The following is a 58,654-nucleotide window of genomic DNA, read 5'->3' as shown; positions in this document are numbered from 1 at the left end:
CTCCGGCCGGCCAAACCCTCCAAAAAATAAGGATCCGTCAAGACATTTATGCGAAAGCGTCTCCCCCGAAGGTCGGAGGTGGGCGAGACCCGAAGATATGCTGTTCACACGTGTCGCGGTCTGATTTGCCGTCGTTCTGACTTCTCCTCGTTTTTAATGTTGTGTGAACAGTGCGAAGTTACCCCCCTATAAAAGGGGGCGGGGAGGATAGGTCGCTTTCACGCTCTTATTCCTTACGAACTTTCGCCCGCTTGTCGAATTTTGACACGCGGCGCTTTCTGATTCGCCCAGTCTTTCAGGTTGTGAAAGCGACCTGTTCCATCCCATTCTTCGCTGCGGTTGTGGAAAGGGAAGGATTGTTCTGCTAAGTCTTTGTGAGTTTTCGCTTCGACTTTTTGCTAGGATCTTCGAGGTTTGTTCATTACGATTCTGAACATTTGGTTTGTTTAGGGATGGCTCGGTTGAAGGTTACTGCAAGGCCAATTGGATCCGAGGACATCGAGCCTTCGGAGGAGGAGAGAAGGCAATTGTCTGAGGGATAGGAGGATTTGACCATCGTGGACGCTGATCCTTTGGAGCTAATGGGGTCCTGGGAGAAGCCTCCTGCTACTCTCATCTTTGGTCAGTCGTGGGCGACCCGGGAGTTGGTCGAGAGTTATGTGCAGAAAGGGTATTTTCGCCCCGGAGTTTGCCGTGCCCCTGGAGATGAGATTACACCAGACCCTCGCGATGGAGAGTGTGTTGTGTTTCGGGACTTCTTTTCTGCCGGTCTGCGTTTTCCGCTGGACCCCGTTTTTCCGAAGATTCTGGCCCGGTTTGGACTTCGGATGCACCATCTTACCCCCAACGCCATCGTGCAGCTGTCGAAGTTTTTCTGGGCGGTCAAAACCTTCGATGGGCCGATTAGCGTGGATGCTTTCTGTAGACTCTACGAGATGCATCCACAGACGCGGAAGGTTTCTTTTGGCAAAGATCCACAAGTATATTCTGCTCAGAGTGGGTGTTGTTCGTTCCACCCAAGGAGGACCAACAAGACCCAAGGGATCGACAGAATAGAGCGATCTTATTGCCATAAGAACAAGTGGGAGGATGATTGGGGGCAGTACTGGTTTTATGCCAAGATTGGTTTTCCTAGTGTTGATTCTTCGGGAGGAGTCTCCTATCCCATTGCCACGAAGGTTGCAGAGTTCAAACATACTACCAAGGCAGACTTCCGGAGGACAGCGGCCGGCTACAAGGAGTGCTGCTCCGCGTTCGCTTCTGCAGCGCGTGTCGTGAGCAGTCGGGATCTTATCGAAGAATATCTGGCCGCGAATGTCTGGCCGTTGATGAGGGATTGGTTACCAGGGTCCTTTTCGAAGGTTCAAGTTGATGGCTTGAAAGATAAGCTTCCTTTCCCAGATTTTGGCTTGCGGAAACCCGAAGGTGTTTCTGACGATATGATCGTCGAAGTGATCGAGCAGGAGGCAGTTGCTATTGCCGGTCCTTTTTTGTCGAAGGAGAGTGACTCATTTGAGGCTATTTGCTCCGAGAAGGTTAGAGTGAACCGGAGTTTTCTGAAGATGGGCGTTGCGTATGGCCCCCGCGAGGCTCCTCGTGAGAGGAAAAGGGGGGCAAATACTTCTGCGCCTTTCGCGAGGTTATCTGAAGCTCCGACCACCAAGAAGGCTAAGAAGGCCGAGCCCGTTGTTTCCCAGTCTGCGAGGGCTCCGAAAGTAGTTGCTGAGAGACCTTTGGGCACCTCCAGGATCAGGCCTGCGGCTGGTGCGGTGAAAGATTCAAGGGGGAAAGGTATCTTTCCTTGCGGTTACTCTTTTCATATTGCTAGGGAGGATTTGGGTAGCAATCCTTTTATGCAGGAGCTTCGCGCTACGGAAAGTAGCGTTCCCTGGCGCTCGCGCACTGGTGAAAGGGTTCACCTTTATCTTGATCAATTTGGTTCATTCCGTGCAGAGTCAGATACTGTAGGTGCTGTCTTGACGGCAGTGCAAGGGGGGGGGGTCAAATCTCCCCTTCGGGTTGTGAATCTTCTCGACGAGGAAAGTGACGAGGAGGCACTGTCGGTACCCCAGGACTGGGGTACCCCCTCTTGCTGTGTCTAGGCAAGAGCCATGTAGTTATCCTTAACTACGTCCAGCAGCCGGACCCCTGCGGTCCGGAGCCCTGTTCACCCGACAACGGTCCCGGACCCGTCCCCTGGTTAGGAAAGGTCCGGGAGCACCACGTGTTCCAGAAGAAGCAGGCGCTCAGCCCAAACAGCCGGAGGCTCCGGACCTCCCGTGGAAGTCCGGATCCCCAGAGAATCTCAGACCCCCCATGGGGTCCCGGACCCCCTGTATAGTAACCGGACCCCTCACCAAAGGAAGGAATCGATACCCCGCCTCGGGGTGGTCCGGAGCCGCCACGCGTCTGCAAACAAAGACACGTATAAGGCTCACCTACCACTGCATTCATTGCGGTAGGAGGACGTCCGCGTTGATGTAGCAGAAGCCAAGGCGATTTTTTGACCAGGGGGCACTATTGATCGCATATTACCAAGACGTGTAGTGGAGCCGCTGGCGCCGCCCACGCCGCGCCTGTCAGTCTGCCATGACATATGGACATGACGGCTCGGCTTCACCCATTATGACGCCTACATAATAGCCTCAACAGGCCACGCCGCAAGCTACGTTTCCCCAACGGGCACCTAGCTGACAGGACAAGAGAAGACCTCCCTGAGGCAGAGCACCAGCAGGGTGTGGAAGGATATAGAAAAGATTCACAACTACTATAGACATTAAAGTACTCTATGCAGTAAGCTACATAGTCACATTGGGCCCACTTGTCAGGGCCTCAACGACCAATGTATCCGCACCCCTTGATCTATAAAAGGGAGGGCGCCCGCTAGGAAGAGGGCAGGCTGGAGCAAAGGCCAAGCCCCGGCAGAGGATAGGTTGATACACAACTAAGAACAATACTTCTCCCAGTGGATGTAGGATATTACGCTCCGGCGGCCCGAACCACTCTAGATTGTGTGTTCTTATGTGCTTGTCTCAGTGCTAGATTAGCTCAATGGCCTAATACTTCCCCGAGTACTCCCTCTCTGGGAATAGGCGGGTGCGTTCCGCCACCCGGCTGTGGGTACCCTAGAAATCCCGCGACATTTGGTGCCGTCCGTGGGGAGGGAGAGGCGCTGGCTGGATCTTCAGGCTTCTGGGGCTGGGTTCATCCTCTGCAACGGCGAACGAGAAGATGAAGGGGGCAGGGCGTCACCCACGCCACATGCCGTGGCACTGGGGCGCCAACACCCACGGTGCGGCGGCGCGCGGCAGCGACGTTTGTTGTGCGTCGCCACTACGACACCTCAGAGCCGGCGCGGCGACGCACAGCGAAGGCGCCGCTAGGCGTTTCCGCCCCTACGTCGGCTCAAGGTTTTCTCTCAAGCAACGGCCACGCTTCCACTGCGGTGGCATAGCGTCGGCTCAAGGCTTTCTCTCAACATGGAGCCTGGAGCCAACGGCCATCCCGGAGGAAGTTGGCTGTGTCGTCGTGTCGTCAGCACCACCCGAGGTGCTTGGTGCTGCTGCAGACAGGGCCCCGCCACCAGGCGCGGGGGCCCCTGGCGCTAGCACCAAGGACAAGCCGGCGAACGACCGCACTTCGCACCGGTCCTTCTGCTGCGCAAGGGCGTCAAACTGGCTTCAGCTCACTATGAGCCGCCATCAGGCCGGCTTCCGTCGGCAGCTGGCGACGGCAGGGGGCCTCTCCCATTCAAAGCCAAAGAATTTGTCTCATGCTACCTAAGCATGTGACAGCTCTTAGGCAGGGAATGGTCCCCCGAGCTCCCGGGGTGATGCTGGATGATGCTGAACAAGCACGTCCAGGGCGCCATCGCCCCAATGACTCGGAAGAGCCACCAAGACGGCAGCTCCACTACGGCCAGCAACTTGCACGCCTTACGGGGCGACAGCTGTAGGTTATCACTAGATAGGTTTGAGTGTGATTCTCCTTTGTAATGATTTGGTGCCTACGTGTGGTCCAGAGCGGTAAAGGTCCACCCTTGTAAACCCGACCTCTGGCTTCATCGCACAAACAGGCGACACCAGCAAGTGGTCCAGAGCGGTAGAGGTCCGCCCTCGTAATCCCGGCCTCTGATGTACACCACGAGTCAACCAATAAAGGAGATTTGCTTCTTCAGTCCTATCTTTACTTTAAACCTAATAGCACTTGTTCGTTCAACCTACATGATTCCTTCTCCCGCACGGAGTTTTTCTCTTTTAGCTGCTAACAATCCAAATTGAGTTGCTGGCTTGTGGTCAGGTGGGGACACCCCTTCTAGCTGGAAGGCAGTTCGGACCCCTAAGGACCTGCTTTGGAGAAGTAGTACTCGTATCCTGGGGCAGAGAAGCTCCGCGTAACTCAGCCCGGTAATGTACCCTAAGTTTACGTACTTCACTACCCTGCTACAAGTACTCTAGTATCCGAGACTGCTGTCTTTAGAGGTCCCGGGCTCTCTTCTAGTATAAGGCTTGGCTTCTCGCACCTTACTATATGGTCCGGTGACGTAATTCATGGGATCATCAGCAACGTCTCAAGTCCACTCCGGTGGCCCGCTCCGGCGGAGACCGCTCGCCACGGTCGTCTCAAGTCCACTCCGGTGGCCCGCTCCGGCGGAGACCGCTCGCCACGGTCGTCTCAAAGTCCACTCCGGTGGCCCGCTCCGGCGGAGACCGCTCGCCACGGTCGTCTCAAGTCCACTCCGGTGGCCCGCTCCGGCGGAGACCGCTCGCCACGGTCGCTCAAGTCCACTTCGGTGGCCCGCTCCGGCGGAGACCGCTCGCCACGGTCGTCTCAAAGTCCACTCCGGTGGCCCGCTCCGGCGGAGACCGCTCGCCACGGTCGTCTCAAAGTCCACTCCGGTGGCCCGCTCCGGCGGAGACCGCTCGCCACGGTCGTTTCAAGTCCACTCCGGTGGCCCGCTCTGGCGGAGACCGCTCGCTACGGTCGCCAAGAACCGGGTCCGGGAGGTGGTGCTTGCTCCCTGAGAGGTCCGAGGTCTGTGTAGTCGCTTAGCTTGGTTCCGCACCCTAAGCCTACAACTTCGACGCCCTGTGGAGAGCACTCTAGAACCTGAACCTGGCAACCGGTGTACCGGCCTCAGGGGTCCGGAGCACCCACTCCTTGCATGAGCACACCGACGCAATCAAGTTTGCGTGGAAACACATCACGATAGAAGGCCCCACCCGCGGGACCGTGCCTCTCCCGAGGTGGGCCCGGGGGCCACTGTCGGTACCCCAGGACTAGGGTACCCCCTCTTGCTGTGTCTAGGCAAGAGCCTTGTAGTTATCCTTAACTACGTCCAGCAGCCGGACCCCTGCGGTCCGGAGCCCTGTTCACCCGACAACGGTCCCGGACCCGTCCCCTGGTTAGGAAAGGTCCGGGAGCACCACGTGTTCCGGAAGAAGCAGGCGCTCAGCCCAAACAGCCGGAGGCTCCGGACCTTCCGTGGAAGTCCGGATCCCTAGGGAATCTCGGACCCCCCCATGGGGTCCCGGACCCCCTGTATAGTAACCGGACCCCTCACCAAAGGAAGGAATCGACACCCCGTCTCGGGGTGGTCCGGAGCCGCCACGCGTCTGCAAACATAGACACGTATAAGACCGCTTGGTCCCCATATTAAGGCTCACCTACCACTGCATTCATTGCGGTAGGAGGACGTCCGCGTTGATGTAGCAGAAGCCAAGGTGATTCTTTGACCAGGGGGCACTATTGATCGCATATTACCAAGACGTGTAGTCGAGCCGCTGGCGCCGCCCACGCCGCGCATGTCAGTGTGCCATGACATATGGACACGACGGCTCGGCTTCACCCATTATGACGCCTACATAATAGCCTCAACAGGCCACGCCGCAAGCTACGTTTCCCCAACGGGCACCTAGCTGACAGGACAAGAGAAGACCTATCTGAGGCAGAGCACCAGCAGGGCGTGGAAGGATATAGAAAAGATTCACAACTACTGTAGACATTAAAGTACTCTATGCAGTATGCTACATAGTCACGTTGGGCCCACTTGTCGGGGCCTCAACGACCAATGTATCCGCACCCCTTGATCTATAAAAGGAAGGGCGCCCACTAGGAAGAGGGCAGGCTGGAGCAAAGGCCAAGCCCCGGCAGAGGATAGGTTGATACACAACTAAGAACAATACTTCTCCCAGTGGATGTAGGGTATTACGCTCCGGCGGCCCGAACCACTCTAGATCGTGTGTTCTTATGTGCTTGTCTCAGTGCTAGATTAGCTCAATCGCCTAGTACTTCCCCGAATACTCCCTCTCTGGGAATAGGCGGGTGCGTTCCGCCACCCGGCTGTGGATACCCTAGAAATCCCGCGACAGGCACTTTCGGTTCTCGCGAAGGTTCAGCCTAAGAGAGTTGTGGAGCACCCCCCCCCCGGCTCTTGCTTGAAGAGAAGTTATCCCCAGAGAAGGATGATGACAGGGATGGGGGGAGGATGTTCCCACTGGAGGATCCCAGGGTGCTGACGGGAAGGATGATCTCATGGAGGCCTCGAAGGATTCGATTGCTTTTCAGGCCGGCGAAGACGACAAGGCCCAAGGGACCGCGGGGGCTGATGACCACTTGGTTGAAGCGAAAGATCGGTTTTCCGAACTAGGTACCTTCTCGATCTCTAGGCGCCTTGCTTTCCAAGGGCCTGACATTGACCCTTATCTTCGGTTCCCCCTTCAAGTAGATGTTGCAAGCGTGATGAAGGAGCTCGGGGATTTGCTGGAGCTGGAACCTTCGGAGGATGAGGCTGGGGTCGCGTCGAGGGACCAGCCAGCTCTCCCCGGGGATGTCGAGAATTTTGATGCTGAGGGTACGGCGCTCTGGCCTTGTCTTCTTTTAGGTCTTGTATTTTGTGTAGGTTTGTCATGTGTTTTGGCGTGTGTAGGTTTTATGAAGGGTTTGGGAGTTTACGGGACTGGAAGTCTTGGCCGAATCATAGCGTCATTGTGTGCGAAGGTTTGTGCCGTGTGTTGTTAATTTTTCTCTGAATGGCGTTGTTGGTTTTAAGCCTGGTTTTCTTTTCAGGCTTTGCTTGCCAGCCGCGCGGTTGTGGGTAGTGCGAGGAAGGATGAGCATAATTTTCTTGCTCACTCTGCTGAAAAGGCTCACTTGTTGGAGCGGATTAGCACTTTGGAGAAAGAAAACAAGGCCTTGGAGAACCTTCGCGGTTCTTTAACGTCGGAGAATTTACTCCTGAAGGGGAGGGTATCCGAACAGGAAGAGACCATTTCGAAGATGCAGGAGAAAATGAGTCTAGACAAAAGTGTTCTTGAGAATCTTCGAGGTGTGGTAGAGAGAGATGCCGCGAAGGTTGTTAACCTTCAAACGGAGGTTCGCCAGCTCAAAGCCGATGTTGAGAGAAAGAATGTCAAGATCTCAGAGCTTGAGAAGGAGGTTGAGGACGACCGCGTGATGTGGGAATCCGCCTCGCAGGACATCCTAAACAAGAGCGCGGCCATCCGCGAGGAATACCGCAAGGCTTTGGCGTCTTTCGGTGCCGAGCCCTCGCCTTTCCCGGAGGACTCCGAAGGTGGCACGTCAGGGCTGCTCGATTGGCTGTTGGGTGAGTTTGAGGACTTGGGTCAGATTTTGGTTAGCATGTCGGACAACACTGCAGTGATGACTTGTGAGAGTGTCATGGCTGTTTTGGCTCGCGAAGGTTGCTGAGTGCTGGAAACAATTGGCGTGCGGGACTATGCCTTTTCAGATTATGCTGAACTTGAGGAAGAGATTGCGAAGGTTCAGCCTGTTAAAAAGGCTTTCCTTCGTAAATTCTGGAAGCTTTCTGGTCGGCAAGTGGTTCAGGAAGCTGCGCGACGGAGACTAGAAGAGGTTTGTTTTCCCTTTGACATTATGCCTTCCCTTGGGGAACAAACTTGATTATGCTATTGACTTTTTTATCCTTCTTCGCAGGCAAGACGTGCTCGCGAAGCCGCGAAGGATGTTGTGGAGGAAGGTGCGCGTCTTGAGGACATCGCGGGAGGGTCCGTGGCTGGCGGAAGCTCCGGGGCTCTAACCGAGAGTGATGCTTCTCAGGTTTTGAGCCGCGACAACTTTGGTTAGGGGTTTTTGTGTGGTGGGGAGAGATCCAGTCTTGTATAGCTACTCACTCGTTGTTTCTTGATTAGGCAATCGTGCCTGCCAACCATGCTCTTTATGCTTGACCACTGCGTATCCATGGCGGAGGTGTTATCGTGAGCGGGACGGATTGGGAATGTTTAGTTTTGCTAATCTAGGTGCTAGTGTCGCTGAATTCTTGAGATGGTTTGATGGTAGCCTCGTTTAGTACTTGGATTCGTGGATACCTGACTTTGTATTGGGTCTGATTCATCCTTTGATATGGCTTTAGCTTATATGTGTTCCATCCTTCGTGGTGGCTCTTGTTTTGGAACTGTTCCATCCTTCGAGATGGCTTTAGTTTATATGTGTTCCATCCTTCGTGGTGGCTTTTGTTTTGGAACTGTTCCATCCTTCATGATGGCTTTTGTAGATCTCCGGAGAGATAAGAGCTTTTTATTTCAAAAGCGTCTCCCCCCTCCCAAGCTCTTGTTTCTCCGGGGCTTCATTTTTTTGGTGTGACAAAGTCTTTGGGAGGAAGGCTGCAATATTTTGCGGAAGCGTCTCCCCCCTCCCTTGCAGTCTTGCTCTAAAGACTTTGGTAGTTTGTACTTCATTTTAGCCGAAGTCTTCTTGGCTTGTTTATTATGCAATTTAATTTTTAACCGAAGGTTTGTTTCGAGTCGATAGCCCCTTGGATTTCTTGGTGTATAGCATACACTTTAATTTTTTTGCCGAAGGTTTGTTGGCTTCAACTCGTGTTTCGAGTCGGCAGCCCATTGGCTTTCTTAGTGTATAGAATACACTTTGATTTTTTTTAGCCGAAGGTTTGTTGGCTTCGACTCGTGTTTCGAGTCGATAGCCCCTTGGCTTTGTTGGTGTATAGAATACACTTTAATTTTTCCAGCCGAAGGTTTCTTGGCTTCGACTCGTGTTTCGAGTCGGCAGCCCCTTGGCTTTCTTAGTGTATAGAATACACTTTAATTTTTTCAGCCGAAGGTTTCTTGGCTTCGACTCATGTTTCGAGTCGGCAACCCCTTAGCTTTCTTAGTGTATAGAATACACTTTAATTTTTTCAGCCAAATGTTTCTTGGCTTCGACTCGTGTTTCGAGTCGGCAGCCCCTTGGCTTTCTTAGTGTATAGAATACACTTTAATTTTTTCAGCTGAAGGTTTCTTGGCTTCGACTCGTGTTTCGAGTCGGCAGCCCCTTGGCTTTCTTAGTGTATAGAATACACTTTAAGATAAGTATGTACAGTTTGTTACGGTTACGAGTTGTACTGACTTAATTATTTTCAGCCTTGGTGCAAATGCGAAGGTCGATGTTTGTGACCCTGTGGTTGCTTCGACATGAGACATTTTTTCTGAAGGGAATTGTTCATATAATTTGGGGAATTTACATAGGAACCGCCTCATTAAAAACCTCACCTCCGAATTGGAGTTCCCTTCTGTGAGGAAAAGAATACGGTCCTAGACTCAAAAGAAAAGGGAAAATGACGCGAAGGTATGAGCTTGCTTTCTTGTCGCTCATTCTTTTACAACATTTACCCTAGACATGATACTTTTTGAGACTGTCAGCATTCCAGGAATGTTGTAGCTCGTTCCCTTCGATGTCCGCCGAGTGGTAAGATCCTGGCCTGTTGGAGTATAACACAATGTATGGTCCATCCCACTTGGATTGAAGCTTGCCGATGGTTTCTGCGTTTGGCTTTCTTCTTAGAACCCAGTCTCCTTCGGCAATTTCTCTGTTGGCCACTTTTTTGTTTCGCCACTTCCTTGTTTATTCTTGGTATGCTTCTAAATTTTCCGAAGCTTGCAAGATGTCGAGTTCTGTGAGATCTGCTTCTATCGAAGGTTCGATGTTGTTTAGAACTCTGGCATTTTTGTGTTTGAGTTCTTCTGGGCTCATAGCTTCGGCTCCATACAGCAATCTGAATGGGGTAAATTTTGTTGCTCTGCATTCAGTTGTATTGTGGGACCAGATGACCTTCGGCAGTTCGTCTACTCATTTTCTTTTTCTCAGACCGAACAGGCATTTTTTGATGGCGTTGAAAATTATGCCATTGGCTCTTTCCACGGCACCATTGGACTGAGGGTGATACACTGATGCAAACATGACCTTTGTTCCTACCGAGTGGCAGAATTCTCTGAACAGTTGAGAATCGAATTGCTTCCCGTTATCAACGGTTAGTTCTTTTGGCACTCCGAACCTGCAGATTTTGTTTTGCCAGAAGAATTTTCTGACTGCTTCGGAAGTGATGTTCAATAGTGGTTTTGCCTCTATCCATTTTGTGAAGTACTCCACTGCAACCACAACATATTTGTAGTTGCCTTGAGCTGTTGGTAGTGGACCGACCAAGTCCATGCCCCATCTTTGGAGTGGCCACGCCGGAGGTATGAGTTGTATTGGTTGCGAAGGTCTGTTTGATTTGGGTGCCATCATTTGGCATCCTTCGCAAGTTTTGACTATTTTCTCAGCATCTTTCAATGCAGATGGCCAAAAGAATCCTTTCCTGAAGGCTTTGGCGACCAGAGGTCTTATGTCAATGTGTGATCCGAAAAGTCCGAAATGTATTTCCTTCAGTAGTTCCTGACCTTCGGCCGTCGTTATGCACTTGAGCCAGGGGCCGACCACTCCAGACTTGTATAGTTCATCTTCGTACAGGGTGTAGCTTCTTGCCCTTTGGAACATTCTTTTTTCTTCTTTTTCATCCGAAGGCTCGAAGTGTCCCCGAAGGTATGCCATGATTGGTGATCGCCAATCTTCGCTTGCTATGACGTTGACTTGTTTAGCTTTTTCTTGTTTTGTGGAAGGTTTTGTGATTTTCTCGTAAAAAACATCTGGAGGTAGTGGTTCTTTGCGAGCAGCAGCTTTTGCTAACTTGTCAGCTTCGTCGTTCTGGCTTCTTGGTATGTGAATGGCGGTGAAGCCTTTGAAATATTTCTCCATAGCTCTTACTGCATCTAAGTACATTTTCATTTCTGGTTTCTTCGCTTCTGACTCTTTTTCTACATGGTCGGTGATGACCTTTGAATCTGATTTGATGACAAAGTTTGGATGACCCAAGGCCTTCATTTTCCTGAGGCCTAGCAGTAGTGCTTCGTACTCTGTGGTGTTGTTTGTGCAGGGGTCTGGATCAGTGAATTCGAGGCGCGCGGCGTATCTTAGCTTCGTACCCGAAGGTGACTGAATGATTTCCGCGACGCCAACTCCTTCGTTACACCATGCACCATCACAATGTACTGTCCAAGGTTCAATTGGTGCTTCTGTATCGAAGGTTGGCGAGGTCCAATCCACCACGAAGTCTGCCAGGACCTGGGATTTAATGGCTGTTCTTTTTTCGAAGTCAATGTAGTGCTCCGAAAGTTCTGAAGCCCACTTGCTTATTCTTGCCGAAGCTTCTCTGTTATGAAAGAGGTCATGCAGTGGTTGGTCAGTAATTGCTACTATTTTATGCCCTTCGAAGTAGTGTCTCAATTTTCTTGATGCCATGACAACGGCATAGGCAATTTTCTCTAGCTCAGAATAGAATAACTTTGAACCAGAGAGTGCCTCTGAAGCGAAGTATATAGGCAGTTGTTTTTGCCGACCTTCGATTGTTCTTTCCACGACCAGGGCTGCACTAACGGCTGTTTGTGAAGCAGACGTATATAGCAGAAGAGTTTCCTGGGGATTGGGTGAGGTCATCTTGGTCAAGTTTTCTAAGTAGTCCTTTAGTTCTCTGAATGCTTTCTTCTGTTCTTCTCCCAACTCAAACTTACTAGAGCTTCGGAGAGTTTTGAAGAATGAAGAGCTTCGGTCTGCTGATCGAGGGATGAATCTGTTCAGCGCTGCGATTCTGCCTGTCAGTTTCTGCACATCTCTTACAGATTGTGGCTCTTCCATATTTTGAAGTGCTCTGACTTTGTCTGGGTTTGCCTCTATGCCTTTTGTTGAAACAAGGCATCCGAGGACTTTGCCTTTGTCTATTCCAAAGACGCATTTTTCAGGATTCAAACTTAGATTTGCCTTCCGAAGGTTAGCAAAGGTTTCGGCCAGATCTGCCACATGTTTTCTCTTTCTGCACTAGTGACCACTATGTCGTCAACATAGGTCAACACATTTTTTCTGAGTTGAGGGCCCAGAACTTTTGAGGACATTCGTGAGAATGACTATCCAGCGTTTTTCAAACCTTCGGGCATCCTGACAAAACAGTATGTTCCGAAAGTGGTTGTGAAACTAGTTTTTTCTTCGTCTTCTCTTTTCATCCAGATTTGATGGTATCCGGAGAAGCAGTCTAAGAGTGACATCAGTTGACTGTTTGATGCATCATCGACAACTTCGTCGATCCATGGTAAGGGAAAGTCGTCCTTTGGACAGGCTTTGTTTAGATCAGTGAAATCTATGCACATTCTCCATTTACCATTTTTCTTTTTTACTGGCACAGTGTTGGCCAGCCAAGTGGGATACTTTACTTCTCTTATGACCTTCACATCAAGAAGCCTTTGGACTTCTGCTTTAACTGCTGCGACTTTGTCGTCAGACATCTTGCGAAGCTTCTACTTTTTGGGCTTTATCTTTGGGTCAATGTCCAGTTTGTGTTCTATGATGTCTCGGCTGACGCCGCGAAGGTCATTTGCTGACCAAGCGAAGACATCCTTGTTTTTGTTTAGGAACTCCAAGAGTTCGCGCTCTTCTTCTGGCTCGAGGGCCGCGCTGATTGTTACTTGCCGGTCCGGCAAGAGCTTGTCAAGGGGTACTTTTTTTTACTTTGCACTCTTGTTGGACTGTTTCTTCTTTGTCCCTTTTTGGCTCTTTGAGTGGCGAGGGTTTTTTGTCAGCTTCGACCAAATGGACGTTTCTTTGTCCGGGAGCGACACCCCGCTCGATATCTCTGGCCAATTGTTGGTTGCCTCGGACTGTGATTACTCCTTTGTTTGCAGGCATTTTCATGCACAAATACAGCTGATGGACGATTGCCTCAAATTTGTTGATGACGCCACGGCCAAAGATTGCATTGTATGGGTAATTCATTTCCACAACATCGAAGGTGATAGATTCGGTCTTTGGGTTTGAGAGATTCCCGAAGGATACTGGAAGGGTTATCTTTCCAAGGGCGTTCACTCGTTTGCCCCCGAAAGCCAATGAGCGGGATGTCCACTGGCTGCAGAAGGTTGCGGTCGATGTTCATGCGGTCGAAGGTACTTGAAAAGATGATGTCTGCGGAGCTTCTCGTGTCGACCAGAATTTTACCGATGGTCCAGCCTTGTATATTGGCTTCGATAACTAGTGCATCTGTGTGGGGAAAGCTGAGCAGGTTTACATCTTCTTCAGAAAACACTATGGGCATGTGAGACCATTGCGTTTTCTGAATGTGTCCATCCACCATGATGGAATGAACTTGTCGAAAGTAGTTTCTTCTTTGTTTTTTGTTCTAGAATTCTAGAGATGACCCTCCGGATATTGGCATTATTCTGCCGAAGGTTGGTAGTGCTGCAGGCTGGGCATTTTGGTTAGTTTGGTTTTCTTGCTTGAGTGGGGGCCCCGCCTGGCGGAGGTGGGGGCAGCTCTTCTTGAGTTGCTTGAGCTGTGGGCGGGGGAGACAGCCTTGGTTGGTTTTGCTGCGGGGGTTGCCAGTTGATGGGATATGAGTTATAGCCGAAGGTTGGCATTGTTTGGAAAGGAGGGTTAAAAGTTTGTTGCGGAGGTTGGAATTGCAGTGTTTGCTGGGCAGGCCAGCTGGTGTGCGCTACGAGCTTGGCATTCTTTTCAGCTTCCATTCTTTTGAGTGTCCTTTTCTTTTCAGGACACTGATTAGTTCTGTGGCCAGCATCTTCCCCATGAAAGTGACATAACAATTTCTGCAGGCCCTGCGAAGGTCCACGGCCTCGGCCTCTTACTTTCCCTCGGCCCCTGTTGGACCTGCCCCTTTGATGATGTTCTTTGGAGTTGTTGTTGTCATGCTCCTTCGTGGGTTGTGTGGATGGTGGGATTATGTAAGGATCGAATTCTTCTGGTTGATCCATATCTTGCGAAGGTTCAATAGGGAGTATGTACTAATTCTGCTAGTTGGTGTTTGTTTGATTGTTTTGTTGCCAGCTCAGCTGTTGCCTCATTAACTTTCTTTGTTCGACCCTTCGCTTGTGGTCTGCTATGGACTTTGCGTATTTCTCTACCTCCGCATACAATTCTGACAGACTTCTTGGTGGCTCTCTGTCGAGGTGGGATGCCAATTGGCTTGGGAGGAGACCTTCGATGAATTTTGCTATTGCGTCTTTCTCAGAGAAGTTTGGAGTTTGCGCTTTTTTCTACACAAATCTCCGAAGGTATTCGGGTAGTGGCTCTCTGTCCATCTGTATGCAGCTGAATTATTGCAAGGTGTTGATGGATAATTTTTTTAAGACTTGAAAGTCTTGCTTGAGTTTTTCCTTGAGCTGTATCCAACTTTGAATTGAGAGGGGTTGAATGTAGGAGTACCAATTTGCGACTGGACCTTCGCATGCCATGACAAAGGATTTTGCCGTGATGGGATCATCTCCGCCGGCTGAGGCGATTGTAGCTTCGTAGGTCATTATGAATTGTGCGGGGTCGACTGATCCATCATATTTTGGGAGTTGAACTGGCTTGTAGCCGTATGGCCAGGATGTTCGCTGCAAGGCAATTGACAGCGGTGATGTTGAGTCGAATGGAGGGCTTGGTTGGAAATGTTGATCTTGATATATTTGAGTTGTCTGGCGAAGATGTTGACCTTCGTGATGTCTGGAATGTTCAGCAACTTCGTGGGTGTTTGGGAGTTCTTGCGGTTGCCCAACTTCTTCCTGCATTTCTGCAAATCTGCGTTTTGCTTCAGCTAGCCTCTGAGCTTGCTCGGCTGCTCTCTTTTTGGTCGCCAGTTGACTGGCCAGATGAGCTTTCTTCATTTCTAGTGCGCGAAGCTGAAGGTTGAGCTCATGGTGCGCATTTTGTTCGAGCTGGTCATCTTCAAGCTGGGAGATGTTGTTTAGTGTTTCAGTTTCGGTTGTTGTTGCTGCTGCTGCTTTTTTGCCTGCTGCCACGGCCTTTTTTGCCTGAATAGCACGTTCTGCTAGACACACTTTTCTTTCTCAGCCAGGTGGGCGGGAGTTGGTTCGATTGGAGGAGATTGTCCGATGGGGACTTCGTGAAGGTTTGAACCTTTGGCGTTAGGAACGCCCTGGTTGGTGGTTTTTTTCTTTGTGGAGCCATCGTAAGGTGATTTTCGAGCTAAGAACACGGGTGGGCGCATCTGTTGGGATCTTTGGACCGATCGCCAGACAGAGAAAATACTCTTTAAACGAAGATTAAAACACTAGAACTCGAATTGCACAATAGAAATTGCACTATAGCCAGTACGAAATGTTTCAACCCGTACAACGTTGGGTGGGAGGGGGTATTTATACCCCCAACCTTATTACATCTTTCCAGAAATGCCCCTCCGGTCCCCACGAAGGTCAAGAGGTTACAACAGGGGTATTTGGTAATTTCCCTAGGTTGGACAGTCCGACTTGGATACTCCCACCCGGATCACGTGTTTTTTGCCTCTCGGGAACCTTCAGTAGCGGTCCTTGACGAGCTTCGTGTGGCGCCGCCTTCATCGTTCGCCATTCTTGAGTCTCTCGCCATACCCGAAGGTTCTTATCGTAACCTTCGAGAGTGTGGACCTCTGAGTTCCGTGATGTTCGACGGCCCTTAGCGACGACCTTCGACGGGCTTCGAGGGACTTCACCTTCATCATTTTTCACCTCCGCGCTTCCCGAAGCATCCCAGCGACTCAGGACACCATCTTCTAGCGCCGAACGTCGACGAACTCTTCGATGCTTCATCATCTTCGAAGAACCTTCGGATTGATGCTTCGTCATCTTCGCTGAAGCTTCGGCATACCCTTGGGGGACCTTCGGGAACCTTCGGTATTCCTTCGTGTCACGCCACCTTCGGGAGGGGGCGATCCCCAACAAACCTAATTAACTAGGGCCTGTTTGGAGGTACTGAGTGCTAAACTTAAGCAACTATTTCCTTGTACCTTTGCTAAAACTTTTGAGTCTTTATTAAACTTTAGCTCATCCAATCAGCGTTCCTGCTTAGATACAGGAGTGCTAAAGTTCAGCACTTTTCACCTATTAGAATTTGGATCCAAACTGAGTCTATTTCTAGCTAACCAGCTAATAAATTAGTAATTAGGTGCATCCAAACATATACCCTTAATCTTAACAGAGTGGTTATGTGTGACCCGCGATGGATCACATAGCGAGATCAGGTGGACATGTAAAAGTCATCGGGTTTTCAGCCCCCGGGCCGACGGCCGCGGGCTCTCGCATAGGTGTGCGGTCGTTTTACGTGGAGTGCAGGCTTCCGGGGGGAGGCAAAAGCTACCATTCTGCGAATACATACAAAGAAAAAAAAAACTAAGGCGTCGGCATCAGCTTGATTGAGGTCGTTAATTCGCTAGCAATAGGCTGTAGCCATCAGCTAGTATGTAGGTCGCGTACGCGGCGATCGTGACGTGAGGTCGTACGCGGCGATGGAGACGCGAGGTCGCCCATAATTCGTGTCCGTTCCGTTCGTCCGTTCCTGCGTGTGTGTGTGTGTGTATGCGTCGAGAGGTCGAGGAGAGGGGCGCGTGGAAGATGGCTGGATTCAGGCTTCAGCGATCAACGTCGCGGGGGAATTAATAGGGTACCGTGATCGACGGCCCGGGCCGGGGAAAGCGCGCGAATCATATGGCGTCGACCGATAGATGCGTGTGCCAGCGTGTGTTGTTATAGATGCTACGACGCGCGGCTGGGCTAAACATGTGGTTTCGAAGGGTTTAGGTACCGTGTACTCATGTATGTGTACACTGTACCCTTACTAGCTACTTTTATATATGCAAATAGCCAATTAGCTAGTGGAGCCTCCTTGGGGGAAAAGAGACGCATAAGATCGGATCGAGCTAGGTTATTATTTTCACGGTACGGCCAAATCCAGCAGAAAATTCCATTTTGTTTGTTTCCGATAACGCGGCACAAGCAATTGCTGACGGTAAAATTGCCGCGCCATCATTGGCTATATCGGATCAAATAATGGCAACATTACACTAACACTATTGTTAAACTTGATGGCTGAAAACCGTCAGGAAAGCACCCAAAAGTGTCGGAATAGATTCATCATATTCCTAATGGAAAACCGTTACGAATCAACCGACATTAGTCCATGGTTTTGAAATTAAGATTACAGTGATATGCATGGGAGATCATTATTTTAGAATATAGTAAAACATATATATTGTGTCTATCGCGCAATTTCGTTAACATGTATACATATCTGGTTCTTACGGTATATACAATTAAATAAATTTCAATGCACCACCCAGCATTATATAGATTTGGGACATGTTGGACATATACTATCAACTTTCTAGACTAGGTACGTGATGCACAATTGGGATTGTGGATATAGTGTGGTACGTCCGGGGTTCTTGAAGGCATGAAAAGTACACACCCAATGCTGGTCACCTGGAGGGACCAGTAGTTATGCATGGATGATGTAGATCAACTTCCTCACTAGACTGCACGGAAAGAAAACCATATGGATAGGTTCAATCATGGTGATCTGTTTACGACAAGAATTCCACTCTTTTGTTGATCAGGAATCTGGTCATGCAAATAATGTTCAATCATAGTGTTTTCTCATATATAATGATGTGTGCGTATACATGCTCAGTACACTCTTGACTCACATTGAAATTTTGGACGATCCGACGCGCATGCTTCTCTGCAGAGTTATGCACGAGCCTCGAGATATGTACTCCATCAGGGGAGGGACGGTAATATAGGCACTGTGCCCCCACCCCACCCACACAAACCCCAACAGGCACAGACAAAAAAAATCTCAACTGAAGATTACTATATATGAAGATGCTTTCCAAGACACTAATTATTTATAGTCAAATATTAAAGGGCTAAGATTAATGTTCACTGCAATACGGTACTAAAAAAACAAAGCTTATTTATTAACAATTCCAATTTTTGGTGCACGCACACACACAATGCAATAAGCAGCCTCGAAGACCTTCTAGAATCGATGTATATCAAAAAAATATCTACCACTAGCAGTGCATTTATGATAACCTAATCATATACTCGATTGACATTGTGACACGTATATGGCACAATCACTAGCTACTCGTAGCGAGCGATCATTCCTCAGACATGCCCCCATCAACTTCCCTAAAACAAGCATATATTCTCCTCCATTGGTGAGCTCCCTCTCCAGCTCCCCAACCTTCAGCACCTACTGATGGAATGCCACTCTGCATCTAGGCTGTGGCGTTGGCGGTTGCCCCTGCACATGCGCAGCGAGGCAGACCAATGGAGTCCTCTCTTTCTCATGTAATAAACAGTCTTATGCTTCTCCCTTTTCCTCTGTTGCAGCCCTGTGCTGCCTGTAACTGAACTTTGTACCAACCTTTCCATCACCGGCTTGCCGGCATCAATGGAAATTCATTCAAGTGGGGACCCTTCGTCCCCCTCCGGTGTCTCCCTCAAAAAAAAGAACCCTGAAAATACACACAGCAGTGTCTGTACGCGTACGCCACCGTGACAGCCGCTCATACGTAGTGCATTGGGATTTGGGGACAATCCATCGATCAGGTCCACTGCGCGCGCGCGATCTCTGCACGATGCAAACGTCGGCGCAGGTGATCGACGTGCTGCCAATGCGACCACGCACCAGTCGATCTCCTCTCGTCACAGCGCTCTCGATCGCCACAGGGCTGGGCGCAGGCGGCCGGGATGCGGCAGCGTCAGGCGTCAGCGCGTGGCACCCCGGCCGGCCGATGGCGACCTCCCATCATCCCGCCAAATATTCTCTTGCCGTACAAGGCCGTCTCGATCGATCGCCAGCTTCGATGTCACGATACACGCTCGCCCTCCCGGAAATCTATCTCTTATAAAGATGCTCCCCACTACAACTCATTAATTGCTATTTCTCTAGCATATGGTGCAGCCACATCACCTTAATAATTTTTTACCAACCGATCTGTGATCCAACGGTACAATATCTCCCAACACATCTTCCTTCTTCCTATCCTTCCTAACACACATCCGTCCGCCTGGCTGGGCCTCCCGTGGACCTCCTGCCCACAAAGGCTTGCTGGTGGGCTGGCCAACGACATCCCATCCAAGCGATCGAGCACTTTCCAAAACCATGTGCAGGAATGGGAGTCAAGTGGCAAAGTACGATTGTAGCTGCAGATTGCAAATCTTTTTAACAACCGAACATTCAAACGATCTTCTCTCTCAAAACATGCATCTATTTCAGATTCCAATTGAACCTAGATATTATTTAGAATTAATACAATAAAATGAGATCCAATTTGAAAATATTTGTGTTATCTGTTCCTTTTAAAAAAAATCAAGAAACTGAATATATCATTTCAACATTGTGAATATATTGTTCCAACATTTTTTATATACTTTTTTCAACAGTCCCATATAAAATGTTGAATTAGTTTATTTTAAATGTTAAATTAGATCTGAATAACATTGTGAATATATTGTTCCAACATTTTTGATATACTTTTTCAACAATCCCATTCTTTTTTCAATAAAATTGTATTTAATATATTGTTCCGCACCTATCTATTCAATAAAATTGAGTACAATTTATACAATAATTCAACTTTGTGTAAACAAATAAACCAAACCTAAACTCTTCCCCAACTTCATTCAATAATAATAATTACAAATAACACAAAGCATCTCGCAGCAACGCGTGGGGAATTCACTGCTCGTGCTCTGCTAATACAGCGCCCGCGCGCTTGCCTGGCCTTGACTTGAGTGCCCGTGGCTTGCGCCCCGATTGGCTCCCCCCCGGACACTGTTTCCGGATCTGAGCACACGGCCTGATGAGTTGATTAGCACCAGTGTATGTAGCTGATGTTAATTTCTTCCGTAAGCCATAGTGTTGTGACAGGGGACGCACAGTATTCAATTCCGGAGTACTTGCTTGGGTATGATCATCAGCTGGCCGGAGCAGGATAAAAGTAATAAACTTTAGAACTAGCTCATCCAAATAAAATTTAAAAACTTTAGCATATGTGTGACTAGTAATATATATATATATATATATATATATATATATATATATATATATATATAGACACTAGCACTCAACTTTAACTTCTCTAAATAGGCTGGGCTTGGCCAAACAGGCATTCAATATATACTATACTAGCTAGCTAGCAGCAGCGCTCGCTCACTTTACTGAAAAGGAGTAGGCCTTGCTACGAATTAAGCATCGACCGTGCATACTAAAGCGCGCCCTGCTGACCGACGACTGTGTAGGCTACCAACCAATATTATGCGTGACACATGGACACGGATTTGTTAATAGTTGCGGCAGCTACCCGCATTTCTTGCGGATCGTCTCGTCCGGTCAAGGGGCGCGGCGGGGGGCCCGGCCGCGGTCGATGCCATCTCGGCCAGCTGATCTGATGAAGCAACGCGCGCTTGTACAATGGCTGCCGCCGCCGAGGAAGGATGGTGGCCGCGAGAAGGGAGCGAGCTAGCTAGCTATCTGCTGGCACGCGTACGTACATGTCGCGATCGACTAGGACAGAGATCGATCTAGAGGCTACTGTACATGACGCGTACGTACATGTCGCGTGACGCATGCAGTCACGCATGTGGATGAGGACGACGAGAAGAAGGGCCGGCCTGGCTGCAAAATAAAATACAAGATCCGAGCCGGTTAATTTGCTCGACAAAGTAGGCGATCTTGCTTGTGACCTGTCAACACGGATTCGCGTCTCGCGTCTACCCGGTAACTAGCTATAGCCTATGAAGCTACTAGCTAGTAGCTAGCGTACGTATATATGATTATTTTTGTATTTATTAGTTTCTAATAATCCCCACTGGGCGAAACAACGTTGGAATCTCTCTTCGAGTGTGAAGTGGACATGTTTGCATTGTCTCCACATGATCTTAGGGGCAGGTGCATGTATCCTGGAACGGATCGGAACTGCATTTGTTTTCAGACGCCGTGTACTTCGCAGTGGGGGATTATTGGGCTAACTCACGGGTCGTAGGATCTTGTGTGGCGCTGGTGCACGCGGATTTGATCCCTTCCCACAACTTGCACGAGCCTAGCAATAATCTTTGTTCAAAGTACTCCCAGATACAATGCACGTATAGTACCTGCGCTAGCGGCACCCGATCAACTATCAGTTAATTAGCTAGCTCGTGACGCCCGCCAGTGCTGCCCCCATTTATCTTGGCCGATACTACTGCTACCACTACTATGCATGTGCAGGCGTGGCGCCAACGCAGTGGGGCCCACGGACAGTTGGGTGTTACTTTTGGAGAACAAAGACCCTGGAGTGAATGAAAGGGGACGTTTGGACGATTGCTAATATACTTACAAATTAGTAGTGCAGACATGCTTGTACACATCTAGTGATGAATGTTTGTTTCCTAACGCCAAAAGCTAAGCGTGTGTCTGGAGAGAAACACGCATGATATGTGTACTCTACTTAGCTTGTATGTGTTGCTCTAAACTTTGTCTTGATAACAGACATTTGATTCTTCTTAATTAGCTTCAAGCTTCAACCTAGAATATATAGCTAGCTAAGCTAGGCAGGCAATGTGTTCATGTGAGCTGCAAATAATGCAGCCCCCCCCCCCCCCCCCCCCTCCCGCCCTTCACGAGTCGCTAGAAATGTGGAGATGATGGATTCGTGGCACCTGTGGGACGATCCCATGCGGATTTACAAACTTTGAAACGGAATCCCTGCTTACAACTAACCCGCATGTGTAACACCCGAGAGTTAAACTTGGGGTTTAATTAGCTAATTAGTGACTTAAGACGTTCCATTATAAATCGAGTCGGAAATGGATCCAAGCTTAGTTTTCAAATTCTGGAGCTAGAGAAAACCGGAACTTCCGGAAATATCCGGATACTCCGGTATTTCATCCGGAAACTCCGGATTTACCCGGATACTCCGGATATTCTTCCGGATACTCCGGACCTGGAACTTTATATCTCATGTTTTGATCCTTTTGCTGTTCCCAAACGTTATAAAACATTATTCACTCTCTCCCGTGCTCTCTCTCACTCTCTCCCGTGTTCTCTCACTCTGTCTCGTGCTCTCTCTCACCCCAAACCCTAGAGACCCAAAACCCTCCCTCTACCCTTGATCCAAGGCCCACGGGAGCTTCACTTGGATGGTGGATCATCTATCCCGCGTGCTCCATCCCTGGACGGCTTGGGTTCAAGCCCTTGGTGCAAGGAAGAGCTCACCCCAAAGTAAATAAGCTAGGGTTTGGCAAGTCCCTTGTTCTAGGGGGTTTAAATCAACTTCCTCCGGTCAATCGTCTTCTTATGAATCCCTCTACTAGGGTCTAGAAGGGTTTCGATTTTTGTAGGTTGGTTTCGCTAGAAATCAAGATTTCAGTTTGGGGGCGAAAGTTGTGCCAAACCCGGATACTCCGGGTATTATCCCGGATACTCCGGAAATGTCGTCCCGGAAACTCCGGGTTTAGGCCCGGAGACTCCGGATTTGGGAATCCGGATGCTCCGGATATGAATCCGGATATTCCGGGTTATGCAGAGTTATGGACGTTGAGTTATTCGGTTAGTAGTAATTATGATAGATTGGGGTTTATTTCAAAGTTTCAAATTATTTTTGCATACATTCTCATATCATTGCATACGTGTAGCCGCTGCCGCCGAGGGAGCCGTGTACGAGGTGGTTGCGGAGCCACAGAGGCAGGCCCCGCAGCAGGAGGACCGTGGGGAGTCGGACCAAGGCCCAACTCACCCCAGTGTTGAGCAGCAGACGCAAGTCAAGCCCCGGTGCACATCCTTTTATTTCAAATTATGACACCTATATTTATGTTACTATACTTGTGCATTAGGTTTAGGAATTGTTTGGAACCCTAGTTGCATGATCCCTAGGTTTCCTTGAGTTATACTAGTATGTAGAGGACGATAGAAATGCTATGCTTAATAGAACTCGGTAGAAGACGAGTGATTTCGGGACACTCACGAGATATAGGGTATTTTAGTTATTTTGAATATGTGGAATATTGAATTAGGTAAGAAAGGAAAAGAAGTTGGAGACCGGGCGGGGAAAAGTTAGCCCCGTCTGTGTCGGTTAAGGACCGTTCGTTGTCTGGCCCTATGATTGAGTTTGAACAGTACTAACCGCATACCGGGAGTAGGAGTTAGTCGAAACCGGTAAGCCGAGTACTGCTTTGCTTCGAAAGTACAGGAACCCGCACCCAACTCCTGGGGCGAGTCGAGTAGTCGCGGAGAATTGGGATGCATATGTTTATTTTTGGTGGTCTCACGTTGAGCTCGGCTGACCATATGTCGTTGGGCTGGTTCCTGTAGTTCGAGGCGAGGAGGGGAAAGGTTGGTGCGTGGGGTCCGACGGGGCTTTTGCGTGCCGTGTTGGTTAGGTCCACCTTGCAAGGTTAAATCGGATCGATTCGCTGTCAGTCGCTCTCGGATATGAGCACCTTGATCGCAGCACCGCATCATAGTAAGGCTATACGAAATTTTAAGTGATGTTTGAAAATGGCTATGATAAATTATTATCCCCTGTTTGTCATGATTTGCTTAGCAGGCGCAAATACTAGTTAATGATTGTTGTATATTAAATTTGGAGCTAAAAGTGGAAAAATAAGGACTTATTTTAGAAGCTGTTTCTGCAAAATAACCACCAGCCAAGAGCCATGCATGTCTAGTTCGGTGGGCTAAGTTATACCCACTGGTCGGGTAAGCCTGGCTGAGTATTAGTATACTCAGGGTTTGTTGCCACAATTATTATTTCAGGACACCCGGACGTCGATTTCTGCCCCTGCTGCGTTAAATTCATCCGCAGAGATGCAGAGGGGTAGGAAGTGGTGGAGAGAGACCCTTAGGTTAGGGCTTTGTCGGGTTGTACACTCGAGGGCAGAGTGTTCAGCCTTTCTGTTTTGCGCAGACCGGTCTGGCCGGTCATGGTTAGGCAGGGCTTTTGAAGGCTAGTGTAGTTGTAGGATCTAGTCTATTTGAATTTTAGAACATCGGATGTAATGTTTGTAAATTATGCAAATCTTGTAAATTATGTGTATGTTTGAACTCGGGTTGTAAAACCTAATGTTTCGTACTCCTATAGTGTATGTATTTTTAAGTATCATGTTGTGCTTGTACCATCTGCGCCCTCCTTCGCGGGGGACTACCGGTGTTGTTTCGATCGGGCCGTGGGTTGAGAAAGGATCGCCAAATTAAGCCGTTAAGCTAATGCGTCCGATGTGTTCAAATGACAGCCATTACGCTTAATTATAGTTTTAATTTGGCGGTTCTGTCACAGCATGCGCATTAACCACATGGGATGCACGCAGCTTAATTAATTAATTGCAAGATTTTCCTGCTTGCCAAATCGCTCACTCGATTTGGCAGGCTGGTTGGTTTGGGCACGGGAGAGTAGGAGTAGGATTGAACTGCGTGGCCCCCGCGCGGGGGCGCGGCGAGCCTAGAGGTCCTAGAGCTGCCAGGTGCCAACGCGCAGCCATGTGCTGTGATGGGCAGCCGGGTAAGAAAGGAAGTGGATTAGATTTGTATGGAAATAGATGAGATTCACATGGAATTGGATTCGGATAGCATATTTTATCACATTATAAATTGAATAGGAATACAAATTTGAATATTGTCAGATTCGGATTCGGATTCATGTGCCGTGATGGGCAGCCGGGTAAGAAAGGAAGTGGATCTCGGATTCGGATTCGAATTCGGATATTTACTCGATATGTAAGATAATATTTAGCTATTTTTAGTAGTTTTAGAATACAAAATCGTTATACATGTACAACCTAAAGTATAACAACATAACGAAGATAGCTAAGTCAAAAATAGCTTATTTATCAACAAATATTTTAATAAGTAAATACACAAAAATATAAAATCAGAAATAAAAATATATTTAAATAAATACATAAATATAAAAGTAATTTCATGGATAAATAGATAAAATAAGAATATATAAAATTAAATTTAATCTTTTTATATCATTATTATAAACATTAATAATATGGGTTATGTGAAATGAATATAGCTTTATATATAGTTCTAATAAAAATGGATACGGATACTGTCAAATACGAATGTGAAATCGGATAGAGAAAATCAATAAAAATCGGATTCAGATGTATCACTTTATTGCCACATTTAAATTCGGAATACGGATATCGGATATTCGGACTATCCATATCCATATTTCCATCCCTAAATCGGGGGATCGGAGGCGAGGCTCACCTCTGAATTCTTCCCCTGATGACTGAGCCAAACGCATAGGTTTTGCATGGATCCAACGTTCTTTTCTTTGGTGTGGAAACCATTCTTTCCACGGATCTCCGACATTTTTTGGAGACACTGATGATGATGCATTTGGTGTGGGCACAACTTTATGACTTTCTTCCCCCCACATCGCGAGCGGGTGGAACGTTTTCGCCGCCACCCCTTCCTTCCTTCCTTCGCCACACCGCTGCTCGAGTTGGCCGCCGGAAGTCTGTGCGGCTCGCAAGGACGGCGGCGGCGGGCGGCCTCTTCTCTCTCAAATCCAAGTGGGCGCGGCCGCCTCGCCTATCGTGGTGGGCGACTCGTGGCGGCGCCGGCGTTGGTGGCCAGATTCGGCGCTGGCGTGCACGGATCCGTCGATGGGCGTGGCAGCAGGCTGCTCACTGGTCGTTTCAACCATATCTGAACGATGGTGGGCACCCTTGGTGGCGGCGCGGGCTGTGAGGAGGACGTGCGGTGACCTGTGCTGGCACGGAGGCAGTCGGTGGGGGCGCTGCGGAGGTGCGGGCGCTGGCTTGGAGGGCCGGTGGAGCAGCAGAGGTGGAGGTTGGGAGGAGCGGCAGCTAGCGAGCTGAGGTTTCAGAGGAACTTCATTGCGAGGTATCTCCTTGTCTGATGTTGGCATGGCTATGGAGTCGGCCATTCATGGTGGTCTAGTGGGGGTCAATGTGAAAGCCTGGTCGGCGATGCCTGCGGGCACCGTTTCCTCCTTGGTGGTGACTTTTTTGCACCTTCATGTGTCGTCATGCTATGGTTTCTTCGGGTGAAAACTCAGCCCAATCTTGGGCCGACGATGATGGCGTGTTAGCTTCGTGGTCCTTCCTGAAGGCGTCATCATGAGAACCAGTTGGTGTTCGCTCTTCCTCTGGTCGTGCTTGACTGTGGTGTGGGTGTTCTTTGAGAAGTTCGAGCTGCTGTGTTGAAATGTTCGGCGAGGTCGGCAACGATGAATCAAAGCTATTGTTGGGTTGCTTCTTTCATGGGTTTCCCATTGAAATCTTTTTGTTCGGCTAGGTTGCAAGTCAGAGCTGCTTGGTCATGTGTGCGATAAGCTCGGCAATGATGAGCACTTTGGCCAGGTTTGCTAGTTTGTAAGTTTGTTGGCGTTATTAGTTGTAGATGTAGTCGTAGGTGTAGTTGTAGTTGTAGTTATGATGTACGATTTTTAGATCCGGTGTACGCAGAACCGCGAGGTTCAGAATTTTTGAAAAAAGAACGATGCATTTAGTTTGTCGCAAGCTCCGTCGTGGTAGGTAGTAAGCGCGCTCAGGCCGTCACGCGCGGGGCTACTCCGGGTCGCCCGCGTGACCCCGAGCCGGCCCGTCGCAGATGCGCGAAGTGGGTTGTTGAAGCGCAGAGCAGCTGGGCCGGGGGAGCGCGAGGGAAGCTGGGCCGAGAAAGCGCGGGGAGCTGGGCTGTCCCTCCATGACCAAAAGAAATTGTTCCAGCCGTTGGCAGACCACACAGTGGGCCACGCGGCGGACCAACAGGGGGTGCCGTGGGCCGCGTGCGACGGGTCAGCACGCACCCGCGCGCGCGACCCCGAGCATTTGCGTCACGTGCCGGCGGTGGCGCGGCAGGAACACGCGCGGACGCCGCCACCGAAACGCGGGGAACAGGCCGACCCATAAACAGATACGGCCCGGACCATATACAGATACGGCCCAGCCTCGCAACCAGTCTCAGCCCAGCCGCGGATCTCCTCCTCGGCCTTCTTATTCGTCGACTCCCTCCTCCGTCCACAAGACCACACCGCCGCACCAGACGCTTCCAGAGCGTTCCACACCCTTCGTCCCCGCGGTCCGCACGCTACTTCCCCGTGACGCCACACGATCACACCAGCACAACCGGAAGACACCACAGCCCCTCTCTCTCTCTCTCTCTCTCTCTCTCTCGCCAGCCGCAACCCCGCGCAGCCTGCCGGACCGGCGGATCCCTCGACCGCGCGCCACCGTCCAGCCCAGCGCTCAGGCGATCCGGCCTCTACCTCGTCCCGGGCCCTAGCTCCGCCCCTCTCGACCGTCTTCCCCGCCGCGGCCGCGATGTCGACGCAGTCCATTTCGCCGGCCGCCGCGTCCGCGCAGTTCACCTACCCCGCCGCGGCGGCGGCGGCGGCGGCGGCCGCGACCCCGTCCTACTTCCCCGTGCCCTTCCACCTCCAGAACCCGCAGTACGCCGCGTGGCCTGCGCCGGCCGCCGCGGCGCCGGCGGTCGCACCGGTGCCCGCGTACAGCGCCGTCTACCCCATGCCCCAGGTCCAGCAGGTATGCAGCAGTGGCTCCTCCGTCCCGATTAGCGTGTAGACGGTGTGTGATTTGTCTGCGGCGAACTGCGGCGATCGGGCGGATTCTAGTTTCAACGCGTAATGGTGTTTCTGTGGTTTGGGAGCCTCGGTCGGGGATTGTCCGCATCCCGGTCATGCAACGTATTGATGTAGATGTAGCGATTATAGAACTCAAGTATGGCCATAGTCACATTGAGACAAAACTAATCGCAGATTTTTTTTTCTGTAGAGGCTATTTAGGTGAATCAGCGCTGTTGACACTAAATGGTTCGGAACAAAAATGCATGATTCATCTTGATATTCAAACATATCCATTGAGCTTTTATGCCCTTGCAAGATCTAATTGCTTGTTCTATTGGAAGCTTATCAATTGCTGAATAAATAGTCAATCTGCTATGCAGTACACAAAATCTGTGAAGATGCTTATTATTGGCTTCGTTTTAAATACATATACATCTGTTTACCTCCAAATGAGAAAGGCAGAACTCTTTCATCCTACAAGTTTTAACTACTATAGTCAAGTTAGTACCATTAATTTTTTTTTCACATGCCGATGCAAGGTGCCAAGCTGTGACTAATATTTTCAACACTTCTGTAGTGAAGGATTGCTCTTTATTCAGTGCGACTTTTAGCAACCAATATTTTATGGTGTCCTGCAGGCACAGCAGCTGTTCCAGAAGGACTCGAACATAATCACTCCTGAGGCTCAAGCTACTGTCAAGGCTGCTATTGCAAATAGTGAGAAAGACAAAAAGGTTGAGGTTACAAAGAAGGCAGTGCCTCGAAAGGCAGCTGGGCAAAGTTGGGAGGACCCAACCTTGGCTGATTGGCCTGAAAGTAAGATCTCTAATTCTCCGTTGTCTACTTGTCTTATTCATCATGTTTCTGAAATACTAAATTTTGTTGTTTATGGAATCTTTAACTTGGCATTGTGACATTTTTTAGCTCTTATTGCCCATTGTCTTGAAGAAAACGAACCATGAGATAAATTGTCATTCTCGCAGGCAAGATCTAATGCTCAATCTATCATGATTTGATCTGAAACAAACTGCTCCTTTCTTCCTTTCTGTAAAGGTGCTCGAGGATGTGATGTGTAGCCCAACATGTTGCCACACGGGATTTAGGTGGGCTTGCAGATGATATAGTAAACATTTATCAAATTTTCCTATCTTACCTCATCTGTTTCACATACATGCCATATTGTTTCATATGTCTTTATTCATTATATGACATGCTTTTACTGTTTTATTGAATATTTTTTGGTGATGTTTGCTGCGAACATATGTGTAGGCTTTTGGTTCTTGTTTGCATTAACAAGCACACCCTAGCTGCTATATTCCCTCCATTACCTATTTCATCATATTGGCCAGTGAAGAACTGTAGCTCAAGTTGTGTAAGACTTGATGGCATGCTTCTTATGGATTGATCTACTTGTGTACTGTGTTCGTTTCACGTTAGCTATAATGCTGTGTAGAGCCAATGTCAATTTTTAGTTTCTTGGCCATAGAACATTGTCTTTGGCTTGCTTTCTTCATTGCCCCTTCCTGCTGCATAAATGGTTTAAGTTTCTCGGGAGTGATGCCTGACTATGTGTTATCTATTGGGGTCAGGTTTAGTGAACGTGGGCTGCTAATAATTTGTGAACTAGCTTATCACACTTCGTTGCGGCCTGCTTGAGTGATGTTTATTCACGTATCAGTATTTGTATAATATTAATTACTTCTAAAATGTGCCATATATGTGTTTTTCATGAAAAGAATGTTACAGTACTGTAAAATACTGTATTAATTACTTCTAAAATGTGCCATATATATGTTTTTCATGAAAAGAATGTTACGGTACTGTAAAATTTACACCATTTTGATCATTGGATATCTGAAGTATTTAATACCTATTAGCTAATATTCTAATTGTGCTTGCTAGCACCCACTTGCCCATGGCCACAAACTCATCTTTTGAGTTGCATTAAGTTTACCATTTGTGTATGATGGGATTCTACCTGGTAGACTTCCTGATGACAGCTCAGTACTTTCAAGTACTTCTATTAACAATTCCTTGATCTCTCATCTGCAGATGATTTCCGTTTGTTCTGTGGTGATCTTGGAAATGAAGTGAATGATGATGTTCTTACAAAGGCATTCTCAAAATATCCATCCTTTAACATGGCCAGGGTAAGTTAAACCATTCCCATACAATTACAGTTTTTTTGGTACTTTTGCCTACTCTTCCTTGCAGTTTTGTATCGTTTGGTTTATTGAAGTAACTGATGGTTATGGGTCTCTTTTGCATCAGGTTATACGGGATAAATGGACTGGTAAGACTAAAGGATATGGTTTTGTTAGTTTTGCAAATGCGTCTGATCTTGCTGCTGCCTTGAAAGAGATGAACGGTATGAGTGCCTTTTCTCCTTTGATGCATCTTTTTCCTGTCACTTCCATAAGTACTGCAACTTACAAAACGAAATGCCATGCAGGTAAATACGTCGGAAACCGGCCAATCAAATTACGGAAGAGCACATGGAAGAACAGGATAGACTTTGAAGCTTTGGAGAAGGGGAAGGTTAGTTCCCAACCTTTTTCCCTGTTTTGGCCACATCCTGTGTTCTTTTATATGTACCATATACTCACGTTCGTTGTGCAAATTTTCCACAGACTCAACCACAGAAGAAAATCAAACCGCAGAAAAGAAGTGTTCTTCACAAGTGAAACTGATAAATTATGCATGTTCATTGTTGCAGTATCAATATCTGAGAAGGTTGTCTGAAGTTTGACAGCTCTATTCTATCCTGCCCATTGCAAGCCATGTGCCACTTTGGTGGATGGGAAATCTAGCAAAGTAATTAGCATGCAATAACTTGTACCTGGAGTGTAATGTGGTTGGCACATCATTCCAACCTTTTATGGAATTGTAGTTGTAAATACTCTAGTGAGTAGTGGTCTTATGGTGAACCATTCTGTGATTGGATGAGATCCATGTATAACACTCAGAACATTTGTGGACGTTATTGCCTTATTGGTGCCTCGCAGTTTGTTTTTCTGAGTCATAGACTGATCGGCTAACTAGAAGAGCAGCAACCTGCCTAGGCAACTAGCCACTGGTAGGAACTGCTACCAGAACGCGCCCTCTTTGGAAACTTGAGATCCTAGACTTTTTTTAAGGTGAGAAATCTGGGAGGATCTTATTTGAATAAGATATTTATTTCTTGAGTTTTCCTTCTCTGGATTTAGCTTCCCCTTCTTCCAAATTAAGCCTAAAGGATAAGTTCGAACTTACCGTATGCATAGCGCTTGCAAATTCGCAAGTTTCCCCAGAAAATGTCTGAGAGACAGAAAATGTGTTTTGAAATGGCTCCCACAAATTTCCCCAGACCCCAATCCTAGTGTTAGAGGATCTCGTTGGGCGAAATTGCTCCAAGGAACTGCTTATTTGGCAAGTATCCTGAACGCAAATTACTAAAATGTAACGCACATCAACATCAGGTACATGCTACAGGCACATTTATAAAGCTGATAATAGTTAAGTTGGTACGGGAATTTGGCTATGATATTGTTGCGAAGTTCTCATAGCGTTTCAGCACAGAATAAGAATTTTTGAGAGTACAAGAGTTCCACCACCATATGCAAACTTTCTGTAACAGGGGAGCGAGTTCCAAAGACAAGTTCTTTTTAGCACTGTCGATTCACTGTGTAAGCATCCATGGTCAATCATGGTGACAAACTTGTTATTACCCTGTATGTTTTTCCCCTTTTGGGAGGGGAAGAAGACGATGGAAAACACTGTATCCTCAGCAACACTTTTCTTAGGACAAGTTTATTTTGTTGTAATCGTTGTGGAGATTGCTCTATGAAGCCTTCATATCATCAAGACCAACACTTGCCTGCAAGAGCAGTAGCTGTTAGAGCTATTTCATAAGGGCAGACATCACATACGAAAGTACCAAGCCAAGCCACTGAATCTAAAATTGGGAGATATACCAGAAACTCGTGATTTTCCTTGAGAAATGGTGAAAAGGTTGTGCAAAATTTCTCAATATCTGCATTGATGTCACCTGTTCCGCTAATGACCTCCATAAATTTATCTCTGTTAGGAGCAAGCTTCATGGCCACCTGCCATCAACTCATACGAGTAAATCACCAAAATGAGAGAGCAAATGAAAGAGATACAAACAAAAGTATGCAATCTATCTTAAAAGGTGAGCATGTTGACCTATCCCTATAAGCATATACATAAATGAAGCAACAATGTATTAAAAGGTCAGGATTTCAGTACACATTAAGTAATTGACAATCTGGCATTTGCTGTCTGTAGCTGGCAAATCCAACAAAACCTATTTTAACCTTTTATTAGTTTCTCTTCTTGATTTCTTTTTTGTAAGACCTTTGGGTTTTATTCATCTAAAATGTAACGGTGTGCTGCTCTTCTGCATATTTTAAGCCGAAAAAAACTCCATGGCAGAAGTTGGATTGTTGGAATCACATATATAAAGCAAATGTCTTTAAAAAAAAACTTTTCAGATATAGTAACAATTCAAAGGTGTTATCCAGTCTATCATGCTCTGATGCCTAGCAGGTTCACAATACAATTAAAAAATAAACCTCACATTTCCAGAAACCATATGTTGATTATAATTTCTTGAGCAAGAACTGTTAAATTACAGTTCACCATATGTGGATAGAATTCAACCGATTGTATGGATCATCACAGAGTGAAGGATTCTACCGTAAAGCTAGAACTGGCAAGCCAGCCATGAAATTTCTTCAGAGTTTTGGTGTACGAATCAGTGCAAGCTTGACTCATAGTCCAGTCTGGATGCTCAAGCAGGTTACGGAATAACTCAACAAGGAAATCCATGGCCCTGTCTCGCAGAATTTTGAGTAAACAAAAGTCAGATACTTGGCATGCTGTCATGCTGATCAAGCTGAAAAAGTGACAAAAAAAAAATGAAGCACCTTGTGAGCCATAGAAGCCCATTTGTGCAGCTCGAGGAACCTTTTGCAGTCTTGTTTTGAACTTCTTCCTGAACCATGCTGTACAAGTGGTCATATTTTGATGGGTCTGAAGAATACTTGTTTTCCAGTCTCTGATAGAAGAGGATCAAACAAATTGAAATTAAAAAGAAAAAATAACTTATGAAGGGACAATCACACTAAATATGAGGCGATCTGTCTAAAGTAGATACGAATTATCACAAAGACAACATTAACACCACTACCAGGTATTTTCCCAGCAAAAAAGAATGGAAGATAAACTTTGACTAACACTAGTATAATACAATAGTGATATCGCAGAAAGATTTGCTTACTGTGATATTGCCACCGATGTCACTCTTTACGATTGCCATAGCAGCTCCAAATTTATCTGGTGTGCGACAGCAGGGTATAAAGTGAAAATGAATGAAGAATCATTTATCATGTAAGCATATAAGTAAGGTTCAACATAAGGGAAAACATAACCACGATTATAGGGCTCAATGGTATGCCCATCCATGTTTTAAGCCAACACAGAAGTCCTGATTTTAGGACCAACACAAGTATCGCAAAGATGTGTGCACAAAAACTTCAAAGATTCAAAACTCCAAGTTCATAATAAGACATGGGACGTTTACTAAATCAGAAAGAGTTTATCTTGAGAGATCTAAAAACTTGTTAGATAGTCAATCAATCCTGTGTGACAAATAACTCAAGGCCGTTCACTGCTCTGCTCCACCACCAAACTGAGCACCATACCAAATCACAGATTCAATAAGTAATGCAGCAACTGCTACTGGTCTAAATCTCAAAACCTCATGCAGTAACAATGCAGCACTCAGGAGAAGTGGATTAAAGGGACGACATAAGCAAATCGAGTTACCCAGGACAGGCAATATTTGCTTGCAGACTTCAAGGAAAGGCTTGGTGAGAATGACTCCATTTTCTGCCTTGACATGCTTCATCCCTTCCAAGGATGGAGTGAACACCGTCTCTGCCATCTTTGAACCTGCAAGAATCAGCAGGTGTATCAACCCATCACCACAGCAAACACAATATGCTTACTGAGAGGAAGCAATTGCCATCATCCCATACATATCTAAGTCTTAATCACTCAGATGTTCTGCCCCAACATGCATCAAATCACATTAACTTCTGATCTCCCACTGAATATATAACCTCGAAAAAATCATTAGATCAGACCAACCAGCCTAGACCTCCACGGACTACGCAGAGCACGAACCAAGAAAGCACAGCAAAAAAAAAAAAACACCAACCCAGCGTGCCCGGATTCTAAACTCCACTAGCACACAAGAGATGCCGCTCTATCTGAAATCATACATAGAGCTGATTGCAAACTAACCGTTCGCAGATCCCGCAATGGAAGCTTCCCCTCTTTCACACAGGCGTTCCCCCTTCTTCCCTGTCGACGAGGAGACTGCGCAGCGGGGAGGCTCGATCGGGGACGAAACGAATATATCCCGCAGCTGCTTTCACTCACGCGGAGGATGCGCGGCGAGACCACCAGTGGCCAGGCCGCCACCGGCGCCGTAGTCTCTGTGCCCCGATGGATCCGTGCGGAATCTCTCTGTGCCCCGATCCGTGCGGCTCTCGAGCCGAGGCGAAGACAAAAGCAAGCGGCTACGGGCGGGCCTTACGGGCCCAATCTGTATGGGCCTTCATGGTGTGGGGCGTGTGCAAATCATTCACGGCCCATTTATGCCTTCATAGCCCAAGAGGCCCGGCAAACCCACCTGCGAACCCTCTGACCTGGATCGGACGGCCAGGGAGCCCCCTCTCGCGATCCAGCGGCGGTCCCGAACCCGCACGCCACTTTATAGGCCGCTCCCACCGCCGAACCCTAGCTTGTCTTCGCACTTCCGCTCCGCCCCGCCTCGCCGTCTCGCTCGCTGCCGCCGCCTCGCGCCGCCGCTCGCCTCTCCGCCCGCCGCGAGGATGGTAGGTCGATCGCGCTGAAAGTTGTTGGTTCCGACAGGGTTCTGTAGCGGCGCGGGGTTTTGACTGGGGTTTCGTGTGCTTGTGCTGGTGCGTGCAGCCGTTCAAGAGGTTCGTGGAGATCGGGCGCGTGGCCCTGGTGAACTACGGCAAGGACTATGGCCGCCTCGTCGTCATCGTCGACGTGGTCGACCAGAACAGGGTAAAGGCCGAGCTCACTCCTAAATGCCTGTATTTCTGTTCGCTGCTGTGATATCGATCTAGAGCTTTAGAAGCATGTTTTGTAGCTGTGTGGTAATTGCTCATTTGTTTTTTTTTAAAGTAATTGCTCATTTGTTGATGTTGATGTCGATCTAGAGCAATAATGGTCTTTGTTGGGTTTCAACTCTAGCCTACCCCAACTTGCTTGGGATTAAAAGGCTTTGTTGATGTTGATGTTGATGTTGTGGTAATTGCTCATTTGTGATGCTTTTCAGTAGGAAATGTAGAACGTTTTGACTGTATTCGGTAGAACCTGACGAATTACATTTGAATCTGTGGAGCAACTTTGCCCCATCTATAGATCGATCTATCTATCTGTAACTACCATTTTGTGTAGCGTTGCTGCTGCTTGCCAAATGGTTTAGGGTTTAGCGCCTTAGCATTTAGCAACATCAGAAGGCTAGGATTGCTTTGCAAAATTATTACTATTATCCAACTCCATTGTTCAAGTACCTTCATTAAAAAGGCAACAAATGTTTTGTTATCGACAATTTATGTTTGGGGTGCTAATGCTTAATACTTCAACAGTCTGATTGGGAGTTATTGCCTTAGCTTATTGTTCTTGTTATACTTGGGCGTGCTTTGGTTGCAACATTCAAGTGCTCATTGCCTTGTTGCATTGTGTGAACCAGGCACTTGTGGATGCCCCTGACATGGTCAGGTGCCAGATGAACTTCAAGCGGCTCTCACTTACCGACATCAAGATTGACATCAAACGAGTACCCAAGAAGACAACCCTGATCAAGGCGATGGAGGAAGCTGGTAATGATAAAGCTTATGCTGCCAACCTTTTCAGCATCTATGGGCTTCATGCAGCGTCTAGATGATAGAAGTTGCGGGGCCTTTAATTGATTTTCTGTTTTCCTTTTGCAGATGTGAAGACCAAGTGGGAGAACAGCTCATGGGGCAAGAAGCTGATTGTCCAAAAGAGGAGAGCAGCGCTCAATGACTTTGATAGGTTCAAGGTCATGTTGGCGAAGATCAAGGTCAGGAAGCTGCCTGTCGAATGTTCTAGTTTCTGTTGGCACTGTCTGTACTGCTTTCTAATGGTATTGCTTTCTAATGCTTTGTTCATTGTGTAAACAGAGGGGTGGGGCGGTCAGGCAAGAGCTGGCCAAGCTCAAGAAGGCGTCCACAGCTTAGAGTATCTTTTGGTGAATGGCATGTTGAGTTTTTGGTACCTTGTTGGATCAGTCATTCGTTTGAGTGTTGTTAAAGCCAGAATTAGCACTACTGTTTCCTATGAACTCTTTTCAAACCTTAATCAAGAATGGCTGTGCTCTGGAAATTTTTGTCATGGATGTTATGAAATATCTAAGGTAGTTTGCGCCCAATGTGCAATGTGCATTTATTTTTCCATTTGCGTTTTGTTTGTTGCTTGTTTGTAGTTGTAGCTGAGATGCATCCGTAACCATCGTTTGCAAAGTAGGATATTAGCTTGCAACGACCACTTAATCTGGAGTGTGACATCTCCCTAAGCATTTTTGTGTGCTGGAACCAATTATGTGAATTGTTCGGTAGAGTTTTTCTCTTTTTTTTAAGTATATTCCGTAGAGTTTAGCATTGAACTAGTTTGCCCGTTGTACCTGATGAGAACTTTTTGCGCTCGTGAAGCGTGAGCTCGGACTGCCTGCTTGTACAGTGGTGCAGTGACGTGTGGCGCTTTGGGAGTTTTTGACCCGCCCCCGCCCATAGCCTCAACTAAACCAAAGCCAAATTTTTCTAGGCACGGTCAAAATTTGAGTAGATTCCTAGAACCAAACAGGCATAGGGGCTGGCCGATCACCGGTGAGCCCTTCGTCCTAACGTTCTCTGCGAAGAAGGAAAAATATCACTATTGTGCTTGATGCGTTCCCAAGAACAGCCCAGGCCTGCATGACGAAGAGATGAAGCCGCTTGATGCGTCTAATAAGAAGAAACAATTACGACCATTTGTTTCGTTTCCATGAAAGAAAAAAAGAGAAATTTTAGTTCAGAGCTAAATTTTAGCACATATTAGCACACATATATCTGCTAAAATCTTTTAGTTCCGGCTAAAATTTAGCCCACCCATTAGCACTCCCATTTGAATGAGGTAGTGTTAAGGTTTAGCATTTTCATCTATTAACATTTGGATCCAAACGAGATCTTAGAATTTTGTTATCATAAAAACTTGATTTCACTCAAATACCATCCTAGATTTGGGATTCTTCAGTGTGTTGTTCTTAAATTCGGATCGAACCGTAGAATGTAGTTTCCATTATTCCAAATCATACTATCGACTATTTACATTTACCCATGAACTAACCAGAATCATTTACTCCGGCTAATTTTGGTTGGTATTTGGAGCAAGCCCACTTTCTAACGATAGCGTTTTTCTTTTACTGAAAAATGGCACGGGCATGGGCCGGGGCCGCGTGCCCACCGCGAACGTTGGATCTCAGCGCATCAGCACACCCAAGCCTCTTTACCTCAAAAAAAAAAAAAGCACACCCAAGCCTCTCCGTCCCACCATCAATCTCGTTGCACCTGCCTACCGCCAGCCAAGTAGCGTTGTTCCCGTCGTCGCCGCACCTCCTTTAGCTTCCGGCGCCGTAGAGGTGCAAATGGCAATAGGTACCTTAGATATATATATTGCTTCTCTTTAATTTAAAAACTAGTTTTTTAAAATAAACTTCCATTTTAAAAAAATAGTATAAGTTTTTGAATTAAAAGGAGGCGGTGGATACCTTAGAGGCTTGCACCCCTGGCCATTCCTCCGGTGACCCTGAGGCACTGATCGACTGATTCCGCACCGACCCACCCCTGCTCTCCATATCCTACCCGCACCAAGCAATATCCTCTCCGTAGCTTTCCTCCCCACTTCCTAAGACCAGTCTCAGTGGGAAGTGTCAGCCCACAGTTACCAAAACTGTGAACTAGATAACCAAGACGAAAGATTGTCATGATAATGGCACTCTCTTGCATCTCATAATATTTTCCCTCCTCTCTCTTCGTAATGACTCTGTAATATCAGTAAATTTAATGCTAATGACACTTCTATAATATTTTCGTTGCGATTAGCCTAACTCCAACCCTCTCGCCCTTTCCCCTGCGGGGCGAGGTCGCCATGCCAATCTCCGCCACACCCCTCCTGGCCGACTCCTCTAGGGTCCTCAGCATCGAGCCCTCACTTGCGCGCTGGGCAACCATCATGCCTGTCGTCTGCCGAAGTGGAGGAACTTCCTCCTGCAGTGGTCCTCCACCCTCCGCCATGTTGAGGAGATTCCATCTAGACTTGAATCCGCTACCCTCTTACCTTTCCTTGGTAAGGCCTCCTCCAAATTAAGAGTCTAGCACTAAGCTGGTAACTATCGAGATGAATAGACCGTTTTGAATACCCTGCAGCAAGAGAGAAGTGCACCAAAAGGTGTTAGAGGCTATCTCTTCACTCCACACTAGCTTTTCACTTTCACTACTGTTCATCAAGTAAAAAAAAACTATTTTTACTAGCTTAGAGCTATTTCTTTGGAGGAGGTCGAAGTCCTAGCTTGCTTTGATGTATTGGTTGTAAGAGTTAACGTGTCTAGTTCTTCCTTTATTTTCTTTTACTGGGCAATCAAATCCAATATCAGATAGGAACAATTTATATTAAAAAAATACTAGGAAACCACCTACCCGCAACTTAGGGACTCCCGTTAAGCTACTTGAATGTAACTTTTTCCATGCTCGATAATCTGCTAGTGAGTCTGGTTTGATATTTGGCTACGAATTATTATAAAAAAAATTGGTTATGTAACATTGAAAGATCACAACCTTCTATAAAATGTCATTCAAGACATTTGTCTAAAATACCATTGAACGATACAAATCACCCCATAAAATACCAATGAAATAGCATTCCGTTACATCTCATTCACTGAAATATTTCCGTCTCTTTTCAGCACATAACATGGACGGGAAATGACCTGTATACCCCTGGTATTAAATCGCCACGCCCGGGGATCCTCACCCCTCCTCGTCGTCGCTCTCCTCGCCGCCTCGCGCCGCCGCCCGCCGCCGTCCCGCATCGGCGCCGCCGCTTTCCTCCATCCCGCACCGGCGCTGCCCGTCTCCCTCCCACACCCGCATACCTCCCCGCTCCCCCCCCCCCTCCCAACCCCATCCCTGCACCCGCGCCGCCACCCCTTCCCGCACCCGGCAACACCCCCAGCCCTCCTCCCGCACCGGCGACGCCGCCGCCCGTGCCCCCCTCCCTGCACAAATCAGGGCAGGCCACAAGGGCCGCCCGCGAGCGTCCCTGGGCGGGGTGCCCTCCAGGCCGGCGCCCTCCCCGACGGAGGAACGGGGGCTAGGGCTCTGGCCGCCAGCGGCAGCCCTCCGGCGACAGTGCCCGCCCGCCGGTTTGAGGTCAGTTTTTTCAAGTTAACAGACTTCCTAGCGAGATCAGAAGTGATTAACTCAGACCCTTTTCTTTTAGCAGTGGGCAACTGATGCCGGACAAATGCAAGTTTGAGCACTGAAGACGTTTTAATGGCCACCAATTCGTGACCTTTGGTGTGGCTCAGAGCCTGATTCTTCTAGCAGAAATCACTGCAATACATTATGAAGAATAGCGATGGAAACCGGATCAGGTTACAGCCAATGTGGAGAAAAGTTGCCTATGGGGGAAGGCAACCAGGTTATGATGACAACTACACTGACGAGTCATTCCTCGAGGAGATGGTTATGAATGCTAATGTCGTCAAGAGGGACCTTCTGAAAGTGATGATCGACTCCGTCTCCATTTCTCAATATCTCTGCATCGTTGCTCTTGTGGTTTCGACATGGACCTTGACGCTGAACTTGGACATTGATGAGGCTACCCTTCTCAAACTAGATGTTGGTCTCCTACTGGTTGGGTTCTCTGTCCTATTGCTCACGACTTGCCCATTCTCGCTGAAGCTTCTGACAAAGTATGTCCTCAACATATCATTCTTCATCAGTGGTCTTTATGTTCTTGCGCCCATTTACCATACCCTCACTAGATCCATCAGTTCAGACTCAATATGGGCCCTTGCTGTATCTCTTCTGCTGGTTCATCTCTTTCTGCATGACTATTCTGGTTCAACTATAAGGCCTCCAGGAGCACTCAACAATCCAAAGTTAACCAGCAACATCTCCTTGAATGCGTCGATAGTTGCATCTGTCCTTGTGGCTTCACGTCTGCCATCAAGGCTACATGTCTTTGCGATCATGCTCTTCTCCTTGCAAGTCTTCCTGTTTGCACCCCTCATTACATTTTGTGTCAAGAAGTACCACTTTAGGCTTCATCTGCTGTTCTCCTTCACATTGATGGTTGTGACCCTGAGTGTCACATACCAGTTGCACCGAATGTTCTTCATTCTACTGTTGTCACTTCTTGTGTTTATTTCAGTTGTTTGCCCTTATTGGCTTATTAGGATTCAAGAATACAAGTTTGAGATCAATGGCCCCTGGGATGAAGCAAAATTATGTTTTGATATAACTGAATGAATTGATTGTATCCATCTATAGCTGATGTGCAGCTAGTCAGTCTTTAGTGTATTCATGTGAATGTGTATACTCTTGATATATATTTGTTCTGTTGCCGTGATTCTAACACATGATATGCCTTTTTTCTGGAATCTTGAATGATGTCTAACTATTTAGGTTATTTCTGGTGTCACAGGCTGATTTAAATTTTAATGAGTATCTTTGTAAGCAAGAACTTCATCTTTACTCTCTTTTGCTGTCAGCGTATATGTAGAGATGAAAAGCAGTTGCATTCGTGAGCATTGACTCTGGTTGTTTTTCCTATGTGTATCTGAGCATGGTGATGCCAATAACGCAATCATTTAGCACTGACTTCAAATGTACTCGCAGAATTCAACAAATGTTGTCATATCCGCAGGATTCTCACAGAATTCAGTGCGCCACGAGGATTCTTGGAAGGTTATGCCACTCATTCTGGAATTTTTGTTGTATTATCCCCAGAGACGGAAATGTTTAACCCAACATGTATTCTTGAGTTGCTGGATTATACTGCGTCTCCTGCAAATTGCGTTCAAGGCAAACCTGCAAATAGAGGCATTTGTCAGGACCAATAGATCTCTCTGAACAAGTCACTGGAATATATGAGATTTAAAAGCAAATGCTGTTTGGGTAATCTTTGTTGCGTGGTATTTATATCTCGGCGCTTAGACAATAATATTCTGTAAATTCGAAATCCAGAAAGCTCTGCTAAAAATTTCTGAATTTCAAACCAATGCAATGCAATCGTTCTAAAGCGGGTGAAAGAAACTGGTTACGCATCAGAAAGTAAACAGCTGAAGCCACTGTTATAGTAACTGGAAGTTACTGCTAGGTTTTTCGGATAAAGTTCGTAGCAACATATGAACACATTTGCCTAGTTATATTTGTACTAAGGTTGTGTTTAGTTCGTGAAAAAGTTTGAGTTTTGATACTGTAGCACATTTCGTTGTTATTTAACAATTAATATCCAATCATGAACTAATTATACTTAAAAAAATTCATCTCGTATAAAACAGTTAAATTGTGTAATTAGTTATTTAAATATTCGATGTGACAGGTACTTTTTGGAAACTAAATAGAGCCTAAAAATACCTGCCCTTGGATTGGATAATCACAATTTTGCAAATCCTCCCTCCCACCTCTCTGCACCCCTCCCCTTGGATGTTGATCTGATGGCCCATATTGAAGTTTGCATAGTTTGCACGGAGAGATTGATTTGCACCTAATATATTCCCTATTAAGAAAATATAACTGTCTATAAACATGTTTTCTGACAAAAAAATACTTTCAATCCAATCCCATTTGCATAGACAAAAAAACAGCTTTCACAGAAATTAAAAGGTAAGTGTACTGAAATGTTTTATTCCATTGACATTTTACAAATATCAAAGTCATCATTAACATCATTTTGACCCGCATGGCTAAACACTGCAGCCAATCCCGGGTCCCTCTAATGGTGTGCTGTGTGCTTGTGGCCATTTGAAAGAACAGTTCACTGAATTAAAAGAACCCAAATCATCTGTGCCAAGATTTGACAAGTACAGATATGTGCAGAACACAGCATCATGTATAGCACAGAATCATTCTTGCTCATCAGTAACCATCACTTGGAACCAACTGAATTTTCAGCGTTATAGCAAAGTGAGAGCAGCTCAGATCTTTTGCTCTAGTAAAAATTTCATTTCCTCCTGTCTGCACTGATAGTAAGGCGTTCAAAGTTCCTCGTAGTGGGATCCTCATGGACGACCCTTCCGGGTTTTGACAATGATGAGGTCCTGCCCTCAAGTCCTGTTGACTGATGAAGCCTTTGATTAGCTGATGGGCGGCTGCTGCCGCTGCTGGTCGGAACTAGGTGGCTACTGCGGTTCGGGTCACTGGGATCTCCAGAGCCTCTGCTGCTTGACAGAAGGGCCTTCCTTGACGTGCTCCCATTTCGCGATGATGAAAGCCTTCTTCTATCTGAATCAACAGTCTGAAATACATGGTGAAAATGTTGTAAGTGTAAAGGTTATCACCATGGGGAATACATCATCTCATAGAAACAAAAGGGAACGCCTGAACACAACTAAAGAAGCCAGAATCAAGGAATTCAATTATATAAAACATCCCATCACATGATTGTGACCACAGCTACAGCAATTATAGTTAAGGCACAGAAGAAATTATGAGCTAGCTCCCAGGAAAATAAAATCATATTGGCCCTCCTCTCCTACCAACATTTGTAAGTATCAGTCTCATGATGTACTCACAACACATAAAAGGAAAAACATTATCCCATTTATCACCTAAACACGAGATATTGTACAAATACATACGCAACCACCAAGTATCCAGACTAAAATATCAATAGAATTGGATTGAGAGTTTCTCACCGTCTTGGGTGCTAAAAGAGTATCCAATAGAGATCTGTGCTTTGTGTGTTCACCATAATGGCCAGAACCAGAGCCGGTTCTTCTACCAAATGCATCAACTGGACCAGGGAATCTATCCGGAACATCCTGTCGCGCTGTTAAAAAGCAAATAAGTAAATTTGAGCCAGCTGGTTTCCAGTTTCCACCTTGCTTATTTCATAAATATAACATTCCAAAATGAGTATGCAACTCACAAACCTGCAGCCCGCTCAGCTCGGTCTGCCGATGGTCCCACCAACCCACCTCTCCCACTCAGCTGGTAGCGAGGGGAAAAAATGTTACACATTCAGCACAGTAAAACTTGCAAGAGTGTAATTCCAGGGGAAAAAAAGAGTAGCAGACATACTCGCAATCTGTTATTGTCCGCAGCTTGCCTTGCTACAGTCCAATCAAAGACATAATCATGCTGGTACCCTGCAAGTATTCAAAAAAGAAACATATAAGAAAATATGTAGATACACAAGAAACTTTAGAGGTATTATTATATTTGCTGATACCTTCACGCATGAATAAATCCCGGAAGATTTTCTTCAAATAGCTATAGTCTGGCTTGTCTTCAAATCGTAAAGATCGGCAATAATGGAAGTATGTAACGAATTCTGTTGGATAAGATTTACAGAGGGCCTGCACAAATTTTTTAAAACATGGGCAACAATAGATTACAATCCAACAGAACAGTAACTTATAATTGCTAAAAAGAAATTGTACGAAATAAATCAATTACCTCAATCGAAGTTAGCATTTTCTTCTCACTAATTTTGTCATACTTCTGTTTTTTTGTGCCGGCTTTCAAGCCTTGCCAAGGAAGGCTGAGAAGACAAGTATTCAGTAATATATAATCACAGACAAAAGGTGATTTGAACATTATAAAGCAATTGATTCTCCAACCTTCCTCTCAAGAAATACATCAGCACGTAACCAAGGGACTCTAGGTCGTCTCTCCTGCTTTGTTCTGAAGAGAAAAGCAGCAATAACACATGAGGGAGTCATATAGTTAGCCAAAGCATGACATTTTCTGGGAAAAAAATGTTTGCACTTTTGGAGAAAATTTCCTGGATGAGCAATATTTTTGTTGTTCAATACACGATATTTTTGTTGATTGGCAACGCATAGAATTTGGGTTCCAGAAGAGCAATGCTTTTAGATAACAATTGCTCAATTGATGTCAAAAACAAGACATTAGACACCTAGTACACTACTATTATTGATCTATTACTGATGGCTTTCTTATTTTATATGAGTTTTCCTTTTTGTTGGTGGCTCATGTTGGGTTTCATATCTCGAGTCTGCCCTAACTTGCATGGGACTAAAGAACTTTGTTGTTGTTGTACTATATTGTCCCCAACTAAAACCTAAAACCTGTTGGTTTCTAACTTTCTATTATAACTATATTTTGACCTCTCGGCTACCACCTCTTAATACAAGGGAGACTCACCTACTCCAAGATGGGTGTTTACACTAGCATATCGTGCTGTTCCTGTGAGATTTTTATTCTCCCTACAGTATCAAAGGAAAACATGTAAGCTTTGAATGGGTACCCCAAAATGAATAAAAGACATAACTTAAGTAACAGAAAAACAAAATCTCAGCAAATAACTAACTATTGGATGAAGAACCACAGTTAACTTCCTCATCGTGTAGGATCGCAGACGAAAATTCAACTTCAAAATCATTCGTTGCTGTCGAACAGCTAAACAATTATGTTTCCATGTAGACAGCATAAAATGGCACTAGAAATATAGATTTTTGAACCAATACATTCACCAGCAGATATCATCGCATGTAATGTGCTATGCAAATTCCAAATCAAGGTTCAGTAAATTAGATAATTGTATAACCACGATGTTAACAAAAAATAGGCAAAATAATGAGATGTGCGTCAAACAGAACAATAAGGGACTATACTATATCGCAAACATCACTTCTTAGCACACAAATAATAATAATAAGTGTCTTAAATGAATGATAGTAAACACATAGATCGTCACAGGTAACATACTAGAACAAACATCCTGGTGTGCAGAGAATTTATTTCCTAGCATTCATACCAACCATTTCTGATTACCTGTATGGTATGTGTTTATGAGTTTGGAGGTCCCGGTACTTCTTGGCAAGGCCATAGTCAATGACATAAACCTGTTGAGACTTGAGAGTACACTCAGTTTTCTTTAGCAGCTATCTTTGTTGACGGTAAAGATAAATTATATATTTATATCAATCACTTAAAAGGCATGTTTATGACAATAGTTTATATGCAGGTATCTACTCATAAAAGTTACCATCACTAGAATAATCTTCAATGCACAATAAGAACTTTAGCACCTCCAAAGACTTGATATGTTTATAAATATCATATATGAATTGCAGCAAATATCTGCATTCAAAACCAGGTCCCAGTCTTTCAGCAATTGTACACAAGGACTCTTCAATCGCCCAAACATATGTTTTAAAATCACTGGTGCAGTACAAATTCAAGCTACAGCTGTTCAGATGCTTACATCAAAGCGATTTGTCAGTCGCAGTGCATCTTCTTGTAAGAAAAGATAAAGGAATTTGATTCAATTCAGTGACAATAAGCTGAAGCAAAAATGGTCTGTGTTTGTGACAGCAGCTATGCATAGAAACACTCTATGGGCGCATTGATAATTTTATCCTCTTGTGAGCTAAGATTCGTAGACTTAAAACATCCACTACCAAACCAGTTTTATCAGTAAATACTCATGTGTAGCACCCAACCTGGCTTGCTTTACGGCCTAAGCCCATAAGGAAGTTGTCTGGCTTGATATCACGATGAAGAAACCCCCTCGTGTGCATGTACTCTACCCTCGCTATCTGTATGAAAACAAAGGGAAAAAATTAACTTGGTGGTGAAAATCCACCAAACAAGGACTTCATTGAGATATTTTTCACAGGTGCAATGCAGATAACAAAAAGTAACTGCAAATGGATGACACCATAAGAGAAACTTACCATCTGATCAGCTAGCATAAGTACTGTTTTAAGAGAGAATTTTCTGCTGCAAAAGTTGAATAAGTCCTCCAGACTTGGACCAAGAAGATCAATGACCATGACATTGTACTCCCCCTCCACTCCGAACCACTTCAAATGAGGAATCCCAGCTGAAATTTAGAACAAAAAATTATATTAAAACCAGTGAAAATATATGAAACAAAGGAACCATGTCCTTGTATTGATACTTACTTCCCCCTTGGAGAAGCATGTATAGCTTTGACTCATAATGAAGCTGAGGATGCCTTGATTTGACAGATTCCTGATAAAACATGAGATGGATAAAAACAATCAGGTAGCATGTCCTGATGCTGAAAGGGACATTGACCAGAGTAAGGCTGACAAATAATATTGCTCCAAAAACAGTTAGCCGCATATTGTCTCAAGGTGGCGGTATATGTTCAAGCTAGAAAAGCAATACCAATACCAATGTAAATAACATTTTCCCATAGCACAATTTTTGGTTCAGTCAAGCCGGTCATTCAAGGAATAGTGAATGCAGTGTATGATGTCAAATTTACAGGTATCTTGGCACAGATGCAGACCACGATAGATCAACTTTCAGCAAGTAGTTTTCAAGGTTACTGTTTCATTTGCTGAAATTTGCACTATTAAAATATGAGTTGTCAGTTTCTTAAAACAAAATAGGGTTGTTATACAGCCTAACTAATGAACGGGTAACAAAACCATGTTCTATACTTTGAACTGGATCTGCTAGCAATCTTCAGTCTCTTTTCTTCCTCCCCTAATTACCGGCCCATACAATAGGCCAATTTGCTTGCAGGAGGAGAACCAAAAACAAGTTTGGAAGTCTTATTATTGTTCATGATAAAACACATGGCAATTAAACTTGACAGCCAAGGAATGTTTGGGAGTATGGTTATTATATTCAATGAAAAAACGCATGTCAATTCGCATGGACAGCCAAGGAAGAGTCTGGATTTTGGAAGTCTTGTTACTTGTCATTACAAAATCATGACACAAAGCGAGAAGCCATGTCAATGCTTTCGCAAGCAATCACGGCACGCCATTAACATTTACAATTAGGTTGTGCCATAATATCTACACGAGAGCCCCTCGTGAAACCGTTTCTAGCAGCAGGAAATCAACGATACGCTTGCATCTGGGACTAACTATTGCCTAATGCCACGCATGCTTCCACGAGGAAAAGGTCTACAAAAACAGGATCAGATTGTCACATACCAACTTGATAGCCACCTCCTCGCCGCTCTGTATGTTGACGCCTGCAGCCAAGAACCAACCGACCGCGTCAGAAACAAACGCAGAAGAGCAAGCCAAAACGAAACGGCGGCGCGTCGGAACCCGCAGAAAACCGCGAACGATTTTGAATCAAAGAAAACCCGGTGAGGCCCGTACCGAGGTAGAGCTCCCCGAAAGATCCGCTCCCAATCTTCTTCCCCAGCTTGAACTTCCCTCCGATCACGTGCTCCATCCCCGCGGGCCGCGAGATTCACCCCACGAGCCGCGCCGCAGATCGTGCCCCCTCCGACGGAGCCCGCTCACATTGCCCGCCCGCCGCAGGATTCGAGCCCCGGAGCGCCCAGGATGGAAGGGGGGGTCCCCACGGATCTCCCAGCCCAAAGGTGGATTAGATAGTTTCTCTGCCGCGCCGCGAGCCGGCGGCGGCGACGGAGCAGCGAGGCGGCGGCCGGCGGATCGGATTCGCGAGCGAACTCGGAGGTTTCGGGCGGGATTCGGGGCCAGGGCTAGGCTAGGGGATTCGCCGCTCGCGTCTCTGATTTCCGGGGGGTGGAGGGGTGGGCGGCTTTAATTTTCGGTGGTGGGCGCGTTAATAGAGAAGCGTGGAGGGGATGGGGAGACGCGGAAATCGTGGGTAACGGATATAGGAACTGTTTGTTCCCACGTCGTAAATGCAAAAACACAAAATTTTACGAACAAATCTTACTAATTTGAATTACTAAATGAAGTCTATTTATAAAACTTTTTTGTATAGATAGGCTGTAAATCGCGAGACGAATCTAATGAGGCTACTTAATCCATGATTGCAACAGTGATGCTACAGTAACCATCCGCTAAATATTGATTAATCATAGATTAATTTACATCATTAGATTCGTCTCGCGATTTATAACACATTTGTGCAAAAAGTTTTGTAAATAAACTTCATTTAGTACTTCAAATTAGTAAGATTCTGTCGCAAAAAAATTTTGCGTTTGCACGCCAGGGAACTAAGCACGGCCATAGTTGGCTATGCAGCCCGCCCGAAAGCACGGATTTTTGGTCCGGTCCAAGTCCGGCCCGGCCTGCTCCATACCGTGCCCGGGCTGGCCCAGCCTGTGAACTGTGCCTAGGCTTGGGCCGGCACCCCAGCCCGTGGGCCGGCCCGACCTGACACGGATTTAGCAGGCCGGCCCGATAGTGGCCCGCTAACTCTAACGGTTGGCGCCGGCTGAGCCCAGTCCAACTGGCCAGGGGAGGGAGGAGTATATAACCCGGCACCCCCCTAACCCTAGCCTCCCCCCATTTCCCCAGCCCCGTCGCCTGGCTCTGGCTACCGCCGCCGCATGGCCACCTCCGCCATTCCGCCCGGCGAGCGCCTCTGCCGAGCGGCGACCCACCTCCGCCCATCGCTCCCCCCAACCCTAGCCCCCGACCACCGTCGCCGATTCGCTCGGCCTGCCGCCGATTCGCTCCCCCCCCCCCGCTTCTTGAAGCGTCCCCTCATAAGAGAAGACTTAAATGTGATACAAACATCAGTCACAGGAGGCTGATGACACATTTATTACATCAGATGGTTCGTCACCGTACAATTCTGCGCGGTAATGGGCAGAGAAGCGCCACTATCGCGAGGATTACAGCCCACACCCACACCCACACAACGATATTAATTATAAAAAGGGGGTCATCAGAGTCTTGCGCCATGCGGTATCTCCTGTGGGTGACCATAATCCACAGGCAAGGTTGGGTGCAGGACAGTACCCTACTCGACGTCATCGGGAACGAAATTTGGGTCTTCCTCTGTAAAAATTAAGAATGGGGTGAGTACAAACGTACTCAGCAAGTCCAACCACACCCACGGAGGGGGAATAAACAGAATATTATGCACAGGGTAATTCAACGATAAGGTTAAGGTTTACTTTTGCGGAAAGCTAGATTTTATGCAAGGATTCATTTGAAAGTAAGCATTTCCAAAACCAGTTTTCCTGTACCGAGTAACACGAGGGGTTGATCCACACAGGATTCAAGTTTTAAGCTACTACCGGACTCCTCATCCGCCGTAGCACACGGCACAACTGCCGGACACATTCCCAAAACAACTAACGCCAATCCATCCCAAAATAAACACTAGTTATGTGACCACACCGTAACTCGCCCAGTACCGTGGGCACGGCTATTCGAATAGATTTTAATTCTGCAGAGGTGTGCAATTTTACCCACAAGCGGGGTACCACAGCTCGAACACCGTAGTGTCGGTGTAGATCCCAACAAAGCCATTACCCACCTTAGCTAGACCTGACTGGCCATCACGAGATCCACCAAGGGGTCATTGACCTATCACAGAGGTTGTAACCGGGGCATAAGTCACACAGAGCTAATCCCTTCTCCTTGATCACCCGTTGCTCTCAGCTCTCCTGATGGCTATCAGACTAACTAGTGGGGTTTATGCTAAGCCGTTGCCCATTCAACGGTCGAGTGGTTTGCACGATAGTGGAGTTAGGTGAGATGACACACCAACTCGGTCCTTAGTTTTGACAAGATGGATATCTCTCTTCCTTGCTATGCCACACAGGCACAAGCACACCAATCGGCAAATCACACAGAAATGCCATTCATCCCGTCTAAACTTATATTTCGAAAATTCCACTTTTATCCCTTCCCACACACACACCTTTTCTTTATAAAACAAACAAGTTGTATTGTGTATAAGATACTAAGCGTTCTAGCAGCGATTAACGTCCAAACAAAACACATTCAGACATTAATTTAGGTGATCAAGGAATGGGTATAACAAATCAAGGGGTGGCTATCCAACCGTATTTTCAGCAGGAAAAACATATGCAATTTTGTAAAATAGGCCAATAGGTTGTGTTTATAAAAACTAAGACAACACATGCATCAAAGGGCGGGATTGAACTTGCCGTCTTCAAATCCTTCCGGGAGGTCCTGGTCGAAGCATTGTCCTTCGGGTAATCAGGTTCGAGGTCGCGGAACTGGTCCTCGTTCGCTTCCTCACAGTACTGCTCGTCGAAGGGCTCTTCTTCGTTTACACCGTGATCTACGACGTATACAAACAAGCACAATCAGGAAAAAGAAATAAAAGTTTTATCGTTGAGCTCGATTCGGAAACAAATAAGGTATGGAGATAGAAGTAATATTTTTGGGCGATTTCCAAATGGCATGGACAAAACTATGTTATGAGAGGCGTGGTAAAGTTTTAGGTCAATCCGAGGTCGTTCGGCGCATGAAATGATAGGTTATATAAAAGTTCAGGGGTTAAATAAGGAGTCAGTGACCTGTTTGTAATTATTTATGAGAGTGGAAGGGCCTGATCGTAAATTCTAGAAATATCCGGGACATACTGAAAAGGTGTAGGGGTTTATTTATAATTAGTTCTATATAGTGGAAGGGTCTTTCTTTAAATAGGGAGAATATGGGGTTTTCTTTTGCAAAAGATTAAAAGGGTGGAAGAGTTTTTAAATAAAAGAAGGAAAGGCCAGGGGCCTTTGGGCAAAACGACCCTGCCTTCTCCTTCCTCCCGACCGAAACAGGGGAGGGGGAGACAGGGGCGCCGGCGGCGGCCCTGGGCCGACGACATGGGGCTCGGTGGCGACCATGGGGAGGGGAAAAGGAGAGAAAGCCATGGGGAACTTGCTCCCCCTTGATTTGAGCCCGGACGCAGCGAGGCAGCGGCGCCATGGAGGCCGGCGGGTGGCGGGCGGCAGCGCTTGTGGCGGCGGCGTTGCGGAGCTCGGTGGCGGCCGGGGGGTGGGGGAAAAGGGAGAGGAGGAAGGGAGGAGCCCGGTGCGCCCCCTACCTTGGGCCGGGGCGACGTGAGGAGGCGGGACGACGGGAGCGGCGGCGGCGGGCTCGGGAGTTCGGCGTGGCGGCGCTGGAAGCTCGGGGAGGGGCTTGTGTGGTGGCTTGTGGACCACGGCAGCGAGGGGAGAGGCCTATTTAAAGGCGCGGCAAGGTGGTGGAAGCTTGGCGGGACGCGAGTGGAGGCCGGCGAGGCAGCTCGCGGCCATTAATGGTGTTTGGCGGCGTCGCGACGCGGTGGCGCGATTCGCGGCGGCCAGGGCGATGCGACGGCTCGAGCAGGCGCGCGGGCACGTGGGGGGGCGGCGCTGCAGCGGAGCGACGCAGCGACGAGCGGCGCGGCGGGAAGTCCGGCCACGCGGTGCGCGTGGTCGCGCGCGTGTGGGGCGCGTGTGGTGGCCGGGTGCGCGTGCGCTGCTCGACGTGAGCGTGGCGAGCGGCTCGCCCGGCGTGAGCAGTGGGCGTAGCGGTGGCGCGAGTCGTGCGCGTGCAGCAGCGCTCGCGCAGTGGGCAGAAGAGGCGTGGGCGCGTGGAGGTCGGCCGGAGCGGGGGGGCGCACGTGCGCGGGCGGGGCGGCGCACCGAGCGGGCTGCGGGGAGCGGCCGAGCGTGTGCGCAGGAGTGAGGGGGGCGGGCCGAGCGCGCGCGGTAGAGAGGAGAAAGGGGTGAGGAGGGAGGAGAGAAGAAAGAAAAGAAAAGAAGAAAAGAGAAAGGGAAAAGGTGGAAAAAGAAAAAGGAAAAAAGGAAAAAGGAGAGGAGAGAGAGAGAAAAAGAGAGAGAGGGAGAGATTCGCGTCGGCGCTGATCGCGGCGTCGACCGCGGCTGGTCGGCCACGCGTGCGTTGTCCGGCGACACGCAGCGCGTCGCACGGAGTGGGAAAAAAGATGGGACATCGGGTGTTCAGGAGGATCTTGAGCTCAACGATGAAAAATAATTTTGAAAATAACTTAGCGCGTGATTTATTTTGTGGATTTTTGGGATGTTACACTTCTCCTCACCCACGGCTCTCCGAGACGGCGACAGGGCGAGGGCGAGGGCGAGAAGCCGTGCCGGGATCACGACTCCGCCCCGCGCACCTCCTCGGCTTCGCCCTGTCGGCCGCTGCCTTCTCGACTCCGCCCCGCCGGCGCCGCCTCTTCGTCTCCTCCCCGCTGGCCGTCGCCTCCTCCTCGCCTCGGATCTTCGCCTCCACCACCAGCCCTCCACCACCGGCCTCACCCCCTCTCGCCGTGATATGTGGTTGTGTATGTGGCTGGATGTAATATGTGATCTTTTACTTTGATTATTTGTGAAATTTAGAATTGTTTGAGGGGTATTTTGATTTGTGGGCTTCGGGCGGCCTGGCCTGCGCTGTAGTGTCGGGCTCCAGCGAGCTGGCCCGGCACGAAACAGGCCCACGGGCCCATGCCTGGGCCACTGGGAGAGCCCGTGGGCTAGCACGGCACGGTCTGATTTGATATTGGGTCGGGCCAGGCACGGCCCGGCTAAGAGCAGGCTAGGCTGGGCTCGTGCTAGGGCCGGGCCGGACGGCCCGAATGGCCATCTATAGTAACGGACGGGGGGCCGGGCAACGGATAGCAGGAGGCAAGAGGGTAGGGGCACGCCGCGATGCGTCCCCGTTCTCTTCCCTGTGCTGTGCCCTGAGATCTCTGGTTTCCTGCTCCGTGTCCTTGGTATACGTCCCGTGTGCTGCGTTTCGCTTCCTTTTCTCTTTGGCCCCGTTTTTGTTGCGTGTGTTTGTATCCGTGTGTGTTTTCTCGTCATATTTCTTGTGATTATATTTAATTATTTATAAAGATAGATATTATATGTGAGACTCGGGAAATCGTGAATGTGTGGACACTTCGGATAGTATGGATAATTTTTATATATATCGAAGAAAAGGGAAAGAAATACACGGATACTCATTGATTGAGGTGGCATGTCATGGTCGAGATGTATCGGTATACTCGTATCAAGTTGATAGGTTGCTTTCATCAGATTTATGCATATACATCGGGGTGCTCGATCTGAGGGGATGCTCTTTCTGATATTTGTTAACATGTAACTTTTCGACCATAAATGTCAAAGGGACCACTAACTTTTTCTCTTTTTTTTGAAAAGATAGCAGGAGCACTGCTCTGTCATTTAAGAAGAAAAAAACAAAGTTACATCATTCGCCGAAGCGAACACCACCGCCACATACACAATGCACGCAAACAAACGCACACCACACAACACTACACCATCACAACCTGGGAGAGCAGCCGAAAGTAAGTCACCGCGAACTGCGCCGTTGTCACCAACGTTGTGCCACGCCAAAACCCGCGACCCGCTGCAATTGCGAGCGGCAACTCGAACTCCTCCACCACGGGGTGGTCATCCTCAAGCTGCACACACACAACCGTCGATCCCCCAGCTCCAGCCTTGCTTCGGCAGAACACTCCCGTCATGGCATCAACGCAGACATCTTGAATGCTCAATGCGTGGGGCCTCTCCTCATCCACCGCCTCATACTCCTCAGAGACAACCACCTTAAAGTGCACGGGGACCTCGCAGCCTGCCACGCTAGACACTGCTTCGAGGATTCTTGCCATCGAAGCTACAAAAAGAGCAACACCTCTGGCACGCCGTCACCAGAGTCACCACCGCCCCCATGCACACCAGCCCAAGACAACCAACACCCATGGGCCCTCTGCATCTCCTCGCCAACACGGACTGTGTGCACCTCCTCTGCCGCTGCGCACGAACAACACCACCAACCAACCACCACCACTCTCACAAAGCCTAGCCGTGTCTCAAAATACGGCGCCTCCAAGGTGGGCGCGACGTCAATGACTCCGCCGTCGCACGTCCACATAAGGACAAGATTTTCACCTTGAGACCCCCGTGCTGCAGGGACATGGTGACTCAGAATGGTGCCCCCACAGGGAAAGCGACGCCGCAAGGGCGCCGCCACCATCGCCATTGACAAAGTGCCAGTGGAGGCTTTCGCCCGGCTCAACACCATGCCTGCCGCATGCTCTCGGCCATGCCAGTAGCCCGCTCCCCACCGCATCCGCAATGCCTCAGACTGGAAGAAGCCCAGCCCCGCCCGAGGAACCACCTCAGCACCACTAGCAAGCACCTACAGCCCCCGGCCTCACCACCATGGCGGCGCCGTACCAGTGTCGCCGTCAAGACGGAGAAGGGGAGTAACAGCCAACATGCCGCAACACCCGTCGTCCGCGCGCAGAACGCCCCTAGCCCCACCATCTCCAGACTGCCATGGTCCGGAACCACCACTGTCGGCAACGTGCCGGCCGCAGTCGCTCCACTTGCACCACCCACACCGGTTGCCGCCGCCGCCACTGCCCTGCTCCGACTGTCGTCCCCCCACGCCCACCGCGCGCCCTCCACTGCGTACCCACCAGATCCGGCCGGGACAACGCCGGATCTGGGAGCAGCTGCCTCCGCCGCCGCGAGTTGCGACCCGCGCCGACGAGCAAGCTTCGGGAGCCCATGCGGTCGCGTCTGCCCAGATTCGCCGGAGAGGAGGAGAAAAGCCATGCCGCCGCCCTCCCTACGGGCCGCACGAGATGCTGTCGACCTACTCAGGCGGCGGCGCGGCGGGAGGGAGTGGTAGGTTGGGCGGCGGCGGCTAGATTCGGTCGGTCACCCGCGCCGCCCACACGAGAGTGACGCGAGAGACCAAGCCGCGTTTTTTCTCCCTACCGTTCTCGGACCACTAACTTCTTACAAATCAGCTAACAACCTTTACAAAAATGGCTCTATGGCTCATGGAGAATTGCACATGGCATTTATATATATGAGTTAATTCCCTGAATGCCATTGAAATTTTCGCCAATCCCTTGAATGTCACTAAATGGCATTGAAGGGATTTTTTTGTGTCTATGACATGTGGGGTCAATGGCAATCAAGGGATTGACTAAAATTTTAATGGCATTGAGGGAATTGGCTCTATATATATAATAGAAGAACAATTGTAGCCATTTATTGCTAATAGCATTTTGTGTCTGAGTTCTAAGGCCCTGTTTGGTTCCAAATAAGTCACCTACTTATAAGTTAGGTGATTTAAAATCAGTGACTTATAAGTCAGGGGTGTTTTGTTGTTAAGTGACTTAAAAGGCGTGGGCCCCACGCGAAAAGGGGGATTTATAAGTTTTAAGTTGGGGTAGAGCTGGTTAAAATTTATAAGTTGAGGTGACTTATAAGTTGGGGTTGTTTGACAAATTAAGTCACTTTTTTACTTTTTAACTTATAAATATGTGACTTATTTGGAACCAAACAGGGCATAATTTAGGCACATGGCAGATTTCTCCCCCTCATAATCTCTGTACGTCGATCGTTTGGAGTTTTGAGAATCCTCAAAAAAGACGTTTTATTGGAAACGCGCATCCCTATTTGATTTTATCGTAAAAGGCTTTCAGCACGTATATGCTTAATCGCTTCAACTCATTTTTATTAAATTGGAGCCACTGATACATCACTATTAAATACTTTTATAAGTTTTTGTATTCCACCAAAGAATAATTAATTAGAGCCCAAATGCTGTTGAACCTTGTTTTGCTATTTGAAAGAAAAAACACAACAATATGACGAATTAGCCTAATGCAAGCATTAATCAAGCTTCACTAACTGGCCTTTTTCCTACATGATCGGACGGACAGAGATCGGTTAAACATGTACTAGGTGTTTTTTCAACAAAATGGTGCGGTGTGGTTGTTTGCAACAAACAGCTTATGAGAAATCTCAAACTCAAAAATGATATTTTACTAATTTTCCTAATTACAAATTTGTACATAAATGGTTCGACATCCACGATGACATGTGTCCATCTGTGATGTCATTTCTGGTTTTATAATTAGCATCATCCAACCAGCAGTACTTTTCTCTCACAAAAAATCAGCACCAGCCACCAGCACCAGCCCGAACACTGGGCTTGATTTATGGTTCAAAGATTTTTCTCGGACCACAAAGATCCATTTTTAGCTCTGCACACTGTACTCAATCTTTCCCTGCTACTCGCTCCACATAAAAAGAAGATTTAGACCCTGTTTAGTTCCAATCCCGTAAACGCAAAAAAATCGTAAACACAAAAAAGTGAAAAGGAATCTTGCTAATTTAAAGTACTAAATAAAGTCTATTTACAAAACTTTTTGCATGGTTGGGCTGTAAATTGCGAGACGAATCTAACGAGCCTATTTAATCCATGATTTGCAACAGTGATGCTACAGTAACCATCCGCTAAATATTGATTAATCATGAATTAATTAGCATCATTAGATTCGTCTCGCGATTTACAACCCATCTATATAAAAAATTTTGTAAATATACATCATTTAGTACTTTAAGTTGGTAAGATTCCCAGGCAAAATTTTTTTGCGTTTACATGTAAAACGACTTAAACAGAGCTTAAGCTGACCACAGCGGAGGGAGCAAGAGCAAATTTGCTCCCTCCTCGTTTCCCACGCCCTCTCTGTCTACAGTGCCAAACAGTGCATCTACAGTGCCAAACAGTGTATTTGCTCCTTCATTTGCTCCCTCCACTGTGGACGGTCTTAGGGTAAACCCTCTTCCTCGCCGCCGCCGCCGCCCCCAAAAATGGCTGCGCTCGCGATCCTCCTCCGCCACGGCCGCGGCGCCCAGGCCCAGGCCCACGGCATCCCCCTCTCCCGTGCGCTCGCCACGACCACAGCCGGCACCGACCCCGGCGTCCTCTCGGTGGCCGACGCCACGCGGCGCATCCGCCGCGAGCAAGATCCGGACCGCGCGGTCTCCATCCTGGAGGCCATCGACACGGCCTCCATCTCGGCCGCCTCCACCCGCCACGCGCTCTCACTGGCCGCTCGCCGCCTCTCCCGCTCCCGTCGCTTTGCCGACGCGGAGGCGCTCCTCTCCTCCCATCTCCCCGCGTCCACCACCGAGCCCCACCTCGCCGCCGTCCTCTGCTCCTACGCCTCCGCCAACCTTCCCGAGAAGGCCCTCGACGCCTTCCGATCCACTGCACCGTCCCTCCCAACACCCATCTCCCCGCTCCCCTTCAACGCCCTCCTCTCCTCCTTCCTACGATGCCGCCGCCACCACCGCATCCCTGACCTCTTCTCCGAGCTCTCCAAGGAGTTCTCCATCACCCCCAACGCCACATCCTACAGCATCCTTGTCAAGGCCTACTGCATGACCCGCGACGATGTTAAGGCGAAACAAACCGTGGATCAAATGCGTGAGCAAGGTATCTCGCCGACCACCAGTATCTACACCACATTGATCGATTCAATGTATAAGCAGAAGAAGACTGAGGAAGCCGAGCACTTGTGGAAGGAGATGGTAGAGAGTGGATGCAAGCCCGATGTGGCAACTTACAATGTGAAGGCCATGAACTATGGACTCCATGGGAAACCGGAAGAGGTACTGGAGGCGATGACGGAGATGGAGGCTGCTGGAGTGAAGCCAGACACCATCACCTACAATTTCCTCATGGCTGGCTATTGCAGGAATGGGAAACTGGAGGATGCCAAGGTTCTGTACCATTCACTAGCTGAGAAGGGGTGCTCCCCAAATGCTGCCACGTACAAGCACATGTTGGCAGCGCTGTGTGCCCATGGCGACTTTGATGCTGGGTTGGGCATCGTCAAGGAAAGCTTGAAGAGGCACAAGGTGCCAGATTTTAGGACAATGAAAGGATTGGTTGAGGGATTGGCAAAGGGAGGCAGGGTGGCTGAGGCCAAGAATGTTATTGCTGAGGTGAAGAAGAGGTTCCCAGAGAATTTGTTGTCTGGGTGGATGAAGCTTGAGAAGGAGCTTGGGTTGGACTCGGATAGCACTCTTCAGTCAAAAGGTACATCTGGAGAACTTGTTGTGGAGTCAAAGCCTGTTGCCGCAGATTCAGAGGCACTTGAGCTGGAAGGATCCGCCGTTGAAGAAAATGCTGTATCTGAAGAATCCAGCGATGATGAAGTGCCTGGACACGAGGTATCCTCTAGTGCGGAAATGCCACGAGGCCCTGCCTAAGTGGGTATTATCATGTTCTTCGAGTTTAATGTGTTTAGGTCTTTAGGATGTTTGCATTGAGCACATTTCCTATATCGAGGAATTGTGATGCTGCTCTGTAGATGTAAGCATTAGCTTCTGGATACATACTCGTGAGCTGCTAACATGAATAAGATGTGCCAACTTTTTGTATGAAAAGATGCCTGTTAAGGTGGTCCTGTATGATTCTAAGACGCTATTGTTCTGGTGATGCTTATCTTGCATTAGGAAAACTTGTATGTCACAGTTCTCATAATACTGGTTTGTGTATCACTGTTTAGTTTGTGTTGTTAAGAACATTAGTTTGAATAATAATACATGTTTGGCATGTCTGAATCATTTGGTGACAAAGACAAATCTGCATCACTGCATAAGATTAGGCATTGTTGTTGCCTTCCTCCGGGCCTTCATACAAGCTGCAAAAAGAATAAACTTGTTCATTTATAGTGAGTGCTTTTTTTTTGAGAGTATAGTGAGTGCTTTGATGGTGAGAGGTGAATCTAGTGAAACTGTATTGCTTGGTGGATTTTGAAGGTGCATTGAGTTCCTCATGGCCCATTTCCAGACTCGATGCAGCTGGAAATTTCTCATATCCAACTTATCCAAGACATTTTTGGCATGCATCTTCTGTTGTCCTTCAATATTAACTTCTGTGTGTTTCTTCTTTCTTTCTTTTTTTGACAGACCTCTGGTATATTTCTTGCTTGATTTGATTTGGGTTTCCATCATTACAGTAACGATCAAATGGGGATAATGGAGAGAACGATCCATCATCAAACTTTTTTTTTCCTCAAAAAACAGACGATCAAGATAATAAGCTGTCAGATTTTGTGG

The 58,654-nt window shown here is 47.6% G+C and overlaps 6 protein-coding genes across 8 annotated transcripts; 4 read left to right on the top strand and 2 right to left on the bottom strand.

Annotated features, from left to right (window-relative positions):
• The first annotated feature begins 27,174 nt into the window (after positions 1–27,174).
• LOC120709143 (RNA-binding protein 42-like) lies at positions 27,175–30,729 on the top strand. 2 transcript variants are annotated; one of them, XM_039994691.1, is made up of 6 exons: positions 27,175–27,680; positions 28,360–28,537; positions 29,774–29,871; positions 29,993–30,089; positions 30,174–30,259; positions 30,438–30,729. In XM_039994691.1, exons 1-6 carry the CDS (start codon positions 27,459–27,461, stop codon positions 30,468–30,470), a joined length of 714 nt encoding a protein of 237 aa, XP_039850625.1. In that variant the 5' UTR covers positions 27,175–27,458; the 3' UTR covers positions 30,471–30,729. The 2 variants fall into 2 exon arrangements, with proteins under 2 accessions (XP_039850625.1, XP_039850617.1); XM_039994683.1 differs by having other exon boundaries at positions 27,182–27,680; positions 30,352–30,729.
• A 446-nt stretch (positions 30,730–31,175) lies between these two features.
• On the bottom strand, positions 31,176–34,281 carry LOC120709134 (glycolipid transfer protein 1-like). The gene is made up of 7 exons (XM_039994670.1): positions 34,031–34,281; positions 33,551–33,676; positions 33,003–33,058; positions 32,650–32,780; positions 32,420–32,555; positions 31,675–31,806; positions 31,176–31,577 (listed from the first exon to the last, which is right to left on the bottom strand). The coding sequence occupies exons 2-7, from the start codon at positions 33,666–33,668 to the stop codon at positions 31,542–31,544; spliced, it is 609 nt and encodes a 202-aa protein (XP_039850604.1). The 5' UTR covers positions 33,669–33,676; positions 34,031–34,281; the 3' UTR covers positions 31,176–31,541.
• Positions 34,282–34,451: 170 nt separating this feature from the next.
• On the top strand, positions 34,452–36,218 carry LOC120709126 (60S ribosomal protein L14-1-like). Its single transcript, XM_039994658.1, has 5 exons — positions 34,452–34,626; positions 34,724–34,825; positions 35,517–35,646; positions 35,758–35,870; positions 35,971–36,218. The coding sequence occupies exons 1-5, from the start codon at positions 34,624–34,626 to the stop codon at positions 36,025–36,027; spliced, it is 405 nt and encodes a 134-aa protein (XP_039850592.1). The 5' UTR covers positions 34,452–34,623; the 3' UTR covers positions 36,028–36,218.
• Positions 36,219–38,835: 2,617 nt separating this feature from the next.
• Positions 38,836–40,581, top strand: LOC120709110 (phosphatidylinositol N-acetylglucosaminyltransferase subunit C-like). Of its 2 annotated transcripts, none has more exons than XM_039994638.1 (2): positions 38,836–39,252; positions 39,326–40,581. In XM_039994638.1, exon 2 carries the CDS (start codon positions 39,448–39,450, stop codon positions 40,354–40,356), a length of 909 nt encoding a protein of 302 aa, XP_039850572.1. In that variant the 5' UTR covers positions 38,836–39,252; positions 39,326–39,447; the 3' UTR covers positions 40,357–40,581. The 2 variants fall into 2 exon arrangements, with proteins under 2 accessions (XP_039850572.1, XP_039850581.1); XM_039994647.1 differs by having other exon boundaries at positions 39,323–40,581.
• A 1,123-nt stretch (positions 40,582–41,704) lies between these two features.
• LOC120709100 (casein kinase 1) lies at positions 41,705–47,622 on the bottom strand. Its single transcript, XM_039994627.1, has 14 exons — positions 47,172–47,622; positions 46,998–47,038; positions 45,987–46,056; positions 45,756–45,904; positions 45,522–45,617; positions 44,851–44,921; positions 44,221–44,282; positions 43,674–43,737; positions 43,510–43,594; positions 43,283–43,409; positions 43,132–43,199; positions 42,984–43,041; positions 42,747–42,880; positions 41,705–42,346 (listed from the first exon to the last, which is right to left on the bottom strand). The coding sequence occupies exons 1-14, from the start codon at positions 47,245–47,247 to the stop codon at positions 42,053–42,055; spliced, it is 1,395 nt and encodes a 464-aa protein (XP_039850561.1). The 5' UTR covers positions 47,248–47,622; the 3' UTR covers positions 41,705–42,052.
• An 8,735-nt stretch (positions 47,623–56,357) lies between these two features.
• On the top strand, positions 56,358–58,156 carry LOC120709091 (pentatricopeptide repeat-containing protein At4g36680, mitochondrial-like). Its single transcript, XM_039994615.1, has one exon. It carries the CDS (start codon positions 56,396–56,398, stop codon positions 57,800–57,802), a length of 1,407 nt encoding a protein of 468 aa, XP_039850549.1. The 5' UTR covers positions 56,358–56,395; the 3' UTR covers positions 57,803–58,156.
• Positions 58,157–58,654: the final 498 nt, after the last annotated feature.

The sequence above is a fragment of the Panicum virgatum genome, chromosome 1K (assembly GCF_016808335.1).
Source record: "Panicum virgatum strain AP13 chromosome 1K, P.virgatum_v5, whole genome shotgun sequence".
Lineage (NCBI taxonomy): Eukaryota > Viridiplantae > Streptophyta > Magnoliopsida > Poales > Poaceae > Panicum > Panicum virgatum.
The sequence above is the reverse complement of the archived record's forward strand: the minus strand, read 5'-3'. Positions and strand labels throughout refer to the sequence as shown.

What these genes read in the sequence shown, in the direction of transcription:
- LOC120709110 (XM_039994638.1), top strand. Translation starts at nt 39,448, where the DNA reads ATGAAGAATAGCGATGGAAACCGGATCAGGTTACAGCCAATGTGGAGA.
- LOC120709100 (XM_039994627.1), bottom strand. Translation starts at nt 47,247, where the DNA reads ATGGAGCACGTGATCGGAGGGAAGTTCAAGCTGGGGAAGAAGATTGGG. An exon ending in CATGCTTCTCCAAGGGGGAA is followed by an intron (nt 45,905 to 45,986) that starts GTAAGTATCAAT and finishes TCTAAATTTCAG; the next exon opens with CTGGGATTCCTCATTTGAAG. An exon ending in CATAAACACATACCATACAG is followed by an intron (nt 44,283 to 44,850) that starts GTAATCAGAAAT and finishes TTGATACTGTAG; the next exon opens with GGAGAATAAAAATCTCACAG.
- LOC120709143 (XM_039994683.1), top strand. Translation starts at nt 27,459, where the DNA reads ATGTCGACGCAGTCCATTTCGCCGGCCGCCGCGTCCGCGCAGTTCACC. An exon ending in CCATGCCCCAGGTCCAGCAG is followed by an intron (nt 27,681 to 28,359) that starts GTATGCAGCAGT and finishes GGTGTCCTGCAG; the next exon opens with GCACAGCAGCTGTTCCAGAA. An exon ending in AAGCTTTGGAGAAGGGGAAG is followed by an intron (nt 30,260 to 30,351) that starts GTTAGTTCCCAA and finishes AATTTTCCACAG; the next exon opens with ACTCAACCACAGAAGAAAAT.
- LOC120709126 (XM_039994658.1), top strand. An exon ending in ACGTGGTCGACCAGAACAGG is followed by an intron (nt 34,826 to 35,516) that starts GTAAAGGCCGAG and finishes TGTGTGAACCAG; the next exon opens with GCACTTGTGGATGCCCCTGA. An exon ending in TCATGTTGGCGAAGATCAAG is followed by an intron (nt 35,871 to 35,970) that starts GTCAGGAAGCTG and finishes TTGTGTAAACAG; the next exon opens with AGGGGTGGGGCGGTCAGGCA.
- LOC120709134 (XM_039994670.1), bottom strand. Translation starts at nt 33,668, where the DNA reads ATGGCAGAGACGGTGTTCACTCCATCCTTGGAAGGGATGAAGCATGTC. An exon ending in GCAAATATTGCCTGTCCTGG is followed by an intron (nt 33,059 to 33,550) that starts GTAACTCGATTT and finishes GTCGCACACCAG; the next exon opens with ATAAATTTGGAGCTGCTATG. An exon ending in TTGCCAGTTCTAGCTTTACG is followed by an intron (nt 31,807 to 32,419) that starts GTAGAATCCTTC and finishes AGTTGATGGCAG; the next exon opens with GTGGCCATGAAGCTTGCTCC.
- LOC120709091 (XM_039994615.1), top strand. Translation starts at nt 56,396, where the DNA reads ATGGCTGCGCTCGCGATCCTCCTCCGCCACGGCCGCGGCGCCCAGGCC.